The sequence below is a fragment of the Hippocampus bargibanti genome, linkage group LG07, assembly GCF_051943395.1.
Source record: "Hippocampus bargibanti isolate YZ-2025 linkage group LG07, ASM5194339v1, whole genome shotgun sequence".
NCBI classification, from domain to species: domain Eukaryota; kingdom Metazoa; phylum Chordata; class Actinopteri; order Syngnathiformes; family Syngnathidae; genus Hippocampus; species Hippocampus bargibanti.
The window spans coordinates 3,385,153-3,457,241 of NC_142740.1; the positions used below are offsets into that span (position 1 = coordinate 3,385,153).

Consider the following 72,089-nt stretch of genomic DNA (forward strand, 5'->3'; position numbering starts at 1 on the left):
ATGAGCGTACGCTGCGTCGCGTGTAATCCAATCGAGGGGAAGTTTAAGCGTCCTTTGTCATCGGATACGTACTTTAAAAATAAAACATGCCGTCCGGTGTTGCGGGACGCTTCGGACGAAAGCATGCACGGCAGGTCGCTGGCGGAAAGATGGATGTGGTGGTCTTAAATTAAAAAAAAAGGTATGTTGAAAAGACGGAACTATAAGGAACATAGAGGCATCGCAACATTTGAAGAGCCAACGTTAATCCACATAAATGATAGACATAAAACGTCGATATGAATGGCAAAATGTAATAGGTTGAACTCTTATTAAATTACAGTGATACCTTGGCTTAAAAACTTAATTGGTTCCCAGAGTGTGTAAGGCGAAAAGTGTGTATCCCAAAAAATAATTTCCCATAGGAAACCATTCAAATGAGAATAATCCGTTCCCAGGTCCCCATAAAATATAATTTTCTAATTTTCTAAGCCTTAAAACTACACAAAATATACCTTATTTTATGTATAATAAACGTGCTATGGTATTATAATTAAATAAAAACTGTACTATATAATTAATTCATTTTATTTACCTTTGTGATGGTTGTTGATGGCTTGATGGAATGGAGTGTCCGCTTTCATCAGCCCTTTCAAATTGCTGCTGTGGACTGCAAATTTCCCCATTGTGGGACAAATAAAGGTCTTCTGATTCTGATTAAACACTTAATGAGGAACGTAGCCTTCTTCTTTCACCATCTTGAGGAATGATCCCTTGTAGGTGCTTTCTCTGCGATAATTTTACCTTGTTCCTCATCAATTGTGTTGTTTAGCTGGGTTGATAGCTTTTTGCATCTAGTGTACAGATGGCTTGTGCAGGTTATTTGCGGAGCCTGATTGATGGGAATTTTAACCTTGCAGTCTACACTCCGCCTTTGAACTATCAAAGTTGAAACGAGTCCAAATGTCACTGCTTTCTATCCATTTTGTCACTCTCTCTCTCTGTCGTCTGTCTGTCTCTTTAATGTTTAAACCACCTCCACACACTGCTGCGTTCTTGACCAATCACATGGCTTTAACCGAAGACTGGGGGCGGGGAATAGAGGACAAAAACGAGTCGGCTGCCATTTTCTTGTTAACGACACATCACTCATTGTGGCAGCTCCGTGTGTATCCCGAAAAATAGTTCGTATGCCAAGGCAACATTTTCATAAATTTAACATTCGTGAACAGAAAAGTTTGTAAGCCAAGGGATTCGTAAACCGAGGTATCACTGTAGTTCTAAACCTCAATATTCTGTGGGTCCTGGAATTCAAGTGACAATGACAAAAACCCTGGCACTGGACTGCACACATTTTTTCACATTGTCTGGCAGTGAATGAGTTAAAGTCAAATGTCAGACTCCTAATCAGAATCACCGTTTTGTAATGACCTTGACTTTTGTTTACATTTGCCCCCCCCCCCCCCCCCCCCCCCCGAGTGTTTCGTCGCGCTTTGGCCAGGCCTCTTCATGCCCGTCGGGTGATGTCAGGTCGCTAATTGGCGGGCTTTACAGAATTGACATTGCTATGAGCGCATGCGAAAGCCGATACGCTAGCAGTGTCAGGTAGAGAGCCGGCTTCCTGCGGCGTAACGTCACACGTCAATCTGTCCGTGACAAGCTTCGGGGGGGGGGGGATCGGACCGCCGCATCTGTTCATTTGTCCGGAGAACGCGCTGCCGGGTCGGCGCGGACATTTCCGCTCGTCTCGTCTTACTAAACGCCGTATAACCGTTTCGAGGATGGATGCCGAGGGGCTGGCTAGCTAGTGCTGCTCCCTCAGTGGACCAATACTTTGCCAGGTGTGAGCAGAATTCTTATTTCAACTGGCCTCTTCATTATATTTTAACATTTTGACATCATCAAATTTAGCTTTAGAGTTACTTCCGGGTTAAGTGAAGGCCTAGCTAGCTATCTGTTAGCTATCTAATAGCTAGCTAACTTTCTATCCGCGTTACTTAGCTATCTATTAGCTGTCTATTAGCTAGCTAGCTTTCTATCTGAGTTAATTCCGGGTTGAGTGAAGGCCTAGCTAGCTATCTGTTAGCTATCTAATAGCTAGCTAACTTTCTATCCTCGTTACTTAGCTATCTATTAGCTGCCTTTTAGCTAGCTGGCTTTCTATCTGAGTTAATTCCGGGTTGAGTGAAGGCCTAGCTAGCTATCTGTTAGCTATCTAATAGCTAGCTAACTTTCTATCCGCGTTACTAAGCTATCTATTAGCTAGCTAGCTTTCTATCTGAGTTAATTCCGGGTTGAGTGAAGGCCTAGCTAGCTATCTGTTAGCTATCTAATAGCTAGCTAACTTTCTATCCGCGTTACTTAGCTATCTATTAGCTGTCTATTAGCTAGCTAGCTTTCTATCTGAGTTAATTCCGGGTTGAGTGAAGGCCTAGCTAGCTATCTGTTAGCTATCTAATAGCTAGCTAACTTTCTATCCGCGTTACTTAGCTATCTATTAGCTGTCTATTAGCTAGCTAGCTTTCTATCTGAGTTAATTCCGGGTTGAGTGAAGGCCTAGCTAGCTATCTGTTAGCTATTTAATAGCTAGCTAACTTTCTATCCGCGTTACTTAGCTATCTATTAGCTGTCTATTAGCTAGCTAGCTTTCTATCTGAGTTAATTCCGGGTTGAGTGAAGGCCTAGCTAGCTATCTGTTAGCTATCTAATAGCTAGCTAACTTTCTATCCTCGTTACTTAGCTATCTATTAGCTGCCTATTAGCTAGCTGGCTTTCTATCTGAGTTAATTCCGGGTTGAGTGAAGGCCTAGCTAGCTATCTGTTAGCTATCTAATAGCTAGCTAACTTTCTATCCGCGTTACTAAGCTATCTATTAGCTAGCTAGCTTTCTATCTGAGTTAATTCCGGGTTGAGTGAAGGCCTAGCGAGCTATCTGTTAGTTATCTAATAGCTAGCTAACTTTCTATCTGCGTTACTTAGCTATCTATTAGCTGTCTATTAGCTAGCTAGCTTTCTATCTGAGTTAATTCCGGGTTGAGTGAAGGCCTAGCGAGCTATCTGTTAGCTATCTAATAGCTAGCTAACTTTCTATCCGCGTTACTTAGCTATCTATTAGCTGTCTATTAGCTAGCTAGCTTTCTATCTGAGTTAATTCCGGGTTAAGTGAAGGCCTAGCGAGCTATCTGTTAGCTATCTATTTGAGTTAATTCTGGGTTGAGTGAACGCTGGCGCATGTGGCTGCCCCTGCTCACCCACAGAAAAACTGTGGGTGAGCAACGGACCTTTCGCCTCTTATCCAAGAGGCTTCGTCAGCAAACTAATTTTTTTGCTGGTAGTTTTGGCCCTACATATACATCCCTACTGTCCAGACATGGCGGTGCCAGTCTGTGCAATAATTGGTCCCTGCTCTCAGATTGGGGTTGAGCAGAGGACTACTCCCTGCGGCTACACTGATTACTTCTATTGTCCAGACTGATTACTTCTATTGTCCTGCCTTAGTATGGCGTCTACGACTGGCCTGATTGCGCTCCGGTATCACCTTATCAGCATAACTAAGCATATGTTGCCAAAGAAGTCGGTTGTAGGAATGATCCAAATTGAACCTCACCTCACCATGGCGATTTAGGGAAGGGTTTTGCTGTTTTATGAAAATAGCTTCTTTTACTCCCCTTTCAAACCATCTATTTTCTTTCACTAAAATTTTAACCTCATTGTCGTCAAATGAGTGGTTGCTAGCTTGTATGTGCATATGTACTGCAGATTGACGCCCACTAGTATTATCCCTGCGATGTTGATAAAGTCTTTTTTTTGAGAATTGGTTTAGTCTCCCCAATGTATTGCTTTTTACAATTTTCATTTTTACAATGTATTCAATAAAATACATGACTTTGTTTTTCATTTGGCAGCCTATCTTTTGGATGTCCGACACCTTCAAATTTGTACAGATGACGGCTGAAGAAACCTTCTCATCGATGGACCACTCCTGTACGACTGAGAGCTTACACAGACCAATAAGAAGGTGACAAATATGTACCCAAACTGAATAAGCAGGACCCATTCACAACAGGGGGTGGGGGTCTTTGGGGTAATTACGGTTTTAAGGATGCCCTGGGGTACAAATGCCGTGTTGTTATTTTTGCTTCTGTAACACAAGACCTGGTTATTAAACAAGCGGGAATGAGAGAGAGACAAATCTTTAGACTAACTAAGAAGCTTGTAGGACTGGTTTGTGCCCCCCCCCCCCCACTAGATTCCCCCCCGCGGATCCTGCACTCCATAACACGACGGTCTCACCAATCATGTCAACAATGCGCCCTCCTGACAGCCCCTCGCATACACAAAGTCATTCAAAATGATCTCGGGATGGACTCGATGACAAACCCCCGAACTTTCACTCACAGTGGGGGGCCACCAATGAAAAGGATCCATTGGCACGTCATGAACGCTTAGCGTAGCTCGTTCTTGCCACCTGTTTGTTGTTTTGCACATGTGTGACGCAAAATCGCCCCTTTTATGCCCCGCCCTTTGTCCCTTAGTCCGAAATACATCTGTGTAAGCACTCAGTCGTAAAGGAATGGTCCATCGATGAAAAGGTTCCTTCAGTCGTCATCTGTACTTCTTTGAAGGTTACGCTTCTCACCCGAAAAGCTTTGTCAGTGAACTAAAATTGTGCTGGTAGCTCTGGTTTTATATATAACCCTAATGGAGAGAGGTGGCAGTGCCAGACCTCTGCTCTCAGGTCTGAGGTCTGATTACTTCTTTTGTTCTGTCTGATTATGTTCTATGACTGGCTCTGATTGCCCCATTCGGTCTAGTATCACCTCATCAGCCTACATGGTAACAATGTAAAAAGTCGGTTGTCTTAGTCCGAAATCTAAACCATACCCCTTCACCAATCGACCCTTGAAACTCCCTAATTCGTGAACCGTAGTCCTACCCGTGAACTCTATAACAAACCCTAACCGTTTCAATTTTCTCACTTATGACCAAACTTTTCTCAGAGTACCCACGAAAACACACTCCGAAGCAAAGCCTACGCCATAAATTCATATAAATTTCGCTCCTATCCAAAAAGCTTCGTCAGCGAACTAAAATTGTGCTGGTAGCTCTGGCTGTATACATAACCCTAATGGACAGAGGCGGTGCCTGACCTCTGCTTTGATAGGTCCCTGCTCTAAGGTCTAAGGTCTGATTACTTTTTTTGTACTGATTGATTATGGTCTATGACTGGCTCTGATTGTCCCCATTCGCTTTGGTATCACCTCATCAGCATGACTAAGCCTACATGGTAACAATCTAAAAAGTCTGTTGTCTTAGTCCGAAATCTAAACCATACCCCTTCACCAATCGACCCTTGAAACTCCCTAATTCGTGAACCGTAGTCCTACCCGTGAACTTTATAACAAACCCTAACCGCTTCGATTTTCTCACTTATGACCAAACCTTTCTCAAAGTCAAAAGTCAAAGTTAGCTTTATTGTCAAATATGCTAATATGCATGGCATACAGCACAGATGAAATTACAGTAAAGTCTCGTTATATCGATATACAAGGGAGGCCGAAAAAATATCGATATAACCGGGACTATCGATATATCCAACCCTGTTTGCATGTAATTTTCTCCGTGCGTGCATAGAAATAGTATCGATATAACCGGGACTATCGTTATATCCGATATCGATATAACGAGACTTTACTGTATTGTCCTCTCGGACCCAGCGTGAAAGGCACTTATAATGACTTAACAAACATAATAAACACGAAAACTCGGAGTGTTTCTCCGAGCGCCCAAGAAAACACACTCCGAAGCCTACGCCATAAACTCCCTCCCATCCCTTAAGCTTACCCCCAAACCGAAATCCTAAACGTTCTTCCCCTTCACCTTAGCCCTACCCTTTCTCCTTAACCCCTTACCGCCTCCCCTCCAGCTAATCTTCGGCTCTGGAATGTATTTGTAAACTGTTTTTTTTTTTTTTTTCGTTTACATTTCCTTTCCTGACTCTCTCCATGTAGGTCCACGAGGTCCATTCCAAGTCGGCTTTGGCTTCCCCGTGAGGTGGAAAAATGCTAACACAACCATAAAAGAATCGCTGAAAGGTACAGTGATACCTTGGCTTACTAACTTAATTGGTTCCCGGACAGAGTGTGTAAGGCAAAAACTGTGTATCCCAAAAAATTAATTTCCCATAGGAAACCATTAAAATGAGAATAATCCGTTCCCAGGTCTCCATAAAATATAATTTTCTACTTTCTACTAATTTTCTAAGCGTTAAAGCTACACAAAATATACCTTATTGTATGTATAATAAATGCGCTGTGGTATTATAATGAAAGAAATAAACTGTACTGTATTTATTTAACTTTGTGATGGTCGTTGATGGTTTGATGGAATGTAGTGACCGGTTTCATCAGCATTAAAGACTTGATGAGGAACGTAGCCTTCTTCTTTCACCATCTTGAGGAATGATTCCTTGTAGGTGCTTTCTCTGCTATAATTTTACCTTGTTCCTCAACAATTGTGTTCTGTTTCGCTGGGTCGATAGCTTTTTGCATCAAGTGTACATATGGCTTGTGCGGGTTATTTGTGGAGCCTGATTGATGGGATATTTTAACCTTGCAGTATACACTCTGCGTTTGAACTATCAAAGTTGAAAGGAGTCCAAATTTCACTGTTTTCTATCCATTTCGTCACTGTGTCTCTGTCGTCTGCCTGTCTCTTTAATGTTTAAACCGCCTCCACTCACTGCTGCGTTCTTGACCAATCACGTGGCTTTAACTGAATACTGAGGGTGGGGAATAGAGGACAAAAACAGTCGGCTGCCATTTTCTTGTTAGGAGAACGGGCTCGTTCGCCAACGACACATCACTCAGTGTGGCGCTACATGTGTATCCCAAAAAATAGTTTGTATGCCAAGGTAACATTTTCATAAATGTAATATTCGTAAACCAAAACGTTCGTAAGCCGAGGGGTTCGTAAACCAAGGTATCACTGTAGTTTGGTCCTAATTTAGGGACATGTGGCTTTAAAAAAAAGTCCGACACGTGAGCTCAGTGGATTTTTGTTTTCTTTTGTACCATGTCACATTTTCTATCAATGCTATGTAAAGAACATTTCGCTCTCTCTCACACACGCACGCACGCACACACACACACACACACACACACACACACACACACACACACACACACACACACACACACACACACACACACACACACACACACACACACACACACACACACGGTAAAGAAAAGAAAAGCAATCTTTCATCGAGAGGGGCCTTTTCAAAACAACACGTCGTCAGCGTTATCAAAACATTGTGAGAAGAAGCTGCTGAATAGATTGCAACCATCCAAATGTAACATGAGTCCAAAGCTCCGGTCAAGGGACGGCTTTAAATTGCACGTTGCACAGGAACAAGTGGCACATCAGAGCCACTGGAATGCCGATGCCGTTTGAACTAATGGGGCGTGTTGCGGGGCGGGATAAAAAGTGGAAGTTTTGTCATCATTTATGGCGTGGATATCAGGATACGGCCACTGTGTGGGTGTAGTGGAAGGGGAAAAAAATGGCTGACAAAAGGTATGTTAATGCCTTGGATTGGAAGGCGTTTTTCATTCACTCAAGTTGAGAACTTTCAAGGCAAGGCTGTTTGAAATGTTGTATTATGAAATAAAAGGCCACAAATTAGAAAGTTTGAGCAGATCATTAGAAATGCTATGAAATAAGTGGCAAAAATGTTAAAAACCACCAATGCATGAAGAAATATACATAAAATAAATGCTGTTAAGCTACTACAAGAGCGTGCGAGATTAAATATAGGGAGGAAGTAAAAATATACATCTATATATACAGTATATATACATATATACACAGTATATATACGTATATATACAGTACATATATATATATATATACAGTACATATATATATATATATATATATATATATATATACAGTAAAGTCTCGTTATATCGATATTCAAGGGAGTCCGAAAAAATATCGATATAACCGGGACTATCGATATATCCGATATCGATATAACGAGACTTTACTGTATATATATGCCGTATATACAGTATATATCTACTGTGTATATACGTATACACACAGTGTATATACATATACACACAGTATATATATATATATATATATATATATATATATATATATATATATATACACACAGTATATATATATATATATATATATATATATATATATATATATACAGTGTATATATATTTACAGTGTATATATATATATATATATATATATATATACATACAGTGTATATACAGTGTGTATATATATATATATATATATATACACAGTATATATATATATACACACACAGTATATATATATATACACAGTATATATATATATATATATATACACAGTATACACAGTATATATATATATATATATATATATATATATATATATATATATATATATATATATATATATATATATATATATATATATATATATAATACATTTTATTTCAAGCGCCTATCTGCACACACAGCATATATTTGCAGTATATAGACAGTGTATATTTGCAGAATACATAATATATTTTATTTTATAAGCGCCTTTCAAAACTCTCAAGGACACTTTACAGTCACATATTTTTTTTTTTTTTGTGCGGGTGAGCAGTAGCAGCCATTCGCGCCAGCATTCACTCTACCCGGAAATAACACAGCAGTACGTATATACAGTAATTATGACAAAATTGATTCTATCAATAAAATAGTTTTCTTCAATGTGTTGTTTGTTGTTTTTTGGTTTTGAGGGTGGCGGTTGTGGGCAGAAGCAACAACTATGCAGCTGTATGCCTATTTATAATGCTATCAACGTTTTGGGTGCAAGGTTAACATGTGGCGTTCTTGATTGCACTCCGTTGAACCAATCAACACCCCCCGCTCCAAGCATGCTGACGTCCGGCCAGGGCGTGGTACAGGCGGGTCACTCTCGCTTTCCCTTTCAGCAATCTCCCCCGACTTCCCTTTGCCAACAATGTAACGTGAAAATGGCTGGCATGTTGTATGTTGGCAGAGGGAACATTTGAAAGCGAGACCGGCGACAGCTGTGCCGCTCCGGTTTCACCAGATGTCCCCCGTGGTCCCGAATGCACCGTACAACCACTGCATGCACCTAACTTGTTGACGGCAAATAATTAACGTCTTAATAAAAATATATTTTGGTGTATTTTTTTTGAATCTACATTTCTAGTTTTTAAACCTGCCTTTGATTATTATTATTATTAGCTACCTATTAGCTATCTATTATATAGTTAGCTAGCTTTCTATTATTTGAGTTATTTCTGGGTTGAGTGAACGCTGGTGTGTGTGGCTGCCGCTGCTCACCCACAGAAAAACGTATCCTGTGACTCTAAAGTGACCTTGGGAGTTTTAAAAGGCGCTTATAAATTAAATGTATTATTATTATTATTATTAAGATGCATTTATTTATTTATTATTATTAATTATTATTTTTATTATTATTATTATTATAGATAGCTCGCTGGCTATCTATCCAGCTAGCTAGCTATCTATTAACAAGCTAACTGGTTGGCTGGGTATCTATTAGCTGTCTATTGGCTAGCTATCTGTTGGGTATCTAATAGCGAGCTGGGTCGCTTTCTATCTGAGTTACTTCCGGGTTGAGTGAACACTGGCGCGTGTGGTTGTCGCTGCTCACCCACAAAAAAAAACACGATATTTTTTTTTATATGATATTTTTTTATATATATATATTTTTTTTACTATCTATCTATTTATGTATTTGTGTATTTATTTGTATGTGTGTGTATTTATTTGTGGATATTTGTGTATTTATTTATTCATTTATTTATTTATTCATTTGGTTATTTAACTCATTCACTGCCAGACCTGCAAAAATGTGTCCACTCCAGTGCCAGGGTTTTTGTCATTGTCACTCAAATTCCAGGACCCACAGAATATTGAGTTTTAGGACGACATAAACATTCAACACATCGTAAGAAACCTTACACTCTCTTCTTTCATTGCAAAAATAGTTAATTACTAAATTATATTGGTCTGGAGTTATATGAGGTTGAAATGGGGGTGAATGTCCAAAATACAATGCACTCCATACATATTGGTTTATATAGTGCTTGAACAACAGCTGAAGTTGGGACAAAGCGCTAACATGGGAAAAAAGGGAAATGCTCCCCCCTTGTGGAAGAGAAAAAAAACATCGCCAGAGGCCATGGCCAGAGCTTTATCTGCACCCAAGCAGAAATTAGGGAATAGCGCTACGTCATATTTTCAATTCCCGAATAAATTTGTGAATGGCAGTGAATGAGTTAATGCAGTAATTTATGTATTTGTTTCTCTATTTATGTCTTTTTACCGCATTGCAAGCAACTCGTCTTCCAACTGCGAAGTATTTGTTTTTGTCATGGCATTTTCCGGCCCTGTCTGGATCTCCTCAACATTATTTTGACATAGTACCGCCTAAAACACTTTGTCGTCTTCAAATTTGAACTGTTCCACCTCCGCTTTATTGCACCGCTAGCAACTCTTGCTTACGCTAGGGCTAAAGCTAAACTGTTCTGATACATTTGTAGTAAGCTACGAGCAACTTGCTACTCTTGATGCTAAAGAGTGCAACGCATCACGCTGGAAAATCAAGAAAAACTAGCCACTGTGCGGTCATCTGGGGATGAGGTTGCTTACGGGGTCTTTGAGAGGTCAAGGTTCATCCCGTAGCGGAATCTGTCAGGAATGCGAGACGTGGGAATGCGACGGGGAAAGTGAGAAGCGTCCTGGAACGTCCAAGGTCAGACGTCCACGCTGGGATATTGGAGGCGCGTCGCACAAGACGAATTCTAGCGGCCGCCAAATACCTGCAAAGCCCTTTTCGCGGGAGGCGGCCATTTTGCTCGCTTGTTTGGTAAACACGTTTCAGCTGTCGGGGGTTTAGCATAGTTGCTAACGGGCTAGCGGCGCCACCATTGCGCTCAGCGTTCTCGCATCTGTTGTCGATACAGTAAGTGTGAATGAGGTGATGCGTGACGTCGGGGACACGGTATGGGATGCACTTGTTACATGCGTACACACACACACACACACACACACACACACACACACACACACACTAATGTACACACATAAATATGCACACACCAAGTGCACAATCGACGACAGATATATGCGCAATCGCAATTATAGACATGCATACACTCACATGACCAACGCACAAACACACACAGACACACATTCCTGTTTCAATGGTTTTGTGAGGACCGGATAACTCCAGATAAGGAATGAGGACCACCGTTGCTGATAAGTTTAGAGAAGAACTAGTGTTACATTTGAACACTAAATGTCATCCGATTTCCCACTTCAAGTTCTTTAAAAACTAAGAAATAAAAAGTGGACTTGAAACTTGACCATCACAAAGGTAAATAAAACCACTTTATATATAATACCATAGCACATTTAGTATCCATAAAAGGTATATCTTGTGTAGTTTTAAGGCTTAGAAAATTAGAAAGTAGAAAATTATGTTTTATGTGGACCTGGGAACGGATTATTCTCATTTTAATGGTTTCCTATGGGAAATTATTTTTGGGATACACACTTTTCGCCTTACACACTCTGCCTGGGAACCAATTAAGTTCGTAAGCCAAGGTATCACTGTATACAGAAGGAAAAAAAAACGGATTGTAGGAGAATAAGCTGAGAAGTTTCTAGTTGAGAAAATATACGAACAATGCGTACTCCAGAAAGGTTTATTTGCATCTCTGATGAAAACAAATTGGGGAAAAAAATGTCCATGACAACTGACTACCGTAATTATATTGAATTGACTCTCCCGTTGTGTACTTATGCTTTTGTCGGGAACACGCGGTTCCAAGTCGATCCAAAATGACTTTCCCAGCCAATAATTGCATTCCAGGCCGCCAAGGTAATTCGTTACCTGCGGCTACGTCGTCATCATCAACATCAATGTGTTCCTCGCAACTCCCTCCCAATTATTTTCCGCGGGTACACTCCATCGGTTGGTGTGTTTTTGTGGCAGGAAAACAAAAATCCCAACAGACCAAACGTCTTTAAATCATCATCCGGAATCACTTCATCAACAATTTTAACTCATGCCAAGCCAGACATTTCCAAAGGAGAGTTCAACATTTTCCGATAATTCTCTTTGTGTAAAAAAAATACAATGATATATCAGTTTACGAACCTCTTGGTTTACGAACTTTTTGGTTTCCGAACGTTAAATTTATGAAAATTTTACCTTGGCATACGAACTATTTTTTTGGGATACACACGGAGCGCCACAATCTCCCAAATTCTCCCAAAAAGAAAATGGCAGCCGACTTTTTTTTTTAGGTCCTCTATTCCCCGCCCTCAGTCTTCGGTTAAAGCCACGTGATTGGTCGAGAAAGCAGCAGTGACGGGAGGTGGTTTAATCATTAAAGAGACAGGCAGACGACAGAGAGCGATAAAATGGATAGAAAACAGTGACATTTGGACTCGTTTCAACTTTGACACTTCAAAGGCAGAGTGTAGACTGCAAGGTTAAAATTCCCATTAATCAGGCTCCACGAACAACCCGCACAAGCCATCTGTACACATGATGCAAAAAGCAATCTACCCAGCTAAACAGAACACAATTGATGAGGAACTAGGTAAAATTATCGCCGAGAAAGCACCTACAAGGGATCATTCCTCAAGATGGTGAAAGAAGAAGGCTACGTTCCTCATCAAGTCTTTAATGCTGATGAAACCGGCCACTCCATTCTATCAAGCCATCAACGACCATCACAAAGGTAAATAAAACCACTTTATTATACAGTACTATTTATTTCTTTAATTATAATACCATAGCACATTTACTATACATAAAATAAGGTACAGTAAAGTCTCGTTATAGCGATATTCAAGGGAGTCCGAAAAAATATCGATATAACCGGGACTATCGATATATCCGACCCTGTTTGCACGTAATTTTCTCCGTGCGTGCATAGAAATAGTATCGATATAACCGGGACTATCGATATATCCGATATCGATATAACGAAACTTTACTGTATATTTAGTGTAGTTTTAAGGCTTAGAAAATTACACACACTTTCTGAGAACCAATTAAGTGTGTGAACCGAGGTATCACTGTACCACCAATTTATTGTCCACTTGTGGTTTGGGCAAGTTTCGCTATCAAATTTTAATATGAGTCCTCATTGTTGCGTTTATTTATGTGTGCGTGTGTGTATATATATATGTAGTAATGGGGACTGTAGCTTGATCTGAATAAGTACAACAAGACCAAGGTTGGCGTAATTTGCTGACTAAGCGCGGCTAAGGTGGGGCTGCCGTCAATCCTAAACGCCGTTCGGTGTTTATTGGATGTCCTCGACTGGGCTTTTGTGTTCGGGGGGCCAGCCAGCGGGAATTCAGGGTGTGCCGCGGCCGACATAGTCGGGAGGCTTTGCGGATTTGACGCTTCTCCAAGTGCCCGCGTTCACCCAAAAACGCCTGCAGACATAACACTTGACAGCTGGCTGTTTTTGTGTGTGTGTGTGTGTGTGGATACCTGTGGGTGTGTGTATCTATGTGTGAGTGAATGTGTTTTTTTTTTGTGTGTCAGCGCATGCGCACTAGTGTGTTTGTGTGTGAATGTGTAATGGATGTGTATTTGTTTGGATTTAAAAGTTTGACTAAAGCAGTTATGTGGTTGTTTTAGATACATGTTTTTTTGTTTACTTTGACTAAAAAATTTACTTTCCGGCAAAATTTTTGGTGCGTTTACTTTGATCGGGACGAACATGTTTCTTGAGGGCGTTTACAGGCCCAGTCAACATCGGCGCGGTGAAGATCTTTTACAACCCCGTATAGGCGACTCGTAACAAGATGTATGGACAAGGTGTTAAGCTCGGGGGCCAAACAGAGCAAAGGACGCTAAAGTGCTCGACTCTGGGAGGAAACAGGTTAAATCCCCCCCACCCTCGCGGCCCCCCTCGGGTGCTGATACTTGATACACGGGTGTTGAACTTTACCTGTTACTTTGCCTTGTGGAGTTTCAGCTGGACGACAAGATCGTGAAGAGTACTTAACCTTGTTTCCTGTTGGGTGAGAGAGAAAGAGAGAGAGAGAGAGAGAGAGAAAGAATTGCACGTTTATGGTTTTGAGGCCGGGTCAAAAAACATGACGATGGCACTCAATGTTAAATAAATACTGATGGGAAATCAAAAATTAAAGAAATAAAGATCGAAAAATACATTTTTTGTTTCCTAACTGACATCAGAAAAATCTATAATACCCAAAACACGCAGGCTGATATTTTCAGTCAAATGCAAAACACCAATAAAAGTGACTTAAAGTGTCCCAAAACTACAGTAAAGTCTCGTTATATCGATATTCTCGGGAGTCGGAAAAAATATCGATATAACCGGGACGATATATCGATATATCCGATCCTGCGGCATGTAAATTTTCTCCTTGCGTTCATAGAAATAGTATCGTAATAAGCAGAACTATCGATATAACCGATATCGATATAACGAGACTTTACTGTACTTCAAAATGACCTCAGAAAGTTTCAGTTCCAGAAGGTCCCGCCCCCTTGTTCGTGACATCACGCCAGGACGTCTTGCCTTGCTCTAGAGTCAAAACAATGGCTTCAGATTTGGAGAAGATGCTTTCTTCTTAATCATCCAGTTCTGAATATGATTCAAATAGTTCTGAAGAGGAAAGCATAAATGTTTGCCATCGATCAAAGAAGTCCTTCCGTCTCATTTTGAGCCGTCTGAACTCCAATGTAGCGTCCCCGAAAATGCACACGATGGCGCCCAAGCTCCGTTGGAAATGGCTGATTTGGCTGCTGGGAATTTGTGTCAACTAGTATCAAATAGTAGTCTTGGTGCAAAACACAACGATTCACCATTGTGTTATTTATGTTTTTTCCTTCTAATTTCGGCATCAACACGAAGTTTTCAGACCAAACAAAGTACCCAAAATGCATTGTGTGGCGCTTTCTCGGTCAGGGGCGTTCCCTCCGTGACGTCACGTCAGGCATAGTCATCAACTCGACAAAAAGACTTCCTGAATATTCAGCGCGAGTCTTAAAATGTAAAATATAGTTATATGCGGTGGAATCTTTGTGAAATACACTCAGTAGAAGTTATTTGAAGTGATTTTACAAATTATGGACACAGCTTGTCCGGGGCGTCGGTTGTCCTTTAAAGCTATCCTTGGCATAACCTTGCGCCCTCATACCTATCTGAACTTCAAATTTCTATTCCCTCTCGTTCCCTCAGATCCTCTTCCTCCCTCCACCTCTGTGTGCCCCCCTGGCCGTCTCAGCACGATGGGGGACAGGGCTTTCAGCTGCTCTATCCCCAAACTCACTTCCTCCCAACATTGGTAACATCGATTCTCTTCCCACCTTCAAATTCCATCTCAAAACCCACCTATTTATAATCGCATTTTCTGTGTAGCTCTTTCTCTTGTTTCCATTTATAACTGTATTGTATTTATTGTAATGTATTTGTGATTGTATTTTATTTATTATAGTACCTATGCCTGTCTGTGACTGTAAAGTGTCCATGAGAGCTTTGAAAGGCGCTTAAAATTAAATGTATTATTATTATATCTTGGTAATAATAATAATACATTTAATTTCTAAGCGTCTTTCAAAACTCATAAGGTCACTTTACAGTCACAGGATCGGTTTTTCTGTGGGTGAGCAGCGGCAGCCACATGCGCCAGCGTTCACTCAACCCGGAAGTAACTCAAATAGATATAAAAGTTAGCTAGCTAATAGATAACTAATTGATAGCTAGCGAGCTAGTTAGATAGCTAATATATAGCAAATAGTTAGCTAGCTAGATGGCTAGCTAGGTAGCCAGCCAGATAGCTAGCTAGATATCCAGATAGCTCAAGTGATGGTCCATCTCCACACCTCATGATGACTAACAACTTTTTTTTTGGGGGGGGGGGGGGGGGGGGGGGGGCTGAAAATGAATCAAAATATTGACTTTGCTACTAACTTGCTTCTAAAAAAAAATTCAAATAAAAGTAGTAGTAGTAGTTCAGGTAGATTTCTGACCATGGTCACAAATAATGGCTGAAATGTGATTGGTTAAATGCTTAAATACAAAACCACACATCTGGAAGCAGCATAACAGGGCAAAAACAATGAAAGGAAGCTGAAAGACAATTTGAAATTATTTAATAAGGATTCATGGACAAAATATAATTCACATTAGTCTGTGATTCAGATATATATTTTTTAATTGAAACCAACCTGTTTCATCCCCTAAAACAATAGTCACTAATACCTCATTTATTTAGAATGTACCCTGTGAGGTCTGAATAGATATTGAACAAATCAAAAATATTTGTGCAAAAAAAAAAAAGGAATTTAGTATCCCCAAGAATTTAAATCAGACGAAAAAATAGCAATGAAGAATAAATATACTACAATAAAAGTCAGTAACTAAGTGTTTAACCCTCATATTATGTTGAAAATAAAATCACATTGATTATGTTGTGGGTCATTTTTAGCCGTATGTAAAAATCCACACAAAACAGTCAAATAACTGTTATATATTTTAAAATGAGAGATATTTTCGAACAGTTTTGAAGAAAGGGAAAAAAAAGGATATCTAGTGCTTTAGTCAACACAAAAACGGAAACGGGTAAAATTGACCCGCCACATAACATAAGGGTTTAAAAAAAAAAAAAAAAAAAACAATTAGAAGCTAGAAGTAAAAATACACACCGGTTGAATATTTGCAATGACAAGGTTGCTCAATGTCAAGTCAAAGTGGGACAGCAGCTGCCGCCATAGTCAGGACATGAATCAAGACCTTTTTGCCCTGCACATAGAAAAAAAGAACAGCAGCCAGTTAAAAAACACGCCAGCTCGTTAATTATGTATTTGTGTGTGTGTATCCAAACACACACACACAACAAAAAAAATGCACCATACACAAATGTATATTTGCGATCACAGGACTAGCTTCACTTTTGGTGCGAATGGGACGATGGCTGCCCGGATTCTCAGCAGACAAACACACAAAGTGGGTAAAAAATACACAAAAATTATGAATACAAAAGCTAAAATGACAAAACGCATCCCTCCCGTTGCGTTCGGGGTGAATCTCGAAGGAGGGTGAACAGAGTGCCGAGCGACTTTTTATGTGAGATGTGGTGAGAGGAAGGGAAAGGAGTCCCACTGTGACAGAGAGACAAATTAGCATGCTAGTAAGGTGTAAAGAGAAGAAGAAAGTGCGAAACTAGCAACGCAGGTGTTTAAAATGCATTTAAATTGGCCTTTTTATCTATACAGTGATACCTTGGCTTACAAACTTAATTGGTTCCCAGACAGAGTGTGTAAGGTGAAAGGTGTGCATCCCAAAAATTAATTTCCCATAGGAAACCATTAAAATGAGAATAATCCGTTCCCAAGTCCCCATAAAACAATTTTCTACTTTCTAATTTTCTAAACTACACAAGGTATACCTTATTTTATGGATAACAAATGTGCTATGGTATTATAATTAAAACAATAAACAGTACTGTAAACTGTACTGTAAAATAAAGTGGTTTTATTTACCTTTGTGATGGTCATTGACGGCTTGATGGAATGGAGTGGCCGGTTTCATCATCATGAAACACTTGATGAGGAATGTAACCTTCTTCTTTCACCATCTTGAGGAATGATCTCTTGTAGGTGCTTTCTCCGCGATAATTTTACCTTGTTCCTCATCAATTGTGTTCTGTTTAGCTGGGTTGATAGCTTTTTGCATCAAGTGTACAGATGGCTTGTGCGGGTTATTTGTGGAGCCTGATTGTTGGGATATTTTAACCTTGCACTCTGCCTTTGAACTATCAAAGTTGAAACGAGTCCAAATGTCACTGTTTTCTATCCATTTTGTCACGCTCTCTCTGTCGTCTGCCTGTCTCTTTAATGTTTAAACCACCTACCCTCACTGCTGTGTTCTTGACCAATCACGTGGCTTTAACCGACGACTGGGGGCGGGGAAGAGAGGACAAAAACAAGCCGGCTGCCATTTTCTTTTCGGAGAACGGGCTCGTTCGCGACCGACACATCACTCATTGTGGCAGCTCCGTATGTGGCCGTGTTCGTATGCCAAGGTAAAATTTTCATAAAACTAACGTTCGTAAACCGAAAAGTTCGTAAGCCAAGTGGTTCGTAAACCGAGGTATCACTGTATATATATTTTAAAAAGGATACAAAACAAATTCCAAACTGCAGAAAGGTAAAGAAAAAGATTTCAAGTACCATGAAAGCTAGCTAAAAGCCGATGTTTCCGCGCGCCACGCAGTAGCCCAGTTTGTTGGTGTTGCCCAGGAAGGACATAAATCCAAAATAGGCCTTGATGAAGATGCTCTGGTTCAGTAGCAGGACACCATTAGCCTTCCCAGGCACCGGCTTGACCTTGTGGGCGTTTTGTGCCGCCTCTTTGAGCCGCTCGCGGAAATTCTCCATCTGAGGACAAAATGGCCAAATGATATGGAAGATATGGTCATGGTAAAACACGAATGTCTACTTCCTGTCAAGCTGGCTAGCTAGCTATAAAGCTATAAGGAATAGGACGATATATACGTTACAATTAGGAGCAAACTGCTAGCGGTGTTAGCTTAGCTTATCAGGCTAAAGTCAGCTTTATTGTTAAAGATGCTAATATGCATGGACATACAGCACAGATGAAATTACTGTCCTCTCGGACCCAGCGTGCAAAGCACTTATAATGACTTTGACAAACATAATAAACACGAAAACGCTAATTTGCCAGGAGAGAGAGGGGAGCCGCTGCGTGTTCACGCGCCGCCATCTTGGGGAAAAAAAAAAAAAATAACAAATAATATGACAACTCAAAGACACAGAGAGTCTTTCATTCTTCAGCACTTGCTGTACCCTCTTTGTGACATGAAGCAGTTCTAGATGAAAGAGGAGAGGATCAAAGCATCCTTTTCAGCAGTGGATCAAGAACGTCATGGTGGTAATAGGTTGATATAAATGTTACAATTAGGAACAAACTGCTAGTGGTGTTAGGTTAGCTTATCAGGCTAATTGTGTATGGGAAACGTCACCTTAACTTTGGAAACTAATATTTATACCGAGCATGACAACATTTCTGTACCACAGAGGTACTCTTCATACCTGTCAAATTATACGTTTTCCTCGTATTTCATGTTTTTTTCAAATAATGTATGGCATGCTACAATTATGATATGGGATTTTTTTTTTGTGAACCGATCTTTCAAAGACCATTTTGGCTCAAATCTAGTTCGTTTCAACTGCGGTTAGCCAACGTCAATGCTGCTGCTGATCGCTACTATTGTCATGGTTAAACACCAAAAGTAATCATCAATCGTACATATTTTTAATTTCTGCGTACGGTCGGATTGCTAAAAGGAGTAAGCTGTTTGCATTTGTTAGCATTTTTTCATAATTTCCAATAATGTACGTAATACTACAACTTTAAAGGACAACCTTAACTGACTCCAGCGTTTTATAGCATCTAAAATACCCAAAACACGCAGTATGATATTTTTCTTCAAATGCAAAACACCAATAAAAATGACTAAAAGTGTCCAAAATCTGCAAAAAATTGAGCTGCGAATTGGGTATTTTCAGAAAGTCCCGCCCCCAGTTTGTGACGTCACGCCAAGACGTCTTGCATTGCTGGAGAATCAAAACAATGGCTTCAGATTCAGAGAATATGCTTTCTTGTAACACATCCAGTTATTAATATGATTCAAATAGTTCTGAAGAGGAAAGCATACATGTTTGCAATCGATGAAAAAATTTATTCCGTGCAATTATGAGGCAACATTGAGGGGAAATGTCTCACCGAAAAAGAGGCAGAAAATGGCGATCTCCTGTGGCCACCTCTGTTTCCACAGGCTGATAAATTCCTCATATGGAACTTGGACGCCCTTCTTTTGGGTGCAACACGAGGTCCCCAGACCAAACAAGTACAGCAAAATACATTGACGTGATGGAAGGACCGCTACAATGAGTCTTTTTTCCGGTCAGGGGCGTTCCTTTCGTGACGTCACGTACGGACTCGTCACCAACTCAAAAACAAGACTTCCTCAATATTCAGCGCGAGTCTTAAAACGTAAAATATAGCTATATGCGATGGAATCTTATTAAAATACGCTCAGTAGAAGTCATTTGAAGCCATTTTACAAATTATTGACACAACTTGTCCGGAGACGTCGGTTGTCGTTTGGTACGGGAATTGTAATCATTTATAAGGGCAGCTATTATCCAAGGTTGACATGTATGGACACTTGTTAGCTTAGCTGGCAAATCGCAAACAATAACCAGCTAGCTACATTGGAATGATAGCATTTTTAGCATTTCTGGTTAAGGAGCTCACAAAAACGGCAAATGAAATTTATTATTATAAACATTTGGCGATGGGCTTTTGAAACTGACCCACCCAAATGAATTAATAAATAAATAAACAGTCCTTGCTAGCACCGTGACAATCATTCTGTTTCATTCTTCAAATGACAGAGAAGGGTTGCTTACAAATGGTGCCATGCGGGGGGAAAAAAACCCCGTCTTTTGCCACCCAGAAGCTTGTGTGAAAAGCTCTATAATGACTTTGCCAAACAAACTACACGTCTTTCTCAGTACCGAGCTGAAATGTTGTGACACGGATCAGGTGCTATGGCTGTGATTGCTCAATTCTCTTCTCCACTTCATGCGAATTAGAGCAATTCATCACCTTCGCCATGATGAAATCGCCGCCGAATCTTGGCAACGCATCACCGATTTGGCTTTCAATTTCTTGTCTGGCCTTATTTAACGAATAATTAATATTTGAAGAGCAAAAGGAGCAGGTTATGGAGACGGAAGCTTGTTCTAAAGTTTCAATTTGGCTTATTATTCTAATATGAATGCGACTTACTGCTTAAATGACTCAGCGAACATTCCATTTGAGTTTTATCGGAGATCATTCATCCTTATAAAAATATTTCATCATGCTGTTATATCCATCTTTTTTTTTTTAATGATGCAATAGAATATTTGTGTGTGTATTTCTCTAACTTAAAGGACAACCGACGCCTTTGGACAAGTTGTGTCCATAATTTGTAAAATCACTTCAAATGACTTCTACTGAGTGTATTTTACAAAGATTCCACAGCATATACCTACATTTTACATTTTAAGACTCGTGCTGAATATTCAGGAAGTCTTGTTTTCGAGTTGATGACGATCCCCTAAGTGACGTCACGGAGGGAACGCCCCTGACCGAGAACGCGACACACAATGCATTTTGTTTGGTCTGAAAACATCGTGTTGATCGGTGTTGATAGCGAAATTAGACGGAAAACACATAAATAACGCGATGGTGAATCGTTGTGTGTTGCACCAAGACTACTATTTGATACTAGTTGACACAAATTCCAAGCAGACAAATCAACCCATTTCCAACGGAGCTTGGGCGCCATCTTGTTAATTTTCTGGGACACTACATTGGAGTGCAGACGCCTCAAAATGATACGGAAGGACTTCTTTAATCGATTGCAAACATTTATGCTTTCCTCTTCAGAACTATTTGAATCATATTCATATTTATAACTGGATGAGTAACAAGAATCAGCCAATTTCCAACGGAGCTTGTGCACCATCTTGTGCATTTTCTGGGCGCTACATTGGAGTCCAGATGCCTCAAAATGAGACGGAAGGACTTCTTTAATCGATTGCAAACATTTATGCTTTCCTCTTCAGAACTATTTGAATCATAATCATAACTGGATGAGTAACAAGAAAGCATCTTCTCTGAATCTGAACTTTCTGAAGTCATTGTTTTGATTCTGGAGCAAGGCAGTTTGTGAAGGAGTATCCTGGCGTGATGTCACGAACAAGGGGGCGGGACTTTCTGAAACCGCCCAGTTTCAAGCTCATTTTGTGGCAGTTTTGGGACACTTTAGTCATTTTTATTGGTGTTTTGCATTTGACTAAAAATATCAGCCTGCGTGTTTTGGGTATTTTAGCTGCTATAAAATGTTTTTCTGATGTCAGTTAGGAAACAAAAAAAAAATGGTGTCGGTTGTCCTTTAAAAAAAAAAAAAACATTCCATTTGAGCTTTATCGGAGATCATTCATCCGTATAAAAACATTTCATCATGCTGTTATTTTCTTCCTTTTTTAAATGATGCAATACAATATTTGTGTGTATTTCTCTAACTTAAGCATATAAAAGTGACGGTGAATTGTGATTTGTTTGCGTTACAGAATCATTATTCCTAATAGGGGAGAATGAAGCATTACCGGTGGCATGACCGACAACCATTTTAGGGTGTAGTCTGCCTTCCGCCCTGAGTCAGCTGGGATCGGCTCCCGTGACGATCGTGTTTGGGATTTTTTTTTTTTTTTTTTTTTTTTTTGGTGACGCTTACGTGGCAAATGGAGGCGAAAGCATCGCTGATCTTCCTCACTGGATGTTCCGTGAAGGTCATGTACGGAAGGTCGGTAGCGAAGGGGTTCCACCAGGACATGAAGGACGGCTCTCTCAGGCGGTCCCAGAACACTCGCAAACCTTCTCCTTCGCGGCTGATCACACAAAATAAGAATATCAAGAGTGTGAAAATATTTTGAAAAAAAAAACATGAAAAAAAAACATGAATATTACCATATTTTCCGGTGTATAAGGTGCACCGGAGTATAAGGCGCACCCCCAATGAATGGTGTATTTTCAAAGGTTTTCCGTATATAAGGCACACTACTATAAGGCACACCTTCAATGAATGAAATTTTTTTTTAAAATATAATATATAAATATATAAAAGTTTTCCAAATATAGGGCATTATAAGGCGCTACATTAGACGCAGGGGTTAAGTACTACTTCTTCCACAGGGGGAAATAGAGTCGTGGGTGCTGACTTCACATATAAGGCGCACCTGCATATAATAATAATAATAATAATAATAATAAAAAAATAATAATAATAATAATAATAATAATTAAATAATAATAATAATAATAAATTGTATTTATAAGCGCCTTTCAAAACTCTCAAGGGCACTTTACAGTCACAGGTAAGGAACAACATTTTTATCCTGCGGGTGAGCAGCGGCAGCCAGATGCGCGAGCGTTCACTCAACCTGGAAATGTACACCGGAAATGCCACTACCTCAAATATAAAATGGCCACAATAACATTTAAATAAAGTAAAACTACTCACAATTTGATGACAATGCTCTGATCTTACCTTGAAATGGGCATCCCTTCATTTCTAAATGCTAGCTAGTTAGTTGTGTCCTAGCTTTAGTTGTACAAAATGGAGGATTACTATATGTATATAAGGCGCAGCGTCATCTTTCGAAGAGAATGAAGGCTTCTGGGTGAGCCTTATACACCGGAAAATCCCATACTTTCAACCCAAAGATGTTCCGAGCACGTGAATAAATGACACGTGGACAAAATAATCGGAACTCTGTCCTTTGCACTAAAAATATGCCAGAATTTGTCTACATGGCAGTAAAACATCAGCAATTGATATTTTAACTCAAACACTGCCATTCCTAAATTTATTCGGCTATATTTGTTTTGGGTTTTGTTTGTTTTTTTCTTGTAGGGGGAAGGGTGGCTGCGAGTCAAGCTCTGGTCAGACCTCTGGCAATGTTTTTTCCCCTCCCACAATTGGGCAGCATTTGCCTTTTGCAGGGGCCACCTTGTGTCTGAAACATGTAAATGAGGCACGGGCGCGGCACAGATGCATCCCTACTTTTGTACAGCCGCCCCCACTTCCATTGCAGATAACTACAGACCCAGATCATTTAAGAATTAACTTTTTTTTCTGATAAAAGAAGAGAGTCTCATGTTTCTTACGCTGCATTGAATGTTTAGGTAGTCCTAAAACTCAATATTGCGTCGGTTCCGCCGTTTGATTGAAAATGACAAAAACCCTGGCACTGGAGTAGACCCATTTTTGAACATTATCAGGCAGTGAATGAGTTAATTGACGTTTTTGCACAAAAAAAAAGAACAGTTGAATACATTTTGAGCATGATTACTTTTTGGTCCCGGTGAAAACTGAAGGTAAACTCATTTTCACAACCGTTTTTGCTCAGCTAGCGTTTTGATTTTTAAGCAGAGAGGCTTGAATGCGGCGTTTCGGTTGAACGTGTATTAAAAACCGCATTGATATGACATTTTTTTGGCTGGCTGGAGAGGAGGTGCGCCAAATCGAGTCAGGATATTGAAGTGTGTGGGTGTATGCACATTTATGCACTTAATGCGTATCCTCATCCTGATTTTGTGTTTTTGTCAAAACACAGTAAATGTATATATTACATAGAAATATACAAACAATATCTCTCTGATGTGGTCTTTTTTTTTTTACATCACATCTCATGATTTTCCCCGCAGGGGACAAGCAGATCTGACGGTATTCAATAGCATTAGCGCACTCGGGGCTATGCTCATTATATGAGCGCGATCTTAAGACTTGAAGCTAATCAACAGCGTGTTCGTCATATTCTGTCTTCTGTCTGAGTGCTGGTTTTTTTTAAGGGGAAAATACCAACGGTTTTAATGAAAAAACCCTCGGGCTACGTCTTTTCGAGGGCCGGATAAAGCGTTTGATGACTGAAGGCTAGCGGAGTCGTGAGTCTTTTGAAATATTCCTGCTCAACACGGCCGCGGCGTTTGTCCGTTAAATGTATTCTAAGCCTGACTCTTAAAGGACAACCGACGTCTCCGGACAAGTTGTGTCCATAATTTGTAAAATCGCTTCAAATGACTTCTACTGAGCGTATTTTACAAAGATTCCACCGCATATAGCTAAATTTTATGTTTTAAGACTTGCGCTGAATATTCCGGAAGTCTTGTTTTTGAGTTGGTGACGAGTCCTCATGTTACGTCACTGAAGGAACGCCCCTGACCGAAAAAAGGACACATTGTAGCAGTCCTTCCATCACGTCAATGCATTTTGCTGTACATTGTTTGGTCTGAAAACTTTGTGTAGCACCAAAAAGAGGCAGAAGAGGTTGACAACGCTCCGTGTAAGGAATTAATCAGCCTGTGGAAAGGGGCTGATTAATTCCTTACACGGAGCTTTGTCGCCATTTTCTGCCTCTTTTTGGTGCTACATTTCCCCCCCCAGATACCTCAAAATGGCACGGAATAAATTCTTTAATCGATTGCAAACATGTATGCTTTCTTCTTCAGAACTATTTGAATCATATTCATAACTGAATGAGTAACAAGAACGCATCTTTTCCGAATCTGAAGCCATTGTTTTGATTCTCCAGCAAGGCAAGACGTCTTGGGGTGACACCACGAACAAGGGGGCGGGACCTTCTGAAACCGGCCACTTCCGGGTTCAATTTGAAGTCGATTTTGGACACTTTAAGTCATTTTTATTGGTGTTTTGCATGCTGCGTGTTTTGGGTATTTTAGATGCTATAAAACGTTTTTCTGATGTCACTTAGGAAACAAAAAAGTGATGTTGGTTGTCCTTTAAAGAGCGTAATATCGTCGGAGGTCGTTCCCTTTGTTGGAGGTTCACAGGAAGTTCAAAAAATCAAGAGCGATGCGAGAATATTTACGACGGGCAGAAGATTGTTTAAAAAAAAGATACTTCAACGACTAAAAGCCCGGAGCTAGCTAGCATCGTTGACTGGAAGTTACGCAACACCCATAAATACCATTTGATTCATCGGTTAGATTTGGCGCACCCGCTTTGCGCTTCAAAAAAATAAAAACAACAGAACAGCAAAAAAACAAAACCGTTCACAGTCAACGTGGCAGTGCCTTAGTCACGCAAACGTGAAAGTCAAAGAAAGGAAAGGTTTCTCAATTTCCTCTCACCCTTACGCTATACCCAACACCAAAGCCCACCAACCAAAAAAACAAAACAAAAACTATTAAAAAAAAAAACGAATGCGAGCATGAAGAACACTTCACCTCACCTTAACAGTAACCCATACCCTAACCGTGAAACTTGAACCCCTAACCCAACTCCAAAACCCCGTACAAAACCTCATTGAGTAAATAAAACGAAACTCAAGAACAGGACCTGAGCCTGGTTATTTAACACGAACCTTAAAGGACAACCGACGTCTCCAGACAAGTCGTGTCCATAATTTGTAAAATGGCTTCAAATGACTTCGACTGAGCGCATTTTCCAAAGATTTCACTGCTAATAGCTATATTTTACGTTTTAAGACTTGCGCTGAATATTCAGGAAGTCTTGTTTTCAAGTTGATGACGATGCTAGACGTGACGTCACGTCTGGAATGCCCCTGACCGAGAAAGCGACACCCAATGCATTTTGGGTACTTTGTTTGGTCTGAAAACTTCATGTTAATCTGTGTTGATGGCGAAATTAGAAGGAAAACATAAATAACGCGATGGTGAATTGTTGTGTGTTGCACCAAGACTACTATCTGATACGAGTTGACAGAACTTCTCAGCGGACAAATCAGTCCATTTCCAACAGAGCATGTGCGTCATCTTGTGCATTTTCTGGGCGCTACATTGGAGTCCAGAGGGCTCGAATTGATACGGAAGGACTTCTTTAATCGATTGCAAACATGTATGCTTTCCTCTTCAGAACTATTTGAATCATATTCAAAACTGGATGAGTAACAAGAAAGCATCTTCTCTGAATCTGAACTCTCTGAAGCTATTGTTTTGATTCTGGAGCAAGGCAGTTTGTGAAGGAGTATCCTGGCATGACATCACAAACAAGGGGGCGGGACTTTCTGAATCTCGCCAGTTTCAAGCTCATTTTGTGGCAGTTTTGGGACACTTTAAGTTCTTTTTATTGGTGTTTTGCATTTGACTAAAAATATCATACTGCATGTTTTAGATATTTTAGATGCTATAAAATGTTTTTCTGATGTCAGTTAGGGAACAAAAAAACGGTGTCGGTTGTCCTTTAAACGGACGACTTCAGGGGTTCTTGACCGAGACGGAAGGTGAGAAAATAATTTCAAAAAACATATTTAAAAATGCTCGCGGGTCTTCCTTGAACATCTGAACGCAAATTGGTGAATAGTCGCTTCAAATTGGGGTTGAACAGAACCTTTAATGATCCGTCATCGTGCTGTGTGTTCGTTTTAATCACAGAAGCTTGAGTTAAAACACACCCCGAGGCCAAACAAGTGAAGTGTGTACGCCACGGTGGGCGAGGGAGGAGCCCCGCCTCATGGCGCAAACCATCCACTTGTGTTTACAGAAGCGCTTTTAGCATTGACAATAGCGCACAGGAACACTGTGTGCAAAAGGGGGGCGGGGGGAGCAAAAAAAGTAAAAATGTGGCGCACAGACACAGACGCACAAAAAGGAAAATCCTGGTCTCAAAAGACTGATTACATATCGTCAGAGGCAAGTGAGGACGGGGGGTTAGGGTTGGTACACATTGGCCTTTGTGAGCCCATTGAGCCATGGACGTCGTGTAAATGGGGATGTATGTATACATATATTTAACACAAAAAAAAGTGCTGTGAATTCCACAGGTAAGCTATCAACGGCGAGGCAGACCAGCCCAAACAAGCAGCAGAGATCAGGGCGGGGCTTTTTTCTTTTTTTTTTTTCCAGCCAGAGGCCTTGGGACGTCTTCAGTGGCTTTAAAAGTGGGAGGGAGGGAGGGTGCTGGCGTTTTGGACTTTCACTGCGACTGAAGAAGACAGCCTTGGCCTCTGGCAATCTGAGCAAAGTGCAAATTAGAAACCATGCGAGGAGGGATATAAAATATGATAGGAAGATTCAAGGGCCTCAAACGGTGTAGGGAAGGGAGTGGATGGGGGTAAGGGGTCGAACCTGGTACCCCCAAAAGTAAGCTTAGATGGACTTCCGACCATAAAATGGCTGCTTTTTTAAACATAAAATGGTGGTGCGAATTTGCTAACAGTCGGATTAAACCTCTCACTTAAAGGACAACCGACACCATTTTTTTGTATCCTAACTGACATAAGAAAAACATTTTATAGTATCTAAAATACCCAAAACACGCAGGCTGGTATTTTTAGTCAAATGCAAAACACCAATAAAAATGACTCAGTGTCCCAAAACTACCACAAAATGAGCTTGAAACTGGGCGGATTCAGAAAGTCCCGCCCCCTTGTTCGTGACGTCACGCCAGGACGTCTTTGCCTTGTTCTAGAATCAAAACAATGGCTTCAGATTCGGAGAAGATGCTTTCTTGTGACTCATCCAGTTATGAATATGATTCAAATAGTTCTGAAGAAGAAAGCATACATGTTTGCAATCGATTAAAGAATTTATTCCGTGCCATTTTGAGGTATCTGGGGGCGGGAAATGTAGCACCAAAAAGAGGCAGAAAATGGCGACAAAGCTCCGTGTAAGGAATTTGTCAGCCCCTTTCCACAGGCTGATTAATTCCTTACACGGAGCTTTGTCGCCATTTTCTGCCTCTTTTTGGTGCTACACAAAGTTTTCAGACCAAACAATGTACAGCAAAATGCATTGACGTGATGGAAGGACTGCTACAATGTGTCCTTTTTTCGGTCAGGGGCGTTCCTTCAGTGACGTAACGTGAGGACTCGTAGGAAAGCATAAATGTTTGCAATCGATTAAAGAAGTACTTGCATGTCATTTTGCGCTATACAAATCATATGTATTGTATTTTGTACAGCCACCCCCATTTCAAGCTGAGATAACTCCAGAACCATATAACTTAGGAATTAACTTTTTTTGTCTGATGAAAGATGAGAGTCTAAAGTTTCTTACGCTGCATTGAATGTTTATCTCATCTAATCTCATCTCATTTTCCGTACCTCTTATTCCTCATTAGGGTCGCGGGGGTTGCTGGAGCCTATCTCAGGTGTCTTCGGGCACGAGGCGGGGGACACCCTGAATTGGTTGCCAGCCAATCGCAGGGCACACAAAGACATACAACAGTCACTCTCACACTCACACCTAGGGACAATTTGGAGTGGTTTGGAGTGAATGTTTATGTAGTCCTAAAACTCAATATTCTGTGGGTCCGGCAATTTGAGTAGCTCTTTCTCTTGTTTCTATTTATAATTGTATTTTATTTATTGTGTTTATTTATTTGTGTTTTGAAAGGTGTTTGTATTTTATTGATTGCGTTGTATTTGTGCTTGTATTTTATTTATTATAGTAAGTCAGCTTGTCTGTGACTGTAAAGTGTCCTTGAGAGCTTTGAAAGGTGCTTAAAATGAAATGTATTAATATTATTATTAAAAACCCTGGCACTGGAGTGGACACATTTTTGCACACTGTTTGACAGTGAATGAGTTAACATCCATTGGACACAATTTACAAAGCCTCAATCCTAAAATGTCCGCTTGAACCAAAATGGCGTACCCCAAGTGTCTTTTCCGGCATTAAATAGCTTCTAGGAACTTTTTTTTCGGGAGGACCCTATTGAGGATAGCTACCAAATTTCATGTTACTGACTGAGTTCAACTTGCTTTGGAAGAGGAGGGAGGGGGGTGAATTTTCTTTTCCGTCGTCCATTTGACTTGAGGTTCCATGACCCGGTGATGTCATCTTTCACCCTACACCTGAAGATCGGAAGGTAAGGAAATCCACCCTTGAGTGACCCCTCCCCCCTGCCTCCTTTAGCGCTCCACTTAATCCGGCAGTGTGCACCATTGACGAAGAGAAACACTGTATTCTGAGCTCGGGGGCGAGTGATGGGGCAAAAAAAAATAATAATAATAATAAATTCCTACTGTGGGCTTTCGAGCGCTTCGGACGCGTAAGTCAACACGCAAGATAAATAGAGTGCAGCTCCAGCTGTCATGGCAAGTGTCCCACATTGTCTCGGGGCGAACAAACAAATGTGCACTGATTGCTCAACAGCGCCTGGAGCTTTTGTCATACGCCCATGGGTGCATACATCTAATTTAGGGTGTGGAGCAGAGGGCCGGGAACACCAAGGTGACTGTGAATAAGGGTAAGGTGCCAAGATTTGGGAAGGTTTTTGTACCCGGGTTAGGGAAAAGGTGAGGTGCTGGTGTATTAGGGTAAGATTTAGGTGTGAGGTCCATGTTTAAGAATTTGAGCTAAAGACTGGGAGTTTTTCAGGTGCTTGATTTTAGATTAGGTTTTTAGATCGAGGTTCGGATAGAATATCAGTAATTGGGGTAAGGTTGGAGGATAAGGTGGTCTAGTAGTGCTCAAACGGGTTTAGGGTTTGGGATTTGGTCCTACGTTCAGGTCAGTGGTTCTTAAACTGGGTTCGATCGAACCCCAGGGGTTCAATGAGTCGGTGTCAGGGGTTTGGTGGATGCTCCGCTGCAGAGGTCCACCCCTCATAGGGGTAAGGTGACAAGATTTGGGAAGTTTCTGTACCCGAGGTAAGGTTGGACGATAAGGTGGTCTGGTTACTGCTCAAACGGGTTTAGTTTTGGGGTTGGGATTTGGTCCTACGTTTAGGGCAGTGGTTCTTAAACTGGGTTCGATCGAACCCTAGCGGTTCGATGAGTCGGTCTCAAGGGTTTGGTGGATCCTCCAGCGCAGAGGTCCACCCCTCAGTCGAGTGTGCAGTTTGTATGCACAGTCATTGAAAGAAGGGTTCGGTGAATGAGCATATGAAACTGGTAGGGGTCGGTGCCTCCAATAAGATTAAGAACCACTGGTTTCGGGCCTTGTTTTTTTTTAGGGGGGTCTTTGGCAACAAGAATATTGCTTAGAATATGTCATTTATTTATGACATATGAGAATCTTAGTAGAGATTTTAGCAATCAACAGAGAAGTTAACATGCTTTCAAATGATGTGGCGGGCCGGTTTTGGGCCCCCCGGGCCTTGAATTTGACACCTGTACTTTAGAGGGTCTACGTTCGGATCCCTGGAGTAGAACCAATTTAGATAGGTACCGCAAAAGCAACACTTATTTAGTTTGCTTGATTCATTTATATGTTCCTGAATATTTTGGAGGGAAAGTCCAGTGCACACTTTGTGTGTGTGTGTGTGTGTGTGTGTGTGTGTGTGTGTGTGTGTGTGTATGTATATATATATATATATATATATATATATATATATATATATATATATATATATATATATATATATATATATATATATATATATATATATATTGAAGGTAATGTAATGTGTTTATTGTCACTTGCTTTTGGAGATGCTCTGTTGTTCTAAAATGTCCTCATCTTTTATTTAGCAGCATGTTTCTCAAAACGAGGTCAAAGCAGGTACGGTGTCAGGAAGCAGGGATGGGTGCAGCATGAAAAGCTTAAAAACATTTTATGAGATAAGATGGAGGCGACCTTCGTGGAGATGTAGCAAGCATGTGCAGCAAGCATCGCTCAGGCCTGTTATTCAATGTGGCACTGATTGCAAAACGACCGCTGTGACATTCGGTATTGAGAGCATTGGTGCCCTCTGGTGGCAGTAACCGGTACTGACCAAAAAGAATGGGAAGGGGAATGTTCACATTCTTTACTGTCATGCAAGTTAAAAAATATAAAATAGTCATGCAGCCACATTAAACCAAATTAAAAACCATACACTCTCACCACCATTTTGAACTATAATACAGTAGTGAAAAAAACATACCCAGCTTTATAAACCTAATTTGTCACATGACCATCGTTTTTAACCAAAATCAAACACAACACCCTGATATGAAACCCAAACAAGAAATCTTCTATTTGAAAAGGTGACCCTTTTTAAACCCTCACATCACACGTGAGGCCCTCATTTTAGTCCAGATTGAGATAATTCGAAATTCTACACCATTCTACCCTATTTTGAAATTAACTTGAAAACTCTGACCCGGGCTTGGAAGCTTAACACTCCCTACAAACCCTACTTTTACACCCCAAACACCATCAAGACCCTATTTTGAAACCCCTATTCAAAAAGGCTACCTTGAAACCCAAATCGTATTTCGAAACCTTATTTTTAAATCCTCCCCGATTTAAAATCTCACTCGTATCTGTGGAGAAACTACCTTTAAATAATAATAATAACAATAACAATAATAATAATAGTAATAATAATAATAATAATAATCCATTTCATTTGTAGCGCCTTTCAAAACTCTCAAGGTCACTTTACAGTCACTGGATCAGTTTTTTTTTGTGGGTGAGCAGCGACAACCAAGTAACTCAGATAGAAAGCGAGCCAGCTAGCTATTAGATACCCAACAGATAGCTAGCCAATAGACAGCTAATAGATACCCAGCCAACCAGTTAGCTTGTTAATAGATAGCCAACAGATAGCTATCTATAATAATAATAATAATAATAATAATAATAATACATTTGATTCATAAGTGCCTTGCAAAACTCTCAAGGCCACTTTACAGTCACTGGATCAGTCTTTCTGTGGGTGAGCAGCGGCAGCCACACGCGCCTGAAAAATAATTACTTGAGCTTGAAACCCGTTTGAAATTCTAACCTGCCAATTTTGCCTTTAAATCAAAAAGTTATTTGAAACCCTAATGCTTGACTTGTTCACTATTTTGCTGGGCTCTTACAGACCTCTGCTGATGGTTGCGTGAATTACATCTGTCAATCAAAGACGGGGTGAACACGGCTTGTTTGAGGTTTCTTTTCGGGACACCACTGATTTTTATTATTATTTTTAAACATTAATCACCAAATTATTCCAAATGGTCCTTTGTTAAGAAAAAAAAAGCTTTTAGCAAACGGGGGAAAAGTGTGCAAGTGCAAGGTAATGAGCATGTCTAGAGGGCACTTAAAAAACATCTTTGAGCACATCTGCAAATGCGCACAAGTGAAACAAAATGATGACGTCTGAAATTACACACTCCCCCCGAAAGCACTTTGCACCGGAGTGCAAGTGTAGTGTTTCCACCGGAGGAAGTGTAAATAAAGTATAAACAGTCTTTCTTGAGACGTGATGCAGTCAAAAACGTTCACGATGACGCATTTCTTCTAGTCAATGTCAGAATTTAAACACCTGAAGCTCATCGTGAAAAATGAAAGAAGGATGAACCAGTAACTCAAATAGAAAGCTAACTAGCTAATAGACAGCTAGTTAGATAGCTAGCCAGATAGCTTGCTAGCTAGATAGCTTGCTAGCTAGATAGCTATATAGCTAATAGATAGCTAGCGATACCCCGGTCATGAAACCATTATTTTGAAAACCTTACCATTGTTTTGAAAGTCGAACCAAACCAGTGTGAGCAAAAGCCTGAAACACAAACCGTAGGTTGAAACCCTGACGCATAAGGCCGATTTGTAACCCGACTTAGAAAACCAAACTCTAAGGGGAAGCTATCTATTAATAATCTATTAGCCAGCTAGCTAGCTTTCTCTCTATTTGAGTTAGCGTGTGGCAGCCGCTGCTCTCCCACAGAAAAACTTATCCTGTGACTATAAAGTGACCTTGAGCGTTTTGAAAGGCGCTTATAAATGTATTATTATTATTAATTATAATTATTATTATAATTACAGTAAAGTCTCGTTATTTCGATATTCTCGGGAGTCCGAAAAAATATCGATATAACCGGGACTATCGATATATCCGACCCTGTTTGCATGTAATTTTCTCCGTGCGTGCATAGAAATAGTATCGATATAACCGGGACTATTGATATATCCGATATCGATATAACGAGACTTTACTGTATTATTATCATTATTATTATTATGTTTGTATATTATTATTATTATTTTATTGTTATTATTATTATTAATTATCATTATTATTACCATGATTATTATCATCATTATCATGATTATTATTATTTTTGTATATTATTATTATTATTATTATTGTCATTATGATTATCATTATTATCATTTATTATTTTTGTATATTATTATTATTATTATTATTTTATTGTTATTATTATTATTTTATTGTTATTATTATTAATTATCATTATTATTACCATGATTATTATCATCATTTTCATGATTATTATTATTTTTGTATATTATTATTATTATTATTATTATTATTATTATTATCATTATTATCATTATGATTATCATTATTATCATCATTATTATTATCATTTATTATTTTTGTATATTATTATTATTATTATTATTTTATTGTTATTATTATTTTATGGTTATTATTATTATTATAAAATTTTTGTTACGCAAAGAAAGTTGACATTTTATCGGCATAACTTGTGTGAATGAGGACTCCATTTTTTTCCCTTCACAGATCACTTTCCCGCCAAAATAAGAGGCGATGACAGATTGACCTCGTCGCAAAATGAAGACACTTCCTGCGGGACAAAGAAAAGAAGAGCGAGAACGTCGTCCTGGCTTGGATCTGTCTCTCTCACTCGGCCGTCCCGTGGCGTCTTCCGCCAGCGCTCTTTTATGTATAATTTAAGGGAATGCGCGCGAGATAAAGGCTGGAATAAAGGCGGCGCTCTCTAAGCTCTTCACAGCGCATTACATTTTATTCATCAAAATTAACCGGCGTCGCTGGGCCATCCCCCGAGTCGCCTTTAAAAAGGTTCACATCAAAAGGACGGCGTTCATTTTTGCCGCTAATCAGCTAAGTGACAGCTCCAAGTGACAGCTACGCATTTTCCTACCGTTCCAGAAGGAAGCGTGAGGGAAGGGGGGCGGGGGGGGAAGTTCGGGGAGGGGGTGGTCTCCACATGCTCTTGCGACGCCTCGTCTGAACGGCGTTAACCCATCGACACCGAGCGCCTCATGCTACAGTCGTACTAGGCGAACTTTGAAACAGTTTTTGCGAGACCGAGTTGAAGGTTGGTGAAGTATTGGGGTCACGCCGAAAAGGAAAGTAAGAGTTTACAAAAAAAAAGTTGTATTTTTTTTTTACAACTGAACAATAATAAAATCATATTTGCTTATTATTATTTTTTTAATTAGCATTCAATTTTTAAAAAAAACTGTCTTACAAAAGAACAGAGCGTCTTCTAAATACCGCATTTTCCGGTGTATAAGGCGCACCACCAAAAGATGACCCTCTGCGCCTTATACCAGTGTCTGAAATAACGTCTGCCCAGAGGCCCGGGGCATGCAATTTTTATGTCGAGCGTACAACTTCCAGAACGTCTCCGCCCGGGTGGCCAACAACTTCAAGGAAAGAAAAAAAAAAAAAAAAAAAAGATTTGTTTTCAAATCAAACGTTTGCTTTATTCAATAAAGCGCTGGCCAGACCTCACAATGTTTTTTACCTTCCACGACAGGGCAGCATTTGCCTTTTTTCCATGTTTGTGCTTTGTTACAGCGATTCACAAATTTATTCGGAATTGAAAATATGACAGTGCCATTTTGTTTTTGTTTTTTTTTGCTTGGGTGCCAATAAAGTGCTGGTCAGACCTCACAATGTTTTTTACCTTCCACGACAGGGCAGCATTTCCCTTTTTTCCATGTTCGTGCTTTTTTTATAGCTTCACCTGTTGTTAAAACGCTATATACAACATTAGCTCATTCACTGCCATTCACAAATTTATTCGGAATTGAAAATATGACAGAGTGCCATTTTGGTTTTATTTTTTGCTTGGGTGGCGATAAAGCGCTGGCCAGATAATGTTTTTCCCTTCCACAAGGGGGCAGAATTTCCCTTCTTTCCATGTTAGCGCTTTTTTCCAGCTTCAGCTGTTGTTGAAGTGCTGTACAAACCAATATGTATGTGTTGCATTGTATTTTGGACAGCTGCCCCCATTTCAGGCTCATATAACTCCAGACCCATATAACTTCGGAATTAACTTTTTTTTCAGATGAAAAAAGGGAGTCTAGGGTTTCTTACGCTGTGTGCTTGAATGTATACGTAGTCCTAAAATTCAATATTCTGTGGATCCTGCAATTTGAGTGAAAATGACAAAAGCCCTGGCACTTGAGTGGACACATTTTTGCACATCGACTGGCAGTGAATGAGTTAATATTGCAATATTGAGTCTTAATATTATTACTATTACTACTATTATTCCTACTACTATTACTACCATTACGACTATTACTACTATTCTATTATTTCTATTATTTTTATTACTACTATTACGACTTCTATGACGACTTCTATTATGACTTCTATTATGACTATTATTATGACTATTATTATTATTACTACTATTACTGCTCTTATGACTTCTATTATGACTTCTATTATGACTATTATTATTATTACTATTACTGCTCTTATGACTTCTATTATGACTTGTATTATGACTTCTATTATGACTATTATTATTACTACTATTACTGCTCTTATGACTTCTATTATGACTTCTATTATGACTATTATTATTACTACTATTACTGCTCTTATGACTTCTATTATGACTTCTATTATGACTTGTATTATGACTTCTATTATGACTATTATTATTACTACTATTACTGCTCTTATGACTTCTATTATGACTTCTATTATGACTTGTATTATGACTTCTATTATGACTATTATTATTACTACTATTACTGCTCTTATGACTTCTATTATGACTTCTATTATGACTATTATTATTATTATTATTATTATTATTATTACTACTACATTACTACTACTATTACTATTACTACCACTATCATCAGTATTATTATTATTATTATTATTATTATTATTATGTCATTTTTTTCAAGGAGTACTTTTGAGGTATAACGCCCCCGCACCCAATATTTTTTTCAAACGCAAAAAAAAAAAACCCTTGGCTGGAGAAACTAAAGGGGATTTTGTTTCTTTGTATAAAGCAAAACGGAGCATGAGCCGGATAATGACAAGGAATTTTGGAAACTCTCGAGGCAAGGACTTTTTTGTATCCTTTTTCAAATGTTTTAATTAGCTCCTAAAAGCCAACAAAGAGCTTCAAGCGTTCAAGTGGGCGGACTAAGCTAAGCTAACAATGAGCCCGATGACGGGAGAGATGGACTCAACTGAACCATGGACACGTCGCTCGCCTCCGTGGATTTTTGTGACACTTACTAAAGGACGGAGTTGGACGGGAAGGTGAAGTTTCCGTAGCAGATGCGATCCACCATGTTGAGCGGGATCTTCTGGATCTGCTCGCACTGGAACATCATAAAGTCGTACTTGCAAACCAGCAGGTGGATGTCGGTGAGGACAACCAGGCGTTCTTTTTCGTTGTTCCAGTGATCCACCCTGGAATCAAACACGAGCCGCGTTAGCTTAAGAATCGTTTACATGCGCAAAGTCGGAATCATAAAAGATTTTTTTTTAAATCTTGTAAAAATATGAGGGTTGCATCTTCGACACATTAATTCAGATTAATCAATTAATTCAAATGGAATTCACAGATTTTAATCGCACCTCGCGATTTGCACTGCGTCCATTCTAATAGAGTACAGGTGTCAAATCAAATGATTTTTATCATGTCAAATCAAGTCAAAATTCACATGGCAAAATTCACATGGCTAACGTCGCGATGTTGTTTCTCAACCTAAAAGACTCGATGTAATGTCGGCGGAGAAGCAAATTCTTCCCTTTCATTTTGTTGTTAATTGCAAAGTGGAAAAGCAAGCAGAACAGAAATGACAGCAATTACCGGTGACTATTTGTGAATGGGAAAATTGTTGTATCTTCTTCATGCTAGCTCTTCCATTAATGACTGAGTGAGCACCGACAAAATGCTTGATGTTGTTTTGTCTGATGTCTTCTCTTTTTACCGTTAAAAACTATAATTGGACCTCGGTAAACTTGGTGGAGGGGGGGGGGGGTGACTTTTTGTGTTGTGTGAAAAGCTGGAAGACGCCCGCGTTAGCAATTTAGTAGTGCACGAGGTGGCGTCAGGTTAATACAAAAAACATGTGTATCGGAGGGCTGCTCAATTATGTACAATAAAAGCTCGAAAACTTCATATAAAAATGCTTGCGGCAAAAAAGATCATAAAGTATGCATGGGAGTGTTTCGAGGCCTCTGTTCTGTTTTATTTATTTTTTTTTAACTAAGAAGATAAAGGGAGAGGAAATTAAGCAACTCACTTTTCAAAATTAAAAAGTACATGCTCCGTTTTGTCAGGAAATGTTTTCATACAAGAGAAAAATACAGAGTTCTAAATTAACTCATTTATAATAATACAGTAAAGTCTCGTTATATCGATATTCTCGGGAGTCGGAAAAAATATCGATACAACCGGACTATCGATATACAGTAAAGTCTCGTTATATCGATATTCAAGGGAGTCCGAAAAAATAGCGATATAACCGGGACTATCGATATATCCGACCCCGTTTGCATATAATTTTCTCCGTGCGTGCATAGAAATAGTATCGATATAACCGGGACTATCGATATATCCGATATCGATATAACGAGACTTTACTGTATCCGATCCTGCGGTATGTAAATTTTCTCCTTGCGTTCATAGAAATTGGATTGGATTGGATTTGCCTTTATTAGTCTCACAGTGGAGAAATTTACATTTCACAGCAGCAAAGTGATGAAAGGAATGAAAGTAGAAAAACAAAATACATGAGCTGCTGGAAAGGCAGCCACTCTCGGGGCGCCGTCTTGAAGTCAAAAGAACAAGAAAAAAAATAAATAACAAATAATATGACAGCATAGAGACAATATGACAAAACAAAGACACAGAGAGACATTCATTCTTCAGGACTTGCTGTACCCTCTTTGTGATGACATGAAGCAAGCAAGTATCGTAATAAGCAGTACTATCGATATCGATATAACGAGACTTTACTGTAATACATTTAATTTATAAGCGCCTTTCAAAACTCAAGGTCACTTTACAGTCACAGGATCCGTTTTTCTTTCATGTAAAATTTTCAAAAATATAACGTTCATAAACCGAAAGGTTCGTAAGCCATGGGGTTCGTAAACCGAGGTATCACTGTATTTATTGCTGAACGACTTATGTGCTAAGAAAAGAATGCCGCACTCAACTCGCAGACATATACAACGATATCAAATCGGGATACAGTTCGTTTCATAAAAATTAAACCCAATTTTCTTCTTAACGGATCTACAAGCGCTCAAATCGGGATTCGTGGCCTTTATTTGTTACCTTCGGTTGTACAGGAATGAAAGATGGATGTTGTTCAAAAGCTCCACAAACAAAATCCAAACGCACATTTCTCAGCACCTCATAAAGTTTGACAGCGTGAACGTACCAAACATATTTCATTGGATATGCTGAACGCGCAAGAAAATTCCAGCTGCCAACCGGTTTGGTCAAAGTCAAAACTACTTTCTGGAATTTCTGCTTGGACAACAATCGAAAGTGAAGCTCAACATTGTCTGTAGTTGCAAGAATCAAGGTGGTTACTAAATTTCAGTTATTTACATATCAAGCATCAAGGCAGACAATTAAATGGCGTCTTAAACAACAACACTGAGATGCGACGACACGTCAAGAGACGACAGTGATACCTCAGCTTACAAACTTAATTAGTTCGCAGAAAGTGTGTGTAAGGTGAAAAGTTTGTCTGCCAAACATTTATATCCCATAAGAAACCATTAAAAATTAGACTAATCCGTTCCCAGGTCCGCATAAAACATAATTTTCTACGTCTGTGTAAGCGATCAGTCGTACAGGAGTGGTCCATCGATTTAAAGGTTTCTTCAGCCGTCATCTGTATTTCTTTGAAGGTGTCGGACGTTTCGCTTCTTATCCAAGTGGCTTCGACAGCGAACTAAAATTTGCTGGTAGTTTTGGATAAGAAGCTAAACGTCCGACACCTTCGAAGAAGTGCAGATGACGGCTGAAGAAACCTTTTCATCAATAATTTTCTACGATATAAGCCTTAAAACTTCACTAAAAATACCTTATTTTATGTATAATAAACATGCTATTGGATTGTAATTAAAGAAATAAACTGGCCTGTATAATAAAGTTGTTTTATTTACCTTTGTGACGGTCATTGATGTAGTTGCCTCTTGATGGTATCCGAGTGAAGTTGCCGTGCTTTCTCAGCGATAATACCCTCACTCAATGTCACCTGCTAGCTGATTTTCGTTTATCCAAATCAACAGAAGTTTTTCAACCTCTTCTATTGCCTGAGACCATTGCTTAGACAACACAGAAGCACCCTTAGCCACACGTAGCAATGGTTGACTTAGCGTACTGGTACTGGGACGCTAAGTCACACAAATGCACACCTCGTTGGTGTTTTTTGATGATCTCCATCTTCTGATTGACCATAATTTTCTTTTGTGTCCTCTTCGGCTTAACATTAGCCTGTGGCTGGGTCTTTTTCTGTCGCATAATAGCAAAGGTACTCCACTCGAAAACAAACCATGTCTGCACTCGAGGATGGGGGGAGGAAAACTAGTCCGTCAGCCACCGTGGCGCTGTGTGGTTTGGTTCATCCGCCGCAAACTAGTTCGTATGCCAAGATTATATTCTCGCGAATTTAATGTCCGTAAAGCGAAAGATGAGCTAAAGTGTTCGTAAACTGAGGTATCACTGTACTAGAACACCAAAGACGTCGTTTCCGCAAACAAGCAAAGGCGCTTCTTTGAACATAAGGTCCCACGATGGCGACGACATGGGTCACGACAAGCTTCGTTTGGAATCTGCCAGCTGCGAAAACCTGCTGACCCGAATGTAGGACAAACTGTATCGGGAAAAAAACTATATTATTTATAAATCAATCTTTGCTCGCTCGCTGTGCCTTTCAAATGTTTCCTGAAAGCTTCAGGGGGGGGGGGGAGGTTTGGCGGGGTGAAAAAAAGGCGCTAACAGCACTAACACCCGCCAGAGCGCTTGCTATTTACAACCTGTCAGTCCGGCATTGATTCCTTGGATTTCAAGGGAGGACATTTTACAGCGCCGCTTTAATCTGAGCGTACCTGGGTTGAATTCAGTCAACTGGACAGAATTTGGAGAGGTGCAAACACACAAACACACACACACACACACACACACACACACACACACACACACACACACACACACACACACACACACCTGTCAATGTAGAATCACAGTCAACCCGCATTGTTAAGCGGAGCGCCGATGCGTATGTGGAACTGTCGTGGCTTGGAATTGAAGTGGATTTACAGGAGACAGAAGATGTGAGACAATCTCTTTTTGTCAATGTATGCTATAGCTTAGTGTTTTCTTTCAACATTTAGCTTGTAGTAGACGCGCACATTCCATTCCACCATGACGTCTCTGATCCACTGCTGAAAAGGACACTTTGATCCTCTCCTCTTTCATCTAGAACTGCTTCATACAACAAAGAGGGTGCAGAAAGTGCTTAATAATAATAATAATAATAATAATAATAATAATAATAATAATAATAATAATAATACATTTCATTTCTAAGCGCCTTTCAAAACTCTCAAGGTCACTTTACAGTCACAGGATCAGTTTTCCTGTGGGTGAGCAGCGGCAGCCACATGCGCCAGCGTTCACTCAACCACGAATAACTCAAATAGATGGAAAGTTAGCTAGCTGGCTAATAGATAACTAATAGATAGCTATCTAGATAAATAGCTAATAGATAGCAAATAGATAGCTAATTAGATAGCCAGCTAGATAGCTATTTAGCAAATAGATATCAAATAGACATGTAGCAAGGTAGCCAGCTCGATAGCAAGCTAGATAGCCGGCTAGATAGCAAGATTAGCTAAGCAATAACAACTAATAGATAGCCGGCTGGAAAGCTAGATAGCGAGCTAATAGATAGCAAATAGTTTAAGATTGAATGACTGTCTTTGTGTTGTCATATTATATCGTTTTTTTTTTTTTACTTCAAGATGCCGTTGCGAGAGTGGCTGCCTTTACAGCAGCTCCTGTATTTTGTTCTTCTACTTCTTCCTTTCATGTTTGCTGCTGCGAAATGTAAATTTCTCCACTGCGAGACTAATAAAGGCAAATCAAATACAATCCAACAGCCAGGGCTCAAATCAAACACAGTCAGGGACATATAATATTCTAAGTGCTTGATTTTAAAAAACCAAATCAGCAATTATCGCCAAAATGTGGTTCATTCCTTTCATAACTTTGCTGCTGTGAAATGTAAATGTCACCACTGCGATACGAATAAAGGTAAATCCAATCCAATCCTATCCAAAACGTGGTTCTCACTATACTGTGCTTTACTCTTACTATACTACCGCAATGCTGTTCATTTTTTTGCAGTCGTTTCAGAAGGATTTTTACAGTTCAGATGGGCGGACTTTCTTTGCTATTTTCCAATTTAATGGTCGCGTTTAATTGATACAACGCAAAAGCGAGCAGATACGTCAAAAGGAAGTATGTAGCGTGTGTTGATTACTGGTGCGTAGTGAACTCACTCTGCCATTAGCCAGATGCCGAGAATGTTGCCATCGTCTTGCGGATTCACCAGAATTTTAACCTCTTTGATGGCTTGGTGAAGTGTCCCAGGCTGCAAGAACAACAGAAACACGATGTAAGGAACAAATGTGCCGAAACAGTCACCAAAGACGCCATTTTTTTTTGGTGACTGCTTTATTTCCTGTGTCTTTGTGTTGTCATGTTAGTTGTTATTTAGTTTTTGTTTTTTTTTACTTCAAGATGGCGCCGCGGAAGTGGCTGCCTTTCCAGCATTTTTCTACTTCTTTCTTTCCTTTCATAACTTGAAATACTATGCTACTATGAAATGGACATTGTACACTCCATTGCGAGACAAATAAAGGTACATCTAATCCAATCCAATATGATCGTTGTCAATGTTGAGTGCTTTGTTACAGCTTCAGCTGTTGTTAAAGTGCTATCTATCTATCTATCTACATTATTTGAAATGATAAAAAAACGCTAACGCAAGCGGAAATGCAGTTTACAGCGCATGCGCACATTATAATTTCTAAAAGCATAATGTGCGCATGCGCGCTCAATGATGTAAGTCATCATCGACCGTACGCAGCGATAAAAAATATATCCATATGATCGAGTATCAATTTTGCTCCCCTTATTAATGATTGCAATTCCCCTTATTAAGCGATTGCAACACAAATGCCGGACTTCAAATACGGAAACGGAAATACAATATCAAACGAAAACGATGTGACGCGCATGCGCATATCAAAGACTCGATAACCACAGAAAATAAATGCCTGATCGAGGATACCTTTTGCTGGTTTACCGCAGACACCGTGACAATATTCATAATTGACGAACGCGTTGTCGTTTGCTACGGACCGAGACGATCCGGATCAGAGCCGAAATGGATAATTGTATTTTATTTATTGCATTCTATTTGTGATTGTATTTTATTTATTTTAGTACCTGTGCTTGTCTGTGATTGTAAACTGTCCTTATTTAATGCATTCTATTTGTGATTGTATTTTATTTATTATAGTACCTATGCTTGTTTGTGACTGTAAAGGGTCCTTGAGAGCTTTGAAAGGCGCTTAAAATGTAATTATTTATGTATATGTAATTATTTTGTATATGTATATTTATTATGTATTATTATTATTATTATTATTATTATTATTATTATTATTATTATTATTATTATTATTAAGACAAGATCAGTCTTATTAAAATATTTTTTTATCGTATAAAAGAAGTTATACGGCATACACAATTCAAAATGATGAAAAAACGTATAAAGGTAAGTTAAAATGACACTATTAATTTTCTTGTCCCCCCCCCCAAAAAAAACAACGATTTTATTTTAACACTTTAATTTTTGATATTTGGATTAAACTTGCAAACGCTGTTTCATTGTTTGATACTTTGATAACTCAGCTCCACCTCCAAAAGATAAAAATACATCAAAGTAAAAAAATTGTGATTAAAATTCCTTAAGTGAGCTTCAAATCTAACGTTAAAGTTGGTTTGTGTGTCTTTTCTATGGTGACAATGTGACTTTAGAAATGTGATAAATCATAATTTACCCTGAGGACGAAGTACTTCTTGCATTTAAACTCATTTACAGACAGCGGTGGCTCCCTTGACGGGTCCCCGAATTGACAGCGGCTCACTCCGCAGTCCGTCGCCGGCTCTTGGGCTTTCGTGCTCGGCTGCTTCTCCTTCTCAGTCGCCGTCTGCGTCTGCGTCGAAGTCGCCGTCGCCGTCGCCTCGGCAGCCTGCGCCGCCTCCTCCATGGAAGTCTAAAGATCGATGAAACGCGTTCATAACTGAGATTTATTACATTTAATTACAGTATTTTTTTAATGAAAATAAAGCGTATTTACTTACTCCGACAGACGACATCAAACAACCAAATGCAAAGTTAAGTTTCGTTTTCCTCAAACGAAACTTCTGAATCTTCGAATTAGGGAGATTTGGTTACAGGTGCAAGCGAGAACTTCCTGTTTCCGGGTGTGGCGCCTGTCACGTGACCTCAAACTATTTGCCCAATCAAAAAAGAAAGAGTCGAATATTAAACATACTATTCATTTGCGACAAATTATGAATTCATAGGTGTAATTAACGAAATATTTTAAATGAGTCTAAAGGGCTGTTATTCATGAAATCCAAGAAACAGGATTTAAGTGACACAACAAGTGCATGTTTGTTTTTGTATTTTGTGTACTGTAGAGAGATTTCACACTTCTTCTTCACAAAAAAAACAACGTTTTTTTGCATTGTCAGCTTTCAGGTCATGACGCCCATTCACGCCACGACAACATGGATGCTAAAAAGGCAAAAAAAGAAAGCCTGTGGGAGTCGCTAAGCAGCCGTACGGAATGCGAAACATCACAAACATTTCTCTGACAGCTGCACGAGGCGTTTTGAGATCCGTAACGATCGAGATTGAGTTAGAGTGTAGCCTCACGTCACAAAACGTTAGCTTCGCCCGCTGAGTGACGCCTCAATGGCCGACGTTATTTTTCGAGGATTTTGTGGGTGTAAAAAAAAAAATCTTATTGTGCAACAAATCGTCCGTCGGTTTCATTGTTCGGTGGCGTCTGTAAATGCCATTGACTGATATTTTTAGGAAGACGCGTTGGAAAATCCTTCATCAACACTGTCAATGTTGTTTACCGCGCAAATCTTGAGAGCTGTCAAGTCATCTCGGCGTTCAATGAAGCTGTCATAAATAATTCTGCTGTGATTAAGAGAAACAAAAAAAAACCTTTTGGAATAAGTCCTCTGTTGTTTGGAAGACAATCTTTCTGCACATCTAGTGGGAATATACCTCTAAACCACAGGTGTCAAAGTCAAGGCCCGCGGGCCAAATCCGGCCCGCCGCATCATTTTTTTTCGGCCCGCGAAAGCAAATCAAACTTGTTAAATTCCATGATGATTGCTAAAATCTGAGCCAAAATTTCATATTTTTGGATGTCAACCACAATAAAAGTCATTATTCTTGACTTCAGATTTGAAAACGAGTTATTCATTAATTTGCTGTGTGTGACAGTTTATTTCTTTAATTATAATACTATAGCACATTTATTATCCATAAAATAATCTAGATTCTGTGTAGTTTTAAGGCTCAGAAAATTAGAAAGTAGAAAATTGTGTTTTATGGGGACCTGGGAACGGATTATTCTCATGTTAATGGTTTCCTTTGGGAAATTAATTTTTGGTATACACACTTTTCGCCTTACGCACTGTGTCTGGGAACCAATTAAGTTCGTAAGCCAAGGTATCACTGTAGTTGTTTTCTGTTGTGTCAGAGTTTTTCCCATGTTCTCTATGGAACTGTATAGTGCCACTTAGCAGTTTTTTTGACAACGATACTAGTGCAGCGTGTTCTACCGGAAACAAATTCCTTGTGTGTTCTACATACTTGGCAATAAAGATGATTCTGATTCTGATTCTGATGAAAATAATTGTGGATTCCTGCTGTTACACAAATTATTATTATTATTTTAATGTAAGCAAGTGAACTTCGAAAGGCGAGTATGAGAATCATTCATAATGTTGTATCTAGGCCAAGTAATCAAGACGGCGTAAAATGCGAAGATGTTCCTCTATCTCCTCACGTTTACCTCTTCGACATACGTGTTTATCGCTGATGGGCTCCGTCATGAATTAATAATACAGTTAATAATACACGAGCTTCCTTTTAATGGCTTGCGAGCGTGTTTGCCATTGTTGTGTGCTTAATGCTTGCGTGTAACTTACGATCATGCTTTTCTCCATTTTTTTAATTTGTTTTGTTTGTTACAAATCTGATCTGCACGATATCCCCCGCACCACCCAAGTGAAAATGATCAAAAAATAAAATAAAAAATGAATAATAATAATAATAATAATTCTAATGCTAACGCTAATGCTAATGCTAATGCTAATACTAATGCTACTACTACTACTACTAATAATAATAATAATAATAATAATAATAATGCTAATGCTAATGCTAATGCTACTATTACTACTACAAATAATAATAGTAATAATAATAATAAAATACATTTTTTTTAGAAGCGCCTTTCAAAACTCTCAAGCACACTTAAGTCCCAGATTCAGAACTTCTTTGCAAGTGTTAAAAAAAAGGCTAAAATTGTCATGTGCAAAAAAATGTGATAAAAAATAAATAAATACATACATACATAAATAAACATTTTAAAAAATGAAAAATTATATATGTAAAAAAAAGTTGATAATATTGGATATTCGTGACTGAAATGGTCGTGCAAGTATAATCATATTTTAATGTCATTCCCTTTTATGTAATTTTAGCTTATTTACATGAATAAAGTCTTGGCTAACGAAGTAGTTTTTGGCGGATGAACACCAAACTTCATGGTCGAACAGCGCCACGGTGGCTGGCAGACTAGTTTTCTTTGAGTGCAGGCGTGGTTTGTTATCGAGTGCAGTACTTTTGCTATTTTGGGACCGAAAAATCTATTTGCCATCTATTAGCTGTCTGGCTAGCTATATATTGGCTGTCTAACTGGCTACTAGCTATCTATCTGGCTAGCTATCTAGCTGGCTAGCTATTAGCTAATTATTAGCTAGCTTTCTATCTATTTGAGTTACTTCCGGGTTGAGTGAACGCTGGCGCGTGGCTACCGCTGTTCACCCACAGAAAAACTTATCTTGTGACTGTAAAGTGACCTTGAGAGTTTTGAAAGGCGCTTATAAATTCAATGTATTATTATTATTATTATTATTATTATTATTATTATTATTATTATTATTATTATTATTATTATTATTATTATATCATTCACAATTGTCACAGAATTGGAAATTTGTATTTTATTCAAGCGAAAAATTATATTGACTTTGAACAATATTAACAATGGTCACAGAAGCGCCAAAATTATATTGTTAACTATAAAATAAGTAAAAATGCATATATGGAATTGTCACGGCTTAGAATTGAAGCGGATTTACGTGGGCTAGGAGATGTGAGACAATGTCTTTCATCAATGGATGCTACAGCTTTGTGTTTGCTTTTCAACATTTAGCTTGTAGCAGACGTGCACATTTTACCATGACATTCCTGATCCACTGGTGAAAAGGACGCGTTGATCCTCTCCTCTTTCAACTAGTACTGCTTCATACAACAAAAAGGGCGGAGAAGTTCCTAAGATTGAATGACTGTCTGTGTCTTTTGTGTTGTGCCACATTATTTATGTACTTTTTTGGTTGTTGAGTGGCTGCCTTTCCAGCAGCTCCTGTATTTAGTTTTCTACTTCTTCCCTTCCTTTCCTCTTCTTTCCATAACGTTGCTGCTGTGAAATGTAAATAAGTTGACGTCACAGTCATGCAAGTGTAAAAATAAGTTGACTTATTAATTATTATTATTATTAATTATTTCTAAACATTTTTCATAGGCTCACAGTGTTAATTTTTTTTTTCATCGAGTATCCCCTGAAAGCTAAAGAAAACGCCCAAAAATTGCCCAGGTCAAGTTTAACCAAAGATGAACTGTGAACTGAGGTCACTTCACGGCATGCTGACTTTCATCTCCGCTGTGTTAGCAAACATGTCTAAGCCACCGATCCGCATGGTTGTTGACGGACGGAAGTAATTCAATTAGGTTCCCGCCATGTTTATTTACCCGCATGGCAGCGCGGTGGCGAGTTAGCAACGTAGCATAAGGATGGAGGGGCGTGGAGGGTCAGCAGATGTTTCATGTAGACCCCTTTGACCCAGAGCAGATAAGTTCAATGCTCTTCTATCTACTGCGTGTGTGCACAGAGGCTCGCTGGGGCGTAGCAAGATTTTTTGGTGTCGTTGAAATAATGCAAGGACGAGAGTGGGGGTGGGGGTGGATGGGATGGCGCTGAGGCTTCATTAGCTGCGCGAAAGCTTGTTGAGCTGGAAAAAAAACCCAAAAACATTCAACAACTCCCCCCCAAAAAAGTTGCAGTACAGAGGCCTCACGCTATGCAGAGTATCCTCTTTTAATATTTTTTTAATGGCTGAGCTTGTTTCAATTCTGTTGCTAACCAAAACAGCAGCACCCACCAAAGCAAGTAAACCCTTCAATGTCCTCAGAATATCTTGAAATATCATCTAACAGTGTGATGGTAAATACAATTCATGTTCAAGAAGAGTCTGAAAAATGCTAGCTTTGCGATCCTGCGTACGGAAAAGTTCATTTTCTGTTGCTAACCAAAACAGCAGCACTTACTAATATAATTAACTCATTCACTGCCAGGTGTAAATTTCTCCACTGTGTGTCACGGTTTGCGAGGTGGTGATGGCGGGTGCGGATCCCAAAAAGCAGGCAAGAGGGAGCAGGAGGTTGTTTGACAAATTGTATTAAATTAAAGTCAGCAGGAACAAAATGTAAAACATCAAAATCACCAAACGTAAAAGTCCGCCAAGGTTAAACAAACACATACACAATGCATGCAGCAAACAAGCAGCAAACAATGAACCGACACCGGATGGTCGCGCCGGGTGTACTTTTAAGTGTCAGTGATTAAACGACCAGCACCTGCGAGGCTGCAGGCAGGGCTGACGTCGCTACCCATTGGTCGCCAATCTGATCGGGACGACCAGCACCTGTGCAGGTGCAGGCGGGGCCGACAGCGCCCCCCCGTTGGTCACCAACCAGTTCATGACACTGTGAGACTAATAAAGGCTAATCCAATCCAAAAATGTTGACACAGTCAGCCATGTAAGTGTAAATATAAGCTAATAATACACAAGCTTCTTTTTTCATCATTTGTCATTTTCTGTTGCTAACCAAAACAGCAGCACTTACTAATATAATTAACTCATTCACTGCCAGGTGTAAATTTCTCCACTGTGAGACTAATAAAGGCTAATCCAATCCAAAAATGTTGACACGGTCAGCCATGCAAGTGTTAAAATAAGTTAATAATACACAAGCTTCTTTTTTAATCAATTGTCATTTTCTGTTGCTAACCAAAACAGCAGCACTTACCAATATACTTAAGTCATTCACTGCCAGATGTGCAAAAATGCGTCTACACTCCAGTGCCAGGGTTTTTGTCATTGTCACTTGAATTCCAAGACCCTCAGAATAATGAGTTTGATAATAATAATAATAATAATAATAATAATAATAATAATAATAATAATTTAAAAGCGTGTTTCAAAACTCGACGACTACATAAACATTCAATGCAGCATAAGAAACGTTAGACTCTCTTCTTTCATCACACAAAAGAGTTAATTCTGAAATGGGTCTGGAGTTATATGAACTTGAAATGAGGGCGGCTGTCGAAAATACAATGCGATACATACATATTGGTCTATAAAAGGTGAAGCTGGAACAAAGAATTAACATGGAAAAAACGGGAAATGCTGCCCCCTTGTGGGAAAGAAAAAAATATTGCCAGAGGCCGTGGCCAGCGCTTTATCGGCACCCAAGCATGAAAAAACAAAACCCAAACAAATTCTGGTTGACAGTGAATGAGTTAAAATGTAAAAAATAAAGTGCGGAATTTAAAATGGCGCGCGTGGCTGCCGCTGCTCACGCGCGGAAAAAAATATCCTGTGACTGTAAAGTGTCCTTGAGAGTTTTGAAAGGTGCTTAGAAATGAAATGTCTTATTAATTATTGTCTTATTATTATTATTATTATTATTATTATTATTATTATTATTATTATTATTATTATTATGTAAAAAAATCATATCAATAGATCATTTTAGGGTCACTCTTCAATCCTGTATACGTCCATGCTTGTCTTCCATCGCTAACCAAAACAAAAGCGCCTACAGCCATGTCAACAGTCTCCAATATGAATAAAAATGGCATTTTGAACAGGGACGCTAATTCAGAGTCCTATTTTAATCACTTCAATATTACACTGATGTTATGATTGTCGTTTTTAGCACTCGATTGCTTCTATTGTTTGCGACGTCCATTTTGAAGTAGAAATTACCACATGACGGCTGCTGATTAAAACAAGTTCATTGGCTGGTTTTTAGGTCCTTTCCATCACAGCATTGTCACATCATAGACAATGACAATAAAACAAAAGTCTATTTAAATGTTGATGCTGGCCCCCGGTTACAGATAAACTGCCTTTTTAAAAAGTAAGCGCTTGCATAATAAAACAATAACGTTAAATGCAGTTCAAGACAGGCCTTTGCCCCCCCCCCCTCCATTTTTTCCCCCCATTAAAAAAACTTTGTTTTCCATATGGCGATTGTGTTTTCTACTTGATTCCACATGGAGGAAATGATGAAACCACTAAGTGGCAGTGTTATTCCAGTCATGGCTGCATCTCAGCTGTGGCCTCACTTTTAGGAAAGAGTAAATACATGTGATGTTACAACATGCTTCTTGTGTAATGCGGGTTAAAGGAGGGCATGCGTAGCAAATGGTTACATACAGTAGGATCTCTATTTAGGAAATTAATTCGTTCTGGGGGGGGGGGGGGAATCTCATTACAAGGAACATTTTAGAAGTAGAAACACATTTTCTGTGTAAATGCTCTCATCCATAATGGACGAAATGGGGTCTGCCAGCAGTCCAGACCTGTCTGACATTGATACTTTGGACGGTTGAACAGCTGAAGTCGTATATAGAGCAACAAAATTGACGGAATTTCACCTAGAAAGCTCAAACCGATTGACAATGATAGGAAAATCATATTTTATTTCTTTTTCACTTGATTGGGATTCAGTTTGAAGGTCATAGGTCATATCAACGGGATAGTGACAGCTCTGGAAAGCTCTGGCCCAGAATAATAATAATAATAATAATCCATTTCATTTCTAAGCGCCTTTCAAAACTCTCAAGGTCACTTTACAGCCACATGATCAGTTTTTCTGTGGGTGAGCAGCGGCAGCCACACGCGCCAACGTCCACTCAACCTGTAGTAACTCAAATAGATAGAAAGCCAGCTAGCTAGCTAATAGATAGCTAATAGGTTGCCAGCTAGATAGCCAGCCAGTCAGCTAGATAGCTAACAGATAGCAAATAGCTAGCTAGCTAGACAGCCAGCTAGCTAATAGATAGCTAATAGGTAGCCAGCTAGATAGCCAGCCAGTCAGCCAGATAACTAAGATAGCACATATCCAGCAAATAGCTCACTAGATAGCCAGCCAGCTAGCTATCTAATAGATAGCTAATAGGTAGCCATCTAGATAGCCAGCCAGTCAGCTAGATAGCTAACAGATAGAAAATAGCTAGCTATCTAGATAGCCAGCTAGCTAAAAGATAGCTAATAGGTAGCCAGCTAGATAGCCAGCCAGTCACCTAGTTAGCTAATAGATAGCAAATAGCTGGCAAATATCTAGCTAGCTATCTAGCCAGCTAGCTAATAGATAGCTAATAGGTAGCCAGCTAGATAGCCAGCCGGTCAGCTAGCTAGCTAATAGATAGTTAATAAGTAGCCAGGTAGATAGCCAGCCAGTCAGCTAGATAGCTAACAGATAGCAAATAGCTAGCTAAATAGCCAGCGACCTAGCTAAAAGATCGCTAATAGCTAGCCAGCTAGATAGCCGGCCAGTCAGCCAGATAGCTGAACTTTAATTTGTCCATGTGTTACTTATTGTTTTATGACCAGCCCTCCCCATGACATGTCACATTTGACTGTCCCTCAAAAAAAAACAAAGTTTTTGTGTCAATACATCATCATCGGTCAAATAATAAGATACGGTCGTTACATATTTGCAAATTATGCATGATGATCTTTATTTAGAAGCATGACTCGACGTGGTACAAATCCAACGGATTTAAGACTAGTTATTTCCGGCCTTGGCGTTACCTGGTTGTTTTGGTGACTAAATCCTGATAGGACGGTGAATTGATAGCGTGGATACAGATCTAAAAAGTACTCATCAAGACCTTTGGGGGAGTGGGGGATGTAGTTGTTCAATAAAATTGTGTCACTTAGCACCTTTAATTCATCGTCTCTGCTGAGGCTTTTAGGACTCACAAATCAAAGGCAGCAATTTCTTGGCTATTTTTCCTGCGCTCAAGGCTGCAGTGCATCAATATCACACTCTATGATGAATTGTGTGTGTGTGTGTGTGTGGAGGGTGCTTCCAGCTGCGTATCCACGGCGACACAGGAGGCCATAAAGCTACTGAGAGCCTCTTTCACAAAGACAGATTACGCAAAAGTGTCACATCAGAGACGTAACAGAAGCCCCTGGTGTGTATGCGCGTTTGCACAAAAGTCAATGAAGGCGGGATACTGTTGCAAAAGTGCGCACTTAACCGCATGCAATACGGCATCCCACAATCAAATACGGAGATAACGGGAAATAAAAAAATATCAGTATGCCCTCATATGATAGTCAATATAAAAAAAAAACATGCGATATTTTCCTGGTAACGGGGTCATAAATCTTGAAATAAAGTGGAAAGAGTCAAACCTAAAATTAAAGGTAATGATGAGTGTTTTCCAGAAAAGCAACCTTGCTGTCAACATGTGTAAAATGTTATTGATATCGTGACATAATCACCAAAATCAGTGGAAATGCGAATAATTACAGAGTCATAAATCGAGGAGTTCGATATCCAATTGTAACAATCTACATGGAGCCATACTTCATATCAGAGATTTATGCGGATATTTAAAAACAAAACATTCAACATTTTTGCTCAATTTAACCCACAGACCTCAAATTTGAATTATTTGACAAGAATCACAATAACCCTTCTAACGATGACTCCAACCTTGCCATCACCACTCGGGAACAAAAATTGGAAGATTTAGTCATATATCAACAAAAGGTCAAACAAAAGGACTTAATGTGAGCTTCTGAGAAGTATTGTTACATGGACTCACTCACTCGCTCACTGATTCTCTGACTCACTCTCTGACTCACTCTCTGACTCACTCGCTGACTCACTCAATCATTCTTTAACTCACTCTTCAACTCACTCACTCTTTAACTCTTTAACTCTTTAACTCTTTAACTCACTCACTCACTCACTCACTCACTCACTCACTCACTCACTCACTCACTCTCCAACTCTCTGACTTTCCGACTCTGACTCATTCTCACTATCTGACTCACTCTTTGACTCTCCAATTCACTCTCCAACTCACTCTCTGACTCACTCTCCAAATGACACCCTGACTTTCCCACTCACTCACTCACTCACTCACTCACTCACTCACTCACTCACTCACTCACTCACTCACTCACTCACTCTCCAACTCTCTGACTTTCCGACTCTGACTCATTCTGACTCAATATCTGACTCACTCTTTGACTCTCCAATTCACTCTCCAACTCACCCCCAACTTCCAGACTCACTCACTCACTCACTCACTCACTCACTCACTCACTCACTCACTCACTCACTCACTCACTCTGCAACTCTCTGACTTTCTGACTCTGACTCATTATCTGACTCACTCTTTGACTCTCCGACTCTCTCTCCAACTCACTCCTTGACTTCCTGACTCACTCACTCACTCACTCACTCACTCACTCACTCACTCACTCACTCACTCACTCACTCACTCACTCACTCACTCTGCAACTCTCTGACTTTCCGACTCTGACTCATTATCTGACTCACTCTTTGACTCTCCGACTCACTCCTTGACTTTCTGACTCACTCACTCACTCACTCACTCACTCACTCACTCACTCACTCACTCACTCACTCACTCACTCTCCAACTCTCTGACTTTCCGACTCTGACTCATTATCTGACTCAATCTTTGACTCTCCGACTCACTCTCCGACTCACTCCTTGACTTCCTGACTCACTCACTCACTCACTCACTCACTCACTCACTCACTCTCCAACTCTCTGACTTTCCGACTCTGACTCATTATCTGACTCACTCTTTGACTCACTCTTTGACTCACTCACTCACTCACTCACTCACTCACTCACTCACTCACTCACTCACTCACTCACTCACTCACTCACTCACTCACTCTCAGACTTTCTGACTCTGACTCATTATCTGACTCACTCTTTGACTCTCCAATTCACTCTCCAACTCACCCCCGACTTCCCGACTCACTCACTCACTCACTCACTCACTCACTCACTCACTCACTCACTCACTCACTCACTCACTCTGCAACTCTCTGACTTTCCGACTCTGACTCATTATCTGACTCACTCTTTGACTCTCCGACTCTCTCTCCAACTCACTCATTGACTTCCTGACTCACTCACTCACTCACTCACTCACTCACTCACTCACTCACTCACTCACTCTGCAACTCTCTGACTTTCCGACTCTGACTCATTATCTGACTCACTCTTTGACTCTCCGACTCTCTCTCCAACTCACTCATTGACTTCCTGACTCACTCACTCACTCACTCACTCACTCACTCACTCACTCACTCACTCACTCACTCACTCACTCACTCACTCACTCACTCACTCACTCACTCACTCACTCTCCAACTCTCTGACTTTCCGACTCTGACTCATTATCTGACTCACTCTTTGACTCTCCGACTCACTCTCCAACTCACTCACTCACTCACTCACTCACTCACTCACTCACTCACTCACTCACTCACTCACTCACTCACTCACTCACTCAATGCACAGTGACAAACACAAATAGAATATTCCTGGAAATCCTCCTCGGCTGCAATTCACCTTAAAAACCGTGTCAGGGTTGAGCCAAGGTTATGCAAAAAAAAAAAAAAAAAAAAAGCTGTGAATTAGGACGCCGGGGCCAAGGGTGAAGCGAGCGTTCAGGTAGTCATCCAAAACACGTAAACAAACAAACAAACAAACAACAGCGTGGATAGGGAGGAGGAGGAGAGAGCCAGTTCACAGATTTGTCATGCAATGCCTGCAGGGAGACAGTGCATTTTCTGCTCGGCCTCTAAATCACTTTCTGCTCTGCCGAGCCAGCGTACACAACCTCACAACCTCGTGTGTGATGTACGCAGCCTGATTGCTCCACCGTCGTCACTCACGAAGTGGAAATAAATAAATAGAAATTCCACCTGTGTGGAAGTTTTTTTTTTTTAATTTAATTCGGGGATACGTATTTCTGAGTTTGGCAGATTTCTATTATACAAGGTAGTGGTTGTGATTGAATAAATGACAACAGAAGTCGTGACAGCATTAATTTTAGATACACTGCTACCGTGCAATATTTAATCCGTTCCGTGAGCGTACTTGAATCTCAAATTTGATTCAGGCTCAGACTCAACCCCCCAAAAAAATACATTTTTAAAAACAAGAAAATGACAAATAGCGAAAATCCATTATCTACAAGAAAACATTTTTAACTCAAAACATAATTTTTCAATGGCAGCCATTTTCTAAAAAAGAAAAATCTGACTTTGTACCACAAAAAAAAAAAAAAAATACGCTGTAGAATAGCTTCATGTTAAAGTACAATATATATATATATATATATATATATATATATATATATATATATATATATATATATATATATATATATATATATATATATATATATATATATATATGACAACTCACAACATCTCAACAGTACCAAAAAAACGGCTTTCAGCATCCACTGACCTACTGGTGCGTTCATGAACCTCCGGATAAAATAAGACCTCTGCCTTTTCTGATAAACGTCAACATTTTTCAGCATTTTTCAATTAAATACCAGCCTTCTATGCAACAAGGTTTTAATACACCCTCTCTCTTGTTTGTTTGTATTGTGATGTCATGTAAATTTATTCACCTGCAGAGAAACTAAGCCTGTGACTGTAAAGTGTCCTTGAGAGTTTTGAAAGGCGCTTATAATTGTAATGTATTATTATTATTATTATTATTATTATTGTTATATTATTGAGCTGCAAGAGTGGCTGCCTTTCCAGCAGCTCATGTATTTAGTTTTTGTACGTCTTTCTTTCCTTTCCTTTTACTTTCATAACTTTGCTGCTGTTTTACTTCCGGGTAGAGTGAACGCTGGGCCGAATGGCTGCCGCTGCTCACAAAAAAATCCAGGGACTGTAAAGTGTCCTTGAGAGTTTTGAAAGGCGCTTAGAAAATAAATGTATTATGATGATGATGATGATTATGATGATGATGATGATGACAATGATGAGGACGATGATTACGATTATGATTATGATGATGATGATGATGATTATGATTATGACTATGATGATGATGATGATGATTATTATTATTATTATTATTATTATTATTATTATTATTATTATTATTATTTTTATTATTATTATCCTGTCATTAAAAAATGACCTTGAGATTTTTGAAAGGTGTTTATAAATGTATTATTATTATTAGTGGATTGGATTTGCCTATTATTATTATTATTATTATTATTATTACAATAATATAACTAATAAGAATAAGAATAAGAATAAGAATTATTATTATTATTATTGTCTGTCGACTAGGACAGATAAATGAATCAGAATCATATCTGTTGAGTTGGTGACGAGTCTGTACGTTACGTCACTAAAGGACCGCCCCTGACCATAAAAAAGACGCATTGTAGCGGTCCTTCCATCACGTCAATGTATTTTGCTGTACTTGTTTGGTCTGGGGACCTCGTGTTGCACCCAAAAGCCGCCGGAAGGCCAGAAGAGGGCGTCCAAGCGCCATATAAGGAATTTATCAGCCTGTGGAAAAAAAGGTGGCCACAGGAGGTCGCTATTTTGTGCCGATTTTTTGGGGTGAGAGATTTATCCCCAATGTTTCCTCAAAATGGCACGGAATAAATTCTTTAATCGATTGCAAACATGTATGCTTTCCTCTTCAGAACTATTTGAATCATATTCATAACTGCATGTGTAACAAGAAAGCATATTCTTCGAATCTGAAGCCATTGTTTTGATTCTCCAGCAATGCAAGACGTCTTGGCGTGACATCACGAACTGGGGGCGGGACTTTTCTTAAAAATGCCCAATTCGCAGCTCAATTTTTTTTTGCAGATTTCGGACGCTTTAAGTCATTTTTATTGGTGTTTTGCATTTGACTAAAACTATCATACTGCGTTTTGGGTATTTTAGATGCTGTAAAACGTTTTTCTGTAAGTTAAAAAACAAAAAAGTGACGTCGGTTGTCCTTTAAAAATTGACTCAACCACTCAGACACGCTCAGTCATGTCATGTAAATACGTCATATTTAATGCTTTTTTAATTTTTTTTTTTGCTTGACTCGACAAATTTTGGTTTGGGCCGGTGCGTATCTTTTTTTGCCAAAGTGAAGTGAGCATCCGGATGAAAAAAAAATAAAATAAAAAATAAAAAAAAGTTCATTTCCACCTTCGTAATGATTCACTCATGTTTTTTTTTTTTTTGGGGGGGGGTAAGGGGCTTTGAAGCAGGATGTTCGGAGGCTACTAAGAATAGCTCAACTGACCCACTTTTTCAATTGGGTTGAGTGTTATTGCGCAAAAGGAGAGATCACAGCAGACTGCAAGTAGACCTTGTTGACTTTTGTGGAACACGGAGTATGATATTATTATTTATTCAAATGCAAAACACCAATAAAAATGACTTAAAGTGTCCAAAATCTGCAAAAAAAATGAGCTGCGAATTGGGCATTTTCAGAAAGTCCCGCCCCCAGTTCGTGACGTCACACCAAGACGTCTTGCATTGTTGAAAAATCAAAATAATGGCTTCAGATTCGGAGAATATGCTTTCTTGTTACACATCCAGTTATGAATATGATTCAAATAGTTCTGAAGAGGAAAGCATACATGTTTGCAATCGATTAAAGAATTTTTTCCGTGTCATTTTGGGGCAAACGGGCGGGGAGGAATGTCGCATCCTAAAATGGCGACCAGCTCCCGTGAGGAATGAATCAGCCCGTTTCCACAGGCTGATAAATTCCTTCCATGGAGCTTGGACGCCCTCTTCTGGTGGCTTTTGGGTGCAACATCAAGGTTTTCAGACAAACAGTACGGCAAAATACATTGGGGTCCTTTCATGACGTAACGTGAGGACTCGTCACCAACTCAAAAACAAGACTTCCGGAATATTCAGCCCCTGACGGAGAAAGCGACACACAATGCATTTTGGGTACTTTGTTTGGTCTGAAAACTTCGTGTTGATGGTGAAATTAGAAGGAAAACATGAATAACTCGATGGTGAATCGTTCTGTGTTGAACCAATAGATAGATAGATAGATAGATAGACAGATAGATAGATAGATAGATAGATAGATAGATAGATAGATAGATAGATAGATAGATAGATAGATAGATAGATAGATAGATAGATAGATAGATAGATAGGTAGGTAGCTCGATAGATAGATAGATAGATAGATAGATAGATAGATAGATAGATAGATAGATAGATAGATAGATAGATAGATAGATAGATAGATAGATAGATAGATAGATAGATAGATAGGTCAGTAGATAGATAGATAGATAGATAGATAGATAGATAGATAGATAGATAGATAGATAGATAGATAGATAGATAGATAGATAGATAGATAGATAGATAGATAGATTGGTCAGTAGATAGATAGATAGATAGATAGATAGATAGATAGATAGATAGATAGATAGATAGATAGATAGATAGATTGGTCAGTAGATATAGATAGATAGATAGATAGATAGATAGATAGATAGATAGATAGATAGATAGATAGGTAGGTAGGTAGGTAGGTAGGTAGATAGATAGATAGATAGATAGATAGATAGATAGATAGATAGATAGATAGATAGATAGATAGATAGATAGATAGATAGATAGACAGACAGACAGACAGACAGACAGACAGACAGACAGACAGACAGACAGACAGACAGATAGATAGATAGATAGATAGATAGATAGATAGATAGATAGACAGACAGACAGACAGACAGATAGATAGATAGATAGATAGATAGATAGATAGATAGATAGATAGATAGATAGATAGATAGATAGATAGATAGATAGATTGGTCAGTAGATAGATAGATAGATAGATAGATAGATAGATAGATAGATAGATAGATAGATAGATAGATAGATAGATAGATAGATAGATAGATAGATAGATAGATTGGTCAGTAGATAGATAGATTGGTCAGTAGATAGATAGATAGATAGATAGATAGATAGATAGATAGATAGATAGATAGGTAGCTCGATAGATATATAGATAGATAGATAGATAGATAGATAGATAGATAGATAGATAGATAGATAGATAGATAGATAGATAGATAGATAGATAGATAGATTGGTCAGTAGATAGATAGATAGATAGATAGATAGATAGATAGATAGATAGATAGATAGATAGATAGATAGATAGATAGATAGATAGATAGATAGATAGATAGATAGATAGATAGATAGATTGGTCAGTAGATATAGATAGATAGATAGATAGATAGATAGATAGATAGATAGATAGATAGATAGATAGATAGATAGATAGATAGATAGGTAGGTAGGTAGGTAGGTAGGTAGATAGATAGATAGATAGATAGATAGATAGATAGATAGATAGATAGATAGATAGATAGATAGGTAGCTCGATAGATAGATAGATAGATAGATAGATAGATAGATAGATAGATAGATAGATAGATAGATAGATAGATAGATAGATAGATAGATAGATTGGTCAGTAGATAGATAGATAGATAGATAGATAGATAGATAGATAGATAGATAGATAGATAGATAGATAGATAGATAGATAGATAGATAGATAGATAGATAGATAGATTGGTCAGTAGATAGATAGATAGATAGATAGATAGATAGATAGATAGATAGATAGATAGATAGATAGATAGATAGATAGATAGATAGATAGATAGATAGATAGATAGATAGATAGATTGGTCAGTAGATATAGATAGATAGATAGATAGATAGATAGATAGATAGATAGATAGATAGATAGATAGATAGATAGATAGATAGATAGATAGATAGATAGATAGATAGATAGATAGATAGATAGATTGGTCAGTAGATAGATAGATAGATAGATAGATAGATAGATAGATAGATAGATAGATAGATAGATAGATAGATAGATAGATAGATTGGTCAGTAGATAGATAGATAGATAGATAGATAGATAGATAGATAGATAGATAGATAGATAGATAGATAGATAGATAGATAGATAGATAGATAGATAGATAGATAGATAGATTGGTCAGTAGATATAGATAGATAGATAGATAGATAGATAGATAGATAGATAGATAGATAGATAGATAGGTAGGTAGGTAGGTAGGTAGGTAGGTAGGTAGGTAGGTAGGTAGGTAGATAGATAGATAGATAGATAGATAGATAGATAGATAGATAGATAGACAGACAGACAGACAGACAGACAGACAGACAGACAGACAGACAGACAGACAGACAGACAGACAGATAGATAGATAGATAGATAGATAGATAGATAGATAGATAGATAGATAGATAGATAGATAGATAGATAGATAGATAGATAGATAGGTAGGTAGGTAGGTAGGTAGGTAGGTAGATAGATAGATAGATAGATAGATAGATAGATAGATAGATAGATAGATAGATAGATAGATAGATAGATAGGTAGCTCGATAGATAGATAGATAGATAGATAGATAGATAGATAGATAGATAGATAGATAGATAGATAGATAGATAGATAGATAGATAGATAGATAGATAGATTGGTCAGTAGATAGATAGATAGATAGATAGATAGATAGATAGATAGATAGATAGATAGATAGATAGATAGATAGATAGATAGATAGATAGATAGATAGATAGATAGATTGGTCAGTAGATAGATAGATAGATAGATAGATAGATAGATAGATAGATAGATAGATAGATAGATAGATAGATAGATAGATAGATAGATAGATAGATAGATAGATAGATAGATAGATAGATAGATAGATAGATAGATTGGTCAGTAGATATAGATAGATAGATAGATAGATAGATAGATAGATAGATAGATAGATAGATAGATAGATAGATAGATAGATAGATAGATAGATAGATAGATAGATAGATAGATAGATAGATAGATTGGTCAGTAGATAGATAGATAGATAGATAGATAGATAGATAGATAGATAGATAGATAGATAGATAGATAGATAGATAGATAGATAGATAGATAGATAGATAGATAGATAGATAGATAGATAGATAGATAGATAGATAGATTGGTCAGTAGAGATAGATAGATAGATAGATAGATAGATAGATAGATAGATAGATAGATAGATAGATAGATAGATAGATAGATAGATAGATAGATAGATAGATAGATAGATAGATAGATAGATAGATAGATAGATAGATAGATAGATAGATAGATAGATAGGTAGGTAGGTAGGTAGGTAGGTAGGTAGATAGATAGATAGATAGATAGATAGATAGATAGATAGATAGATAGACAGACAGACAGACAGACAGACAGACAGACAGACAGACAGACAGACAGACAGACAGACAGACAGACAGATAGATAGATAGATAGATAGATAGATAGATAGATAGATAGATAGATAGATAGATAGATAGATAGATAGATAGATACTGACAACCTCGCCGCTCGTCTCGACGCCTTCCCATCAATTAATGACAACTTGTGCAATTTGAAGCTAGGAAAGAGAAAGGAAGCATTGCTCCTATGGCAACAGAACGTTGCTTAAATGAAGACAAACAGGCGGCCTCTGAACCTCCGCCTACACACGCACGCACGCACGCTAACTTTGTAGCTGATTGCCAAAGGCTGCGCTTAAGTAGGTCGCGCCTGGGAATCATTGTATTAAGCACCGTAAATAGAAATAAACAGCAGAACAATAACCACGCGTCGGCATCTTTTTGAGAGGGCTGATTCCACCTCCCCTTTCCAAAAAAAAAAAAAATGGAATGTATTATTATTACATTTGATTTCGAAGCGCCTTTCAAAACTCTCAAGGTCACTTTACAGTCAACGGATAAGTTTTTCTGAGGGTGAGCAGCAGCAGCCACACACGCCAGCATTCACTCAACCTGGAAGTAACACAAAAAGATCGAAAGCTAGCTAGCTAATAGATAGCTAACAGATAGCTAGCTAGGCCTTCACTCAACCCGGAAGGAAATCAAATAGATAGAAACCTAGCAAGCTAGTAGATAGCTAGCAGACAGCTAGCTAGGCCTACTCTAACCCGGAAGTAACTCAAATAGATAGAAAGCTAGCTAATAGATAGCTAACAGACAGCTAGCTAGGCCTTCACTCAACCCGGAAGTAACTCAAATAGATAGAAAGCTAGCTAGCTAGTAGATAGCTAATAGACAGCTAGCTAGGCCTTCACTCAAGCCGGAAGTAACTCAAATAGATAGAAAGCTAGCTAATAGATAGCTAACAGACAGCTAGCCAGGCCTTCACTCAACCCGGAAATATCTCAAATAGATAGAAAGCCAGCTCGCTAATAGTTAGCCAACTGATAGCCTGTAAGGCGTTCACTCAACCCGGAAGTAACTCAAATAGATAGAAAGTTAGCTAGCTAATAGATAGCTAGCTAGGCCTTCACTCAACCCGGAAGGCACTCAAATAGATAGAAAGGTAGCTAGCTAATAATTAGCCAACATATAGCCAGCCAGGCCTTCACTCAACCCGGAAGTAATTCAAATAGATAGACAGCTAGCCAGCCAATAGTTAGCCAATAGCTAACAGATAGCTAGCTAGGCTAAGTTCAGCCGATCGTAAATCGGATGTTACCTGTACTTGCAAAGAGATAGATGGCTGTATTCCTATCTACTCTAACCCGGAAGTAACTCAAATGGATAGAAAGCTATCTAGCTAATTGATAGCTAACAGATAGCTAGCTATGCCTTCACTCAACCCGGAAGTAACTCAAATAGATAGAAAGTTAGCTAGCTAATAGATAGCTAACAAATAGCTAGCTAGGCCTTCACTAAACCCGGAGGTAACTCAAATAGATAGAAAGCTAGCTAGCTAATCGTTAGCCAACAGATAGCCAGCCAGGCCTTCACTCAACCCGGAAGTAACTCAAGTAGATAGAAAGCTAGCTAGCTAATCGTTAGCCAACAGATAGCCAGCCAGGCCTTCACTCAACCCGGAAGTAACTCAAATAGATAGAAAGCTAGCCAGCAGTGAAATCACACATAAGATGCATAAAATGCAAGAAGACAAAACAATAAAAACATGAAAACAAAGTAACCAAAGACAGTGTACAAGAAGATTTTAAAAAGTCCCCTTTCATCCCTCTTCGCGTCATCCATTTTGTGTCCGTGTCATTTATTATTTTTTACTCGTCTTTTTAGACGAGTAAAAAAGCCAATTATAAGCAGACAGACGAGCCGTGATAACATTGTTGGCAAAATGAACTCTTATGAATGAAGCGGATAAGATCGGGGGGCACTCCACTTAACGCACGCCAATGACCTTCTTTTTTGTGACGAATGGCTGATTAGAGAAACTGAAAGGAAGTGAGCAGTCAAAGACAGGAAGTGCGGACGCTTTGTTGGATCGTCCTTTTCATATTTGTGCTTTGAATGACACTTTAGTCTCCATTTATAGGAATTTGATTGACGATCTTTGGCGTCATTACTTCTCACGTACTGGCGTCCATTTTGTCTCACAATCTGTCAGTCAAGTTACTGCTCATCGAACTTCCTGCTTTGCTTTGTGTTCGCTCCCAAACACTTCCTGGAAATCGTTTCTCCATTTTTGGGGTCAATTCTGGTTATTTTGAAACCAGCAGAAAGTACAACTAAACCAAGGTAGTTAGCTAGCCAGGTAGCAAGCTAGCTAGATAGATGGGTACTGTAGATAGACAGCTAGACAGACACACAGCTAGCTAGATACCTATCTAGCTATCTAGCTGGAGCGCTAGATAGCTCAATTGATAGATAGATACATAGATAGGTAGATAGCTATCTAGCGAGCGAGGTCGGTGGATGTATGGATGAATGAATGAATGAATGAATGAATAAATAAAAGCCCAAACAATAATGAGACTAAAAAACAAAAGCAGTCAAATCGCTGTATTAAAAAAAACACAAACAAAACACAGAAAATCTCGCCTTGAAGTCGTTTCTCCATTTTTTTGGTCAATTCTTGTGATATTTTGAAACTAAACCAAGATAGTTAGCTAGCCAGGTCGCTAGCTAGCTCGATAGATACTGAAGATAGACAGACAAACATCTAGCTAGATAGCTATCTAGCTACATAGTTATCTAGCTCGATAGCTAGACAGCTTGATAGATAGCTACCTAGATGAATGGATGGATGAATGAATAAATCAATAAAAGCCCAAAAAATAATGACACTAAAAAACAAAAGTAGTCAAATAGCAGCATTAAAAAAACAAAAACAAAATCTCGCCTCGAAGTAGTTTCTCCATTTTTTTGGCAATTCTTGTGCTATTTTGAAACCAGCCGAAAGTACAACTAAACTAGCTAGCTAGCTGGCTAGCTGTTGGCCATCTAATTGCTAGTTAGCTCGCTTTTTATTTATTTGATTTATTCCAAGTTGAGTGAACGCCGGCGCATGTGGCTGCCGCTGCTCACCCACAGAAAAACTGATCCAGTGACTGTAATGTGACCTTGAGAGTTTTGAAAGGCGCTTAGAATTGAAATGGATTATTATTATTATTATTATTATTATTATTATAAACCAAGAACACACAAAGTACATGGATGTTTACTAGCTTAAACCAAGAATGTAGCAGCTAGGTTAGCCGCGTTACTATCACGTAAATAAAGTCGGGTTAACAAGTATACGGCTGTTCCGATTTACAAAGACGCTTCCAATTTATGTTTTTAGATTGAGACGATGTTGTTTGAAATCACTTCCTGTTTTGTTTTATGCTACTATGAAGTACCTTTTGGCCACTTCCTGTTATTTCCTGCCTTTGCTAGCTTAAAATAACAGTGTAGCGGCTAGGTTAGCCGCGTTACTATCACGTAAATAAAGTCGGGTTAACAAGTATACGGCCGTTCCGATTTACAAAGACGCTTCCAATTTATGTTTTTAGATTGAGACGCTGTTGTTTCGAATCACTTCCTGTTTGTTTTATGCTACTATGAAGTACTTCTTGGCCACTTCCTGTTATTTCCTGCCTTCTTCCCATCAAAGTTTTCTGGGAAGAAGGACGTACGATTTCTAGCCTCGTCCTTCTTGATTTGAAACAACTGCGTTTCGAATCACTTCCTGTTTGTTTTATGCTACTACGAAGTACCTTTTGGCCACTTCCTGTTATTTCCTGCCTTTGCTAGCTTAAACCAACAGTGTAGCAGCTAGGTTAGCCGCGTTATAATCATGTAAATAAAGTCGGGTTAACAAGTACAACAAGGCTGTTCCGATTTACAAAGACGCTTCCAATTTATGTTTTTAGATTGAGACGCTGTTGTTTCGAATCACTTCCTGTTTGTTTTATGCTACTATGAAGTACTTCTTGGCCACTTCCTGTTATTTCCTGCCTTCTTCCCATCAAAGTTTTCTGGGAAGAAGGACATACGATTTCTGGCCTCGTCCTTCTTGATTTGAAACAACTGCGTTTCGAATCACTTCCTGTTTGTTTTATGCTACTATGAAGTACCTTTTGGCCACTTCCTGTTATTTCCTGCCTTTGCTAGCTTAAACCAACAATGTAGCAGCTAGGTTAGCCGCGTTACTATCACGTAAATAAAGTCGGGTTAACAAGTATACGGCTGTTCCGATTTACAAAGACGCTTCCAATTTATGTTTTTAGATTGAGACGCTGTTGTTTCGAATCACTTCCTGTTTGTTTTATGCTACTATGAAGTACTTCTTGGCCACTTCCTGTTATTTCCTGCCTTCTTCCCATCAAAGTTTTCTGGGAAGAAGGACGTACGATTTCTAGCCTCGTCCTTCTTCCGTGTCAAGTCAAGCTAAGAGTGCTAACAATTACACGCCACAACACGTGACTGCGTTTTTTTTTTTTTAATATCGTGCTAGCTCGCAGTCGTTCGTGACGCTTTTAATTCTTAATGATTTCTTCAAATGCAAGCGAGTATCACTCACATTTTTCCCACCCGAGGTGCAACATTCCGAGATGTAAATCCGAGGCTAACCCGCAATTTAAGCTCCCGCCGGCGCTACGTGCGTGCAACGAGTTAGCGTATGTGTGTGTCTGTTGTGCGATTGCAAGAGCCCAACCAGCGCACAACATCTGCAAAACGACTTTCCCGCGTGTAGGTCGTGAATCATTGACGAGCGGCACGGAGCAAAAAGACGCGTGGACGGTGAGCGGCAAAGGAGGCTAATGCTAAAAAACGCGGAGGAGTAATTAAACTTTAAAAGGGGATGAGTTGAGGCGAGGGAAGGCATTTGATCAAGGATAACAGGTTTAATCCAGATCTTGATATGAAGTGGCTAATGTCTTTTTATTTTGAAGTGAAACGCAAGTACTTCCTGTCTTTTTCGGTCCTACTTGTGTTTTTTTTTTTTCTGTTAAATCATTCACTGCCATTCACGAATTGAAAATATGACGTAGAGCGCCATTTCCGAATTAGTTCAGGGGTCTGGTTTTTCTTGCTTGGGTGCAGATAAAGTGCTGGCCAGACCTCTGGCAATGTTTTTCCCTTCAACAAGGGGGAAGAATTTCCTTTTTTTTTTCTCCATGTTAGCGCTTTGTTCTAGCTTCAGCTGTTGTTAAAGCTCTATATAAACCAATATGTATGTATTGCATTGTATTTTGGACAGTCACCCTCATTTCAAGCTCATATAACTCCAGACCCATATAATTTAGGAATCAACTCCTTTTTTCTGATGAAAGAAGAGAGTCAAAGTTTTTTTTCGCTGCGTTGAATGTTTAGGTAGTCCTAAAACTCAATATTCTGTGGGTCCTGGAATTAAAGTGATATTGTGTATTAGTTATATAGCTATCCCAATAATACACAGTGAGGCTAGCTATCTATTAGCTATCTGGCTGGCTAACTGGCTATCTGTCTGGCTATCTATTAGTTATCTAGGCTATCTATCTAGCTATCTAGCTATCTAGATAGCTAGATAGCTGTCTAGCTGTCTAGCTGGCTATTTATTAGTTATCTATTGACTATCTATTACCTAGCTTGCTTTCTATCTATTTGAGTTACTTCCGGGTTGAGTGAACGCTGGCGCGTGTGCCTGCCGCTGCTCACGCATAGAAAAAAACTTATCCCGTGACTGAAAAGTGACCTTGAGAGTTTTGAAAGGCGCTTATAAATGAAATGGATTATTATTATTGTTATAATAATGATAATAATAACACTAACAATAACAATAATAATAATCAGAAAATCAGAATTAGAAAATAATAATAATAATAATAATAATAATAATTGTGATGATGATGATGATGATGATTATTATTATTATTATTATTATTATTATTATTATTATTATTAAAAATGACCATGTTTTTTTTGACAAATTATTTAACAAACTGTTTAGTGGTAGCAGTATTTTGTGGTGTGTGTGTTTTATTATTATTATTATTATTATTATTATTATTATTATTATTATTAAAAATGACCATGTTTTTTTTGACAAATTATTTAACAAACTGTTTAGTGGTAGTAGTATTTTGTGGTTTGTGTGTTTTATTATTATTATTATTATTATTATTATTATTATTATTATTATTATTATTATTATTATTATTATTATTATTTTTGTTATTTTCATTATTTTCATTATTATTATTATTATTATTATTATTATTATTGTTGTTGTTGTTATTTTCATTATTTTCATTATTATTATTATTATTATCCCAAAAAGCTTGGCATTTTTGCACGTCTGGCAGTGAATGAGTTAATTTCTAATAAATAAATAAATAGACAGTGTTTCTTGTGCTCCTGTGGCCGTCTCACCCTGGTTGAGGTCTCATCTTATCCTTGGTTGATTTATGCCGACTGTTTTTTGTCGGGGATCAAGCGGCTGTGATTAAGGGGATTTTGGAGGAAAGGAAGTGTGTGTGTGTGTTACTGTGTTTGTATGTGTTGGGAGGGTTTGGGATGGGGCGCGGTGGCTGGGGGGGGGGGGGGGGTGTTGGATTAGCAGTGCAAAGGTTGGCGAGTGTACGCGCCCGCCTGTTAGCAGCTGAATGTCACAGGTTATGTGTACTATCATTGACTTTAGTCTGTGCGCTGGATTAGCGCAACATCGGTTACTGTAACATCGGGGAAAAAAATGTTTTATCATGGGAAAGTCACACAAGCGGAGAAATTGCTTTTTTTTAAAGTCAAAACAAAAACATAAATGACAACACAAATATCATTTATTCTTAAAGGACAACTGACGTCTCCGGACAAGTTGTGTCCATAATTTGTAAAATGGCTTCAAATGACTTCTACTGAGCGTATTTTAATAAGATTCCATCGCATATAGCTATATTTTACGTTTTAAGACTCGCGCTGAATATTCAGGAAGTCTTGTTTTTTGAGTTGGTAACGAGTCCGTACGTGACGTCACGAAAGGACCGCCTCCTGACCGTAAAAAAGACGCATTGTAGCGTCTTTCCATCACGTCAATGTATTTTGCTGTACTGTTTTTTTTTTTAAACCTCGTGTTACACCCAAAAGCCACCAGCAGAGGGAGTACAAGCTCCATGGAAGGAATGTATCAGCCTGTGGAAACGGGCTGATTCATTCCTCACAGCTCGGTGGCCATTTTCTTGCCTCTTTTTGGGTGAGACATTCCCGCCCCGCCCGTTTGCCTCAAAATGACACGGAATAAATAATTTAATCGATTGCAAACATGTATGCTTTCCTCTTCAGAACTATTTGAATCATATTCATAACTGGATGTGCAACAAGAAAGCATATTCTCCGAATCTGAAGCCATTGTTTTCTAGAGCAATGTAAGACGGCTTGGCGTGACGTCCCGAACTGGGGGCGGGACTTTCTGAAAATGCCCAATTCGCAGCTCATTTTTTTTGCAGATTTTGGACAAGTCATTTTTATTGGTGTTTTGCATTTGACTAAAAATATCATCCTGTGTGTTTTGGGTATTTTAGATGCTATAAAAAGTTTTTCCGATGTCAGTAAAAAAACAAAAAAGTGACGTCGGTTGCCCTTTAAGCACTTTCTGTACCCTCTTTGTTACATGAAGCAGTTCTAGGTGAAAGAGGAGATGATAAAATCATCCTTTTCACCAATGGATCAGGGACGTCATGGTATCTAAAATTATTTCAGACCTGAGGAATTACGACATTGAAACTACAGGTAACATCCGATTTACGGCCGAGTTCCGTTCCGACCAAACCTGTTGTAAGTCAAAATGGTCGTAAGTCAAAATACATTCAAAATGTTGAATAGAAACTCGGACGCTAAATGACATGCAAAAGTTGGGTGAGTTTGGGGTGGGGAGTTTTCAGCTTGGATGAGTTTGCAAAAACAGCGTTGGGGGATATTTCCTGTAAGTAATTCATCGCTTTGGTCTTTGTTGTGCGTCCAAATGATTATTTCTTTATTTTTCAAAATAAAAATAATTATAGCTCCACTCATAATTACACAATTGTCCATCAAGAGAATAAAGAGTAAATTAAACATACATTTGAGTAAAATTACAGTGCAGAATTAACAATAATTTGAGAAACGAAATTAAAAGTCAAGTCGCGAAACATATTAGCTAGCTGCCTGGCTGGTTATCTATTAGCCACCTAGCTGGCTCGCTATTAGCTATCTAGCTATTAACTGTCTAGCTGGCTAGCTGTTTGAGTCAGGAAATATATTAGCTATATGGCTGACTGGCTATCTATTAGCTATCTATCTGACTCACTATTAGCTATCTAGCTATTAACTGTCTAGCTTGCTAGTTGTTTGAGTCAGGAAACATATTAGCTATCTAGCTAGCTGGCCATGCATTAGCTATCTAGCTATCTATTAGTTTGCCAGCTGGCTAGCTATTTGAGTCAGGAGACATGTTATCTAGCTAGCTATGTAGTAGCTATCTAGCTGTCTATTAGCTAGCTAGCTTTCTATCTATTTGAGTTATTCCGGGTTGAGTGAACGCTGACACGGACACGTTAAGGACGAGAACATTCAATTAAATGTCATGTGGAGAAAATTGTTATTCATGCTGAGACTTGTATTAATATATACGCAGCGCTAATAGACTCATCGACTTGAGCGCGCACATATTTACATTTAACGGTGCAACTGGAGTTCAGCCCGATTATCATCTTCGCAAATCTGAATGAAAATCCAGAAACTTTTCAAATCACTTTTCATCGTCACGGAATCACGGAAATGCGCAAGAAATGTAGCTCATGCTAATAGGCTGCTAACAAATTTCTCCACTGTGAGACTAATAAAGGCAAATCCAATCCAATCCAATCCAAAAGTGGTGATAGAAGAATCACTAAAATAGCGGTTAGCATATAGCGGGTTTTTATTTCAATGACGTTTGCTGTACAGTAATAGCTCGCTTTACGGACCCCTTGGCTTACGTACTTTTTGGTTTACGAATGAAAATTAAATAGCTAGCTAGATAGCCAGCTAGCCAGACCGCTACTAGATAGCAAATAGCTAGCTAGCTAGCCAGCCAGTTAGATAGCTCGATAGCTATTTAGATAGCCAGCTAGCATGACAGCTAAATGATAGCAAATATATAGCTAGCTAGGTAGCCAGCCAGTTAGATAGCTCGATAGCTATTTAGATAGCCAGCTAGCCAGACAGCTAATAGATAGCAAATAGATAGCTAGCTAGGTAGCCAGCCAGTTAGATAGCTCAATAGCTAGTTAGATACCCAGCGAGCCAGACAGCTAATCAATACCAAATAGATAGCTAGCTAGGTAGCCAGCCAGTTACATAGCTCAATAGCTAGTTAGATAGCCAGCTAGCCAGACAGCTAATCAATACCAAATAGATAGCTAGCTAGGTAGCCAGCCAGTTAGATAGCTCAATAGCTAGTTAGATAGCCAGCTAGCCAGTCAGCTAATAGATACCAAATATTTAGCTAGCTACGTAGCCAGCCAGTTAGATAGCTCAATAGCTAGTTAGATAGCCAGCTAGCCAGACAGCTAATAGATACCAAATATTTAGGTAGCTACGGAGCCAGCCAGTTAGATAGCTCAATAGCTAGTTAGATAGCCAGCTAGCCAGACAGCTAATAAATAGCTAGCTAGGTAGCCAGCCAGTTAGATAGCTCAATAGCTAGTTAGATAGCCAGCTAGCCAGACAGCTAATAGATACCAAATATATTGCTAGCTAGGTAGCCAGCCAGTTATATAGCTCAATAACTAGTTAGATACCCAGCTAGCCAGACAGCTAATAGATACCAAATATTTAGCTAGCTAGGTAGCCAGCCAGTTAGATAGCTCAATAACTAGTTAGATACCCAGCTAGCCAGACAGCTAATAAATAGCTAGCTAGGTAGCCAGCCAGTTAGATAGCTCAATAGCTAGTTAGATAGCCAGCTAGCCAGACAGCTAATAAATAGCTAGCTAGGTAGCCAGCCAGTTAGATAGCTCAATAGCTAGTTAGATAGCCAGCTAGCCAGTCAGCTAATAGATACCAAATATTTAGCTAGCTAGGTAGCCAGCCAGTTAGATAGCTCGATAGCTCGTTCGATAGCCAACTTTTGAGTAAGAATCATTTATCTAACTGACCTTCGTCTGGCCTGCCGCACTCTCACCGAGTGTGATCATCGTAGCGTCTTCGGTAGCGCTAGCGCAGTGCAGCGGCGTCTGCTTGATATTCATGGCGGGAGCGTCGTGAGGATCTGGGATAAGTCTTCCGACTTTAGTGACTTACGGGCGGGAGCGCTACGGAAAGGTAACGCGGTTCTCATGATTTAAGGAGGTCTTCTGAGGCGACCTCGGGGCTAAGAAAAGAAAGAGAAAAACACACACTTTCACTTTTCAACCTTTTCATTCTCGTCCGGAACTGTGAAGAAAGATAAAGATGAGACCGGAATGAATGGAAGAGGATACCGGATTCCTTGACAGCTCGTCACAGAGCTTACATTTGACTAAAACAATGTCCAATGCGGCAGTTTCAGAATTAAGCTAATGGAGTGGCTAATACAGATGAAGAA

General features: G+C 39.0%; 1 protein-coding gene and 1 long non-coding RNA gene across 3 annotated transcripts; one reads left to right on the forward strand and one right to left on the reverse strand.

The window, feature by feature from the left end:
* Positions 1-1,706: 1,706 nt before the first annotated feature.
* Positions 1,707-6,100, forward strand: LOC148895147 (uncharacterized). The gene is made up of 3 exons (XR_016115558.1): positions 1,707-1,820; positions 3,885-3,997; positions 5,991-6,100. It is a non-coding gene; the product is annotated as an uncharacterized LOC148895147 (long non-coding RNA).
* A 7,928-nt stretch (positions 6,101-14,028) lies between these two features.
* Positions 14,029-44,328, reverse strand: tprg1 (tumor protein p63 regulated 1). Of its 2 annotated transcripts, XR_016115657.1 has the most exons (8): positions 44,032-44,328; positions 43,728-43,943; positions 42,159-42,250; positions 36,861-37,037; positions 22,413-22,566; positions 18,271-18,477; positions 16,744-16,840; positions 14,029-14,083 (listed from the first exon to the last, which is right to left on the reverse strand). XR_016115657.1 is itself a non-coding variant. In XM_089001868.1 (7 exons), exons 1-6 carry the CDS (start codon positions 44,044-44,046, stop codon positions 18,283-18,285), a joined length of 849 nt encoding a protein of 282 aa, XP_088857994.1. In that variant the 5' UTR covers positions 44,047-44,327; the 3' UTR covers positions 16,175-16,840; positions 18,271-18,282. The 2 variants fall into 2 exon arrangements, 1 of the variants encoding a protein (XP_088857994.1); XM_089001868.1 differs by lacking the exon at positions 14,029-14,083 and having other exon boundaries at positions 16,175-16,840; positions 44,032-44,327.
* Positions 44,329-72,089: the final 27,761 nt, after the last annotated feature.

Coding starts and splice junctions, on each gene's coding strand:
- tprg1 (XM_089001868.1), bottom strand. Junction 42,251..43,727: donor AGAAGTACTTCGTCCTCAGG/GTAAATTATGAT, acceptor TTGTTCTTGCAG/CCTGGGACACTTCACCAAGC. Junction 22,567..36,860: donor CCGTCCAACTCCGTCCTTTA/GTAAGTGTCACA, acceptor TTGTGTGATCAG/CCGCGAAGGAGAAGGTTTGC.